At 42.1% G+C, this 71,318-nt stretch overlaps 3 protein-coding genes and 3 non-coding genes across 7 annotated transcripts in view; 4 read left to right on the plus strand and 2 right to left on the minus strand.

Moving 5' to 3' along the window:
• Positions 1–14,664: 14,664 nt before the first annotated feature.
• On the plus strand, positions 14,665–30,791 carry tbx5a (T-box transcription factor 5a). Its single transcript, XM_088281229.1, has 9 exons — positions 14,665–15,014; positions 15,331–15,492; positions 15,980–16,074; positions 16,380–16,499; positions 17,136–17,283; positions 24,644–24,796; positions 26,711–26,802; positions 28,376–28,608; positions 28,795–30,791. Exons 2-9 carry the CDS (start codon positions 15,346–15,348, stop codon positions 29,388–29,390), a joined length of 1,584 nt encoding a protein of 527 aa, XP_088137355.1. The 5' UTR covers positions 14,665–15,014; positions 15,331–15,345; the 3' UTR covers positions 29,391–30,791.
• Positions 30,792–33,081: 2,290 nt separating this feature from the next.
• On the plus strand, positions 33,082–33,163 carry trnas-cga (transfer RNA serine (anticodon CGA)). The gene has a single exon. It is a non-coding gene; the product is annotated as a tRNA-Ser (tRNA).
• Positions 33,164–34,517: 1,354 nt separating this feature from the next.
• trnas-cga (transfer RNA serine (anticodon CGA)) lies at positions 34,518–34,599 on the plus strand. The gene has a single exon. It is a non-coding gene; the product is annotated as a tRNA-Ser (tRNA).
• A 20,702-nt stretch (positions 34,600–55,301) lies between these two features.
• The window catches only part of ddx54 (DEAD (Asp-Glu-Ala-Asp) box polypeptide 54), a 23,512-nt gene continuing 7,495 nt past the window's right edge, over positions 55,302–71,318 (minus strand). Inside the window, exons 3-22 of one of the 2 annotated variants that reach the window (XM_088281275.1) lie at positions 68,700–68,863; positions 61,079–61,205; positions 60,390–60,460; positions 60,128–60,316; positions 60,008–60,057; positions 59,883–59,924; positions 59,668–59,763; positions 59,465–59,586; positions 59,246–59,307; positions 59,039–59,170; positions 58,765–58,975; positions 58,367–58,498; positions 58,081–58,302; positions 57,932–58,005; positions 57,571–57,756; positions 56,770–56,921; positions 56,578–56,691; positions 56,397–56,507; positions 56,227–56,312; positions 55,302–55,731 (exon numbers count right to left, since the gene is read on the minus strand). In XM_088281275.1, the coding sequence (XP_088137401.1) occupies positions 55,481–55,731; positions 56,227–56,312; positions 56,397–56,507; positions 56,578–56,691; positions 56,770–56,921; positions 57,571–57,756; positions 57,932–58,005; positions 58,081–58,302; positions 58,367–58,498; positions 58,765–58,975; positions 59,039–59,170; positions 59,246–59,307; positions 59,465–59,586; positions 59,668–59,763; positions 59,883–59,924; positions 60,008–60,057; positions 60,128–60,316; positions 60,390–60,460; positions 61,079–61,082 (2,307 nt within the window). In that variant the 5' untranslated portion in view covers positions 61,083–61,205; positions 68,700–68,863 and the 3' untranslated portion in view covers positions 55,302–55,480. Of the gene's footprint in view, positions 55,732–56,226; positions 56,313–56,396; positions 56,508–56,577; positions 56,692–56,769; positions 56,922–57,570; positions 57,757–57,931; positions 58,006–58,080; positions 58,303–58,366; positions 58,499–58,764; positions 58,976–59,038; positions 59,171–59,245; positions 59,308–59,464; positions 59,587–59,667; positions 59,764–59,882; positions 59,925–60,007; positions 60,058–60,127; positions 60,317–60,389; positions 60,461–61,078; positions 61,206–61,774; positions 62,039–68,699; positions 68,864–71,318 lie in introns of those variants that run through there. The other variant, XM_088281274.1, reaches the window with a different exon arrangement.
• trnac-gca (transfer RNA cysteine (anticodon GCA)) lies at positions 61,606–61,677 on the minus strand. The gene has a single exon. It is a non-coding gene; the product is annotated as a tRNA-Cys (tRNA).
• The window catches only part of LOC148318855 (uncharacterized), a 7,409-nt gene continuing 5,471 nt past the window's right edge, over positions 69,381–71,318 (plus strand). Inside the window, exon 1 of the mRNA XM_088281278.1 lies at positions 69,381–69,944. Coding sequence (XP_088137404.1) covers positions 69,881–69,944 — 64 coding nt within the window. The 5' untranslated portion in view covers positions 69,381–69,880. The remainder of the gene's footprint in view (positions 69,945–71,318) is intronic.

A 71,318-nucleotide genomic window follows, 5' to 3' on the forward strand; every position in this document is an offset into this window, starting at 1 on the left:
CTAGTTACTCACACTCATGTGCCATTGTATTTTTCACTTGTTGTCCTCGCGTGCGTGTGCGTGTGTGTGTTATTCTTTTCAACGAAAGAAAATGGCGACATCGAACGCACCGCACTAATGGCTTGAAACACTTTTTTTTATATATCAAAAAAACATTTTTTTGAAACGCAAAACAAGTGTTAAAGTTTGACAAAAAGTGGATTTTTTCTGTTATGGAAATTTGTAAACCTGGTCGTTAAAAGTGCCGTATAATCTAAAAAAGAAAAGAAAAAAGAAAAGAAAAAAAAAAGAATATGAAGGTTTCGCTTTCTCTCTTTTTGTTTGTGTTTCTTACGGTGGGTTATGTTGTAGCCTATCGGACTATTTTTTTGTCTAGTTTACAACATCGACATCGTGTTCTTGAAAGTTTCAATAAAACGTTGAAATGTTCATTATTAGCCGTGTCATTTCACACCACGCACGCATGCAGACTCGATTATTTGTATGTGTTAAATTAAGTTGGAGTTACCTGACTGAACATTAGACACACTTCCCATAAACACCAAGTTTTCAATTCAATTATTTTCACAACTTTAATTGTGGTACAATGGCAATAATCGCGTTATTCCCCATATTTATATTGCTACAATAACGCTCACAATTGCTTCAGCAGAGACTTTTTAGGGGGAGGGAGAATAACGCAAATTAAGTTTATTTCAAAGGCAAACGTGCTTCTGTGCAGTTAAAAGCAAACTGACATTTTTTTTTCTTTACCAAAAAGGTCAACGTAAGCAAACAAACCTCTAAAAAAATGATCACAAATGTAATTGAACTTTCGAGTGTGACTTTGAAAAAGGGGAAGGAAAAAAAAGTCCTGTACTCTCCTTTTAAAGGCTCCAGGTCGGTGTCAAGAGTTTATCAGGTGTCTATCTTTATTTGTATGAAGTCTGGTTAATGTGCAGCGAGGCTGGCGCTGGGGGACGGCGGCAAACACGTCGCGCTCCGTCTCAAGTGAGGCCCGACTGAGCAACTTCTTTTTTTTTTTTTTAAGGGTTTGGGTTATTGCTCACCTGGCGCCCCTCTTGCGCGCGTATCTGCACTTTATTGCGCTCCAGGCGGCGAAGCGTCTGCAGTCGCGCTACGCGTCCCCGAGCGGATCGGATTCAGGTTGGAGCCTTGGACCGGTTCGGGACGAGCCTTGGACGGCCGTCCCAACTCATTTAAACAGATAGCGACTTAAATTGAAGGCGCTAAAGACGCGAAAGGATTATTCATATTCATATTCTGATAAAATGTTCAGTTTTTGGTTCATAATACCAACACTAAATATATATATAAAACTAAAAACACAAACATTACAAATTAAAACGTATTGTTTTGGGTAGGATGGGGCGTACGTTACACACTTGACAAGAATGTCAAATGTGTTTTGTGAGGATGAAACGTCATAATATTGTAAATATAGTCATTTTTCCAAGATAAAGCCACAGATAAATTATAGAGATATTAAAGTCAATGTTTACAAGAGCATCTAAAAAAATTCACATTTCTTTGGTCTTAGGCTATTTATTCTGGAAAATATTGCTTAAGCTCTTAATTTATAATTTTTTTAAATTATAAATTGTGTCAAAAAAGTTCCTAGGTTATGTCATAAAAGATATGCACTTTAAACAATAATAATAATTTTTAAAAAAGAAAGTAAAATAAGAGGGAAGAAAATTACAACAAAATGCAGATCAGTCCCCCCAGCACAATATTCTTCTCGGCCAGGAAGTGTAAGATGCTCAGGGCATTGTGAGCAGCCGTCACCATGGTGACGCAGCCACAAGCTGTTTTGGCTCAACTATTGCCTCTTCTCACACACTGAACAAAGCAAAAATGGCAGGATGACTTTGTAGACGTGCTGATTGGCCAGAGGAAAACTTGAAATATTCTGACACACTTCATATTCTCAAAAATAATACGCGTTTCTTTTTTGGGGGGGACTTCATTCCTGAGTCAACAATTGTGTTATTAAAAATAAATAAATCATGCAAGGATGTCATATTTATTTCATATGTCCCAATCATATCAGAGCTTTTCATTGGCCCGGAGCAAAGGCAGGGAGGAATCATTGGATTATCTTTTTTGATTTATATGCCATCAGTCTCCATTTGTACTTTTTTTTAAACGCGGTGATTTATTGGTAATTATTTACAGAACCGAAGCTACGGCTATAGGATCCCTGAGGGTAGTCAGACCTCAGGTTGGGAAACAACAACTTCCAGGTTTGTAGTTTGCAACGCTTCGTTGTACTGAAGGGTGGTTCCTAATAATTTGACTCAATAGTTGTGTGGAAAGAGAAGATGCAGAACAACATTGCATCATTTTGTGAATTGTTCCTAATATTTTGCGGCAGGTTAGCGAACAGTTGAAAGTTTGGAATCAAAGGGCCTCATTTTTGAAAGAAAAGCTTTGGCAGTTTGGGACCGCTTACAAATGACTCTTGGATTATTGTTCTTTTTTTTTTTAATTAAAGAAAATCATTTTTCTTCCCAATAAAAACAAACTAATCATAAAGTATAGACATTGGCAAGAAAACAAACAAACAAAAAGACATTTCTGTGCGGCTGCCAAACTTTTGATAGTTGAAATGAGTTTACCAAAATATTAGGCCGTTTTGTTTACACCACTGCAAATTTCAATCCTAATCAATATCAATATCAATCACCCCAGTCCACGATCAACATTATCTATTTTTATGCAGCTATTGGATTGAACACTGTGGCCTTACAATTAAAAAAAGAAAACATCCAAATTTGACGTCGTTTCGTGACTAAGGTCCCATCCACCACAAGGAAACAACTTTTGACTTCTCCGTCATTTGGGCCAAAATGTGGTTCTGTTGGAGAGCACAAAACCCAACCAGGCTGGTCCAACAGGTTCTACCCGCTTTGAGTTCAAGTATGTGACGGGTCAGTGGCGCCATCTGGTGGATCTTATTGTTTTTGTAAGGCACAGCAAATGCAAATATATAAAAAAAAAAAAGGTAAATAAATAATTAAGATTATCCGAGCGAATTTCTTTTAGCATTAATAAGCACGCAGGAAGTAGCTCTCAGTGTTCAAAAGGTTGGTGACCTGTGTTGTACAGCAGTGGATCTGGAGCACTTTCCCGCACGGATGAAAGAGCAAAAATAGGCAGTTCTTGCGGTTTATTTATTATTCAAGGCAAAAAAATATTTTATTTTAAAAAATGTCCGGCTTCTCTATATTCGCATGTCAAAATGCTAATTGTCACGGTCGCAATACGCTAATATTAAACCCAGAAGCAAAATGAGTACAAAAAAAACCAGACCATCTACTAAACCCGCTCCGGACAACATGCGGTGAGCACTGCGCACCCCCCTCATGACCCCCTACCCCCTGAAAAAGACCTTCACCCTCCTCCAAAGGTTGCCGGCCCGCTGAAGTTATGAACTTGTATGAACCGATCCGTGGCGGAAAAAAGGTTGGAGAACACGGTTGTACAATATTGAGTGGTACTGTACACAGTGGTTCGACGTAGTACATTACGGGGCAGTTAAAGTTTGACAGATGTTTGGGCCAACCTCACTTATTCGCTCTTTGGACCAAGGAACTTTGTTGAAGTGAGGGTTTGGAGTTTTATTTAGTCATGTCATAGCTTTGTGGAACAGGGAAAAAAAAAGTGGTTTGCCGCCATATTGTGTCATCTATAGCAGGTGTGGGCAAACTACGGCGCGGGGGCCACATGCGGCCCATTAAACGTTTTAATCCGGCCCGCCAAAGTTGAAAAAAATTCAATGAATAAACCTTGTTAATGTTTTATTTTCTAAATACTGTGGTGAGTCAAAAACATATTTTGTTGTAATGCTTTATGCACTATGCCACAATAGAGACTCATCTAGTCGTAGTAGCGGCAGTAGCGGATTAGCTCTTTGCCTCTGAAATGTGTAACGTTGCCACTTGCGGTGGATAAACACCACGCCATAGATCACTGCGTGCGATCGCACACGTCAGATCCATGACTGTACCCATGTCTGATGAGATCATGCCGGGAGAGTGTTTGAAACATTTGTGAAGGTTTAAAGTGCACAGATGGCAAACACAGTCGCCGTGCACAAAGGCAGATGGTAAACAGTGGACTGGAGGTGCTGGATGTAAAGTCCATGAGTGGTGGCGCCCTTTAATCTGCAGCTCCGAGAACAGATAGAGCTTACTGGCCCGGAGCCGATGTGTGCTTACATGACAGAGATTATTGTTATTTTTATTATTATTATTATTATTATTATCTTACATGAATGCAGTGCTGTTGGTATAATCTCACTCTAAGTCATTATGAAAAGAGTGCAAGTGATACTGATGGCGGATTTATGGAAAAAAAAAAAAAAAAAAAAGAACACTTGCATTTTCCATCACTTTAGCTGATGTATTTAATGCGCATTAAATTTCAATCTGCACTCGTCTACGATAAAAGTCACACGGTTCAGTTGAGTTTAGCATGGTTGGACAGATGAAATTATCCGTGAATAAAAACACTGATTACAATCTGCTGTATTTTCCTTGTTCCTGCTATTCGGGAAGCAAGTTGTGACGATGGAATGGAATAGCAAAAATAAAATAAAATACGTCATTTCAAAAGCTTTTCTACCATTAAAGGGATCTATAATTTAGAAAATAACTCATTCGTTGAGTTGTAGAAGGATAAATCTGGTTGCACAAGTATGCACACCCTCTTGAACTGGAGATATGGCCATTCCGAATTAACCAATTACATTTAACCTCGTGTCAAATGGGAGCTGGCATACACCAGCCGCCATTTAAAGTGCCCCGAAAACCGTTCACATGTTTAAGTTTGCTTTTCCGGCTGTAGCAAAGCTTTAGAAGGGATCTCATTGTATTGTAAAAAATAATAATAATAATAAAAAACTGTTTCCAAGGAATTACATATAAACAGTGAGGACAGCTCCTCGTGGACTGGAGAAAGGATGGCACAGCTGTGATATTTAGAAGAAGTCCCTCCAATATTGACAACATAGGAAAACTAATCAGGGCAGCTGCTAAGAGGCTGACAGCAACATCGAATGAACTGCGGGAATTTCTGGCTGTTAACGACATTTCATTATTTCGCGGAGATCTGGCATTTGAAATGGGGCGTGTAGAATTTTTAGATTGAATGTATAGTACAGTACTACAAATGATGGCATATAGTTGAGTTAATGTAGCACGAAAGTAAAAATTTAAAAAAGTAAAGTCGCAGCATTGCACAACAGGAGGCACTCAGTTTGTTCTATCATGGAGCGGCAGCACACTCTAGTGTCCAGAAAGCGCTACTACAACAATACCATTGAAGTGTGTGCTGACTTTTTGTTCCTTTTAATGATGAAATCTATTTAATGCAATGCTAAAAAAAATTACATTTTGCTACAACTTGAAAAATAGAGTAACCATAACTTACGAGTTCCTTTACCAAGCTCATAAGTGAATTTACTTGAATATTAAATAGATCAGGGGTGGGCAAATTTAATGCTGGAGAGTGGCACATTTCATCAGCTGCTACTGGGGGCCACATGGGACCAAACACTTCCTAACCAGCTGTATGACTAAAATCATGTCATATATATGAACAAAATATGTGCAAAGGTGCAAAATACATGCTCTAGATAAATTTCATTTTGGATAATCCATCAATGCATGTATGAAAGATTAACTATCCTAACACAACAACAAATATTTGGAACAACTAAGTTTCAACAACAAATGGTTTTGAAGCAAACAACAAAATAACAAACTATCTTGCATATAAAAATACAACCGTATTCAAAAATGGCACAAAACTGCTGAACAAGAAACCAACATCAAGTGCAAGAGCTCATCTTGTAATTTCTTTCACAAAAAAACAACTCATTCTAAATTTTAATATTACTGAGGTACTATGTTTGTCCTGCATATCATTCCAAATGCACAAAAAATATTAGGTCTGCCACATACTCATGTAGTAGGATAGGTCAGCATAAACGCATTTGCATTGCACACGCATTTAAACGGCAATTAATTATTCGTCGGAGCGATTAATTCAACTTGTACCTTAGTTGGGGCGCCATCTTAAGGTGACTTGACTTGACTCCTGTTGTCCTCAAACTGATATTTTTTGGCTCCCTCGAAGTGAGGGCAGAATTCGCCAAATGGAGCAGTCACAATCCGATTTCCACACGTTTCCGCACGACTGGAAACGTTCCCCGTCGCAAAGAAGCTTTTCCGGCGTCGTTTGCTGCGCTGACTTGATTCAGTGTCCTTGAGAGCGAACTTATTTTCCATGTCCTTCAGTAACACTTTTGGACTAAATTGTGGTGGTTAGATCCATTTGAAAGGCCTCTAAGGGTGACTAGATAGTTAAAGCGTTTGACGCGTTTAATCGCGTTTGGTGATAGAAGTCATTTGACGTTACGTTTAAATATTTTTACTTTAAACGTGTTATTAATCTTTCAGGTATACACAAACGTTACACCAAATAAGTTTGAACCTTTCAAAATAACAAACACACAGGTGGCGAAATCAAGCCCGTCAAAAAAAAATGAACCAATAGTGACATCTAATGGCCAAAATAGTGACGTACATGTAGGTACATGAAATGCCTCCTTCAGATATGGCTACGTTCACACAGCAGAGCAGAATGCCTAATTTGTTTTTTTTTCCTGAAATCCCATCTTTTTATGTACTCTTTCGTGCCACAAAAAAGTGACTTATGATAGAACACAAAGTGTCAGTGATGTGATACGCATGCGCACAAAGCACGACGTCGAGTGACGTGCAGAAAAAAAGACGTCACATGGTGCAGTGTTTACGGAAGTAAATATGGTCCCGCCAGAGTAGGGAAGTGGACTGTGAAGTGTCTGAGAAAAAAAAACTTACAAATATATTTTAGAATGTCAAATCAAATTCTGGAGGAGCTACAAAGATTTCGAACGGGTCTTTAGGCCTCCTAACCCTGCTGCAACGCCATCCCTGTTTCAACACTATTTTGCATCTGTACCTGACGGAAAACAGGCCAGATGTAAAGAAAAACGACATGTGTGGCATCACACAGCATTTTGCACATGCTCACAATATGGTCTTTACGTGCATTTCTCTCATTGGAGCTTCTTAAACAGCGGCCACAGGATTGACCCCCCCCAAAAGCCCTCCTCTGTTTATCAGCCGCCTCGGCCCTGGAAGTGGAAATGAGCTGTGTGAAGCAGGAGAAGACAGCCAGCGCTCCTTTCAAGAACCTAATGGTCTGCAACATCAGCCTCACTTCATACACGACCGCCACCGGCGCATTCGAATCGAGCGCTTGCCGCAAAACACTGACAGACGAACGCTAAACGATGGTACAGGCCGCCTGGACCACAACTGACAATATGGATAAATAGAGCTCCAAAATTCCCCTTTGATTCCACTATATGGGGATACATCTCTTGCTTTTCAAAAATCTTTTTTTTTTTTTTTTTTTTAAGAGGAGCAGGCTACTTCAACTACAAAATTATAGGAGGTTTACTCTGTCAAACTTAACATAAAACAAACTGCTAGACTAATCCTATCACATACAGTGATAAAGCTGAGTTCATTTTCATTGAACCCACCCATGTCTGATTACCTCCGGAACTGATCAGTCAAGAAATCCTTTAAATAGAACCTGCTTGACAAAATTAGATTATCAAAAAGCTGCACCAAAATGCCACGAGTAAGTGACGTACGTCTATCTGTCTGGAAAGGATTACAAAGTCGTTGCTAAAGCGTTGCGACTCCAGCGAACCACCGGGAGAGCCATTATCCACCAATGGAGAAAATATGGAACAGTCAGCCGACAAAAATGATCCCAAGACCACAGCAACAACTTTATGTGGAGAGTTGGGTCACTGAGAAACCCGAGACAACGTTCTTGATCCTGATTTACGGGATAACTTTTAAAAGGCCATCATGCTGCCAAAGTTAAGCAATTCTGCGAGGAGGAGTGGGCCAAAATAACTCATAGTAAAAAGATAATACATGTTTCAAAACAAACAGTCCTTTTTAGGTTTAATGCAAATATATTTAACGAAATGGCACAGGGGCAGTGATTATTTCATGTACCACTAGGGGGAGCCTGCGTACCATTAATGCTGGAACATGCACAAAACACAAATGGCTCGCAAACATGGCGTGCTACTTATAAATGCCAGCGCCAGCTATATGGCCTGATTATTAATAAAAAGGCTTCAAATGAGAAATATGGGTCATGATTTCGCTCAAATGTGGCTTTTGTTTTGTTTTGTCTTTTGTGTGGAAGCTGGACGAGAATCATGGGAAACGATGGCTTGAGGCTACGAGAAGAGTTGCAGTGCAGTAAGAAGAAAAAGGGGCAGAGAAGGTCCCCAACTTAACTCAGCTATCTTTCATTAAACAAATTTATACTATATTTATACTGTTAGTCGTAAAGTGCTTAAACGTGGCAGGTTTCGCTTTGATTTTTTTTTTTTCACAATGGTTCAATTCCATAAATCAACGTTCTAGTTGTTTTTTTGTACTGGAAGGACTTTTCCTGGACGTAGCAGGCTTCGAAACAGCCCCATTTATAATTTCTGAATTTGACAAGAGTCGTAATTTGTGCATTTGAACATGTCGAGGGTTTGAGGTGTCGTGACCCCACCGAGGTGAGACGTGATGGCCCCCAGACATCCGCTCCCCCGTTAGCCCCGCCCACATCTGTGGATATTAAGAGGGGACCACACCGCACGCTTCCCATGGTCGTTAGCTGGGCTTTTACGTGCCAAGTGTGCGTCACGACTGCTGCACTTTTCATATTTATTTGAGGAGACCCAACAATGTTGAGGAAATCTCTTTCAGACATTTACGCCAATTAATGTAGTGTTGTTCATCTTGTTGCGGCTGCGATAGAAATGACGGGCAAGAAGAATAGTTTTATGTTCAACGCGCCCATTTGACAATGAGTACATTTGTGAGTATACGGACCTCTCCAAAAGTGTTGGAACTGCAAGGTCACCTCCTTTGTTTTTGTATGTTGAAAACATTTTTGTTTTTCCAGGCCTTCTGCAAAATCCAATCTGGCCTTCCGATTCTTTTTGAAAATGAGTGCTTTGCATCTTGTGGGACGGCATGTATATTTCTTCTTTGAACATCGGATTGTGAAACGTCTCTGGTTTTCATGTTTGCGTAATAGCAAGTGCACTTTTAACAGGTGAAACCCAAATCCAAAAACAAGCACTGTCTAATGTTCAAGCACTCAATCGAAAAGGCAACACCTAAGCAACTAGAAACAGCGATCATATTTTTGCTAACTTGCAAAGTGGTTAAGCTTGAAAAATAAATGTCTTCCGTGTATAACAAAAACAAACAAATTGACCTTGCCATCCCAATACTTTGCGAGGGGACGAGTCTTTATTTACATAAATTGTGGACCATTCTGATTCGCTGGCATCAGACAGAAACCTTCAAAATCATCACAATTCAGGAAACTCCCCAAAACGCCGTTTGTTCGACCATTAACATTGATTCGTCAAAGACAGCACGCCATTTTCAACACTTTAGTAAATTGGAGAAAGTAAAACACACACATTTGGACTGACCAAATAGCATATATTTTTTTAAATTATATGAAATGTACCTAATTGTGACATGGCAGCAATATGAAATCGCGTCAAGTGTTTGAATTTCCATACTCTGGCTGATCATTACACAAAACCAACACTAGAGGGCAGCAGACTACAAGGCATGCGGATCACGTCACGCTTTTACTCACTTTCAAGTGTCCAGGTGAGCCTGATTCCCATGTGCAGGAATTTTCATCATTTCATAAGAGAGAAAGCTTTCCGGAAAAACAAAATATTCATGTTCTTTTTTTTCCCCCAATAATTATCGAAGCTTGACCACTGCTCGTGTCTTGCATTTAGGCCAACGTGGGGGATGGCAACTGTGTGTGTAATGGTGTTGGCTTGATCAGGAAGTTGGAATGTGGGTCCCCGTGTGTGTGATGTGATTGTTTGCAGGAACATGTCAGCCCCCGGCTCGCCCAACCCGACCACCAAATGGCCCGCCCAGCCCGACCGAGGGCCGAGCCGAGGCGTGGCGCTCGGCCTGGAAGAGTGGACCTCTTGTACATCAATATGTACATGTGTGTGTAGGGGTGTGTAGGGGTGTGTGTGTGTGTGTACCTCTCGGCCGCATGTTGCCATGGAGGCGCAGATAGCTTATCACGCTCGTCTTACTCCAGTAGAACAAGGGTGAAGTCACTCGAGAGGTCACAGGTCGCGGGCCCATGTGTGGCCAGGCAGCCTGGATTGGAAAGGAGAAAGAAGATCAATCAGAAGGAAGATGGCGGCAGGCTCATTCAAAGTCTGGTGTGAAAAGAGCTAATTAATGTCATGTTTGCAAGCATGTTTAAGGATGACATTGTGTTGTTCGGATCAAACATTTGTCATTCGATAACCACACCATCGAGCTCTTCTCTTTTTCTTTTTATCTCGTCCAACATGCATGCTCTCTGCATTTAACATCCTCCACAAAAAAAGAAAAACAAGAAAAAAAAAAGGCAGAAGACACTTTGACTTGTAAACAGCAATTCTAAAGCATTGAAATTGTATTTATTAAATCATTATTAATAATATTAATTTATGACTGCTGAACATGAGGACAAAACACACGTAACAATTTGTCTTTGTCTCAGTTTTGCACTTCCTCTCTCACCGCCTAAACCGCAGAAGAAAAAAATTAAAATACTTTTTTTTTTTAATAATTCTCCCTTTTGCTTGTCCATGCTGCTCAACAAACTTATAAAAAATGGGGTGGGGATGGGGAGGACAAGGCCAACTTTTTTTCTTATCCTCCAGTTGCTCACCTTTTAAAAAGCAAACGAAAATGTAAAAGTGGTATAAGTGGAAAGAAATACACTAAATTGGAATCCTTTTTTTTTTTAGTTTTTTACCACCAATCCAAAAAGTTGGGCCACCAGCTTGCCCACTTATTGGACAAAAATAGCAACATTTGAATTAAAAGTGTGACCAAATACAAAACGTGTTATTTTCTAATTCAAAACTGTCATGGAAAATAAATTTTGCTTTGCTTGAAAGTTTGCATTATTACGTTTGCCTGCTCAGGAATAGTGAAGAGATAAAAAAAAATTGCACCTCAAAGTTCAAAAGAATTATTAGAAAAAAAGGGGGAGCAAATTCAAGATTATTTCCTCATCTTTTTCAGTCATTAAAAAAGGGTGTGAAGAACTTAAGCGCCATCTTACTAAACAATTGAAGAGCAAAAAATGAAAAAGTGTTTTGTCACACATCATCAGGCTTCACTTTAATTTGTTGATATTATACCGGAAATGTAAAAAGTTGAATTTATTAAAATAAAATGCAAAAAAATGACTTCATAAAATGCTGCTATTTTTTTTTCCAGTTCTGTTTCCTTGTTTCAAAAATGCGTTCAGGAAAGTGTGTTTATGCTTGTGGCGTAAGTAACAAACACAACACTTGAGCTCTCCTTCCACATATTTTCGTCTTGTGTTAAACTGTGCGAATTTTCTTCTTAATGTGCCCTGGCTCGAGAAGGCTTCCGAAACATATTTGGCCCCTTAATATCAACTCGATCCACAAATAAGTGAACATCAACAGCCTATTTGATGCTTTTGACAATATTCCGTCACCTTCTTTTTTGCCTGCCTTCCATATTGGCTCGCAAGTGTTGATATTTTTGCAGGCGGACCCCGGCCGGTCCCCTTTGAGCCAAAAAGTTGCTGCAAGCTGCCGGCACACACACGTCAGAGCACAACCAAGGAGGTAAGGAGCACCTATTGACGCCCACATGTGCGTGCATGTGCGTGCGAGTGTGTGCGTGTGCCTGCGAGTGCGTGTGTGTGCGCACGTGCGTGCTGCATTTAAATTGAAAAAAAAAAAAAAACGGAGGGCCAAGTCATTTTTTTGTAATACAGTGACACGATATAATATCCAATGCATTTCATGTCATCTTTAGGGAAATGCACTTTTTTTTTTACTTTTTGTGCGTGTGTGTGGGGGGGGTGCATTGCATTTCTGACAAGTCTTATATGTGACACACTGACATGTAGTATTTGAAGTTGTATTATTTATTGATTTCCTAGACTTGTGAAATGCAACGCGCGCTGTTCACGTGTTGGCCCTTTTTTCGTGAGGTGAGTTCACTTTTTCAATTGGCCCACACAGTCACTCACACTTTCGTGACATTTATTTGGACTCACGAGGAGAAGTTTTGTGCACATCAAGTGAAGGTATGCGCACACAACAGCGAGCTGCGCACCTTTTTCTGAAATCGTTTTGAAGGTCAGAGCCATAATGTGAATCAAACTAATTTTATAAGTTTGGGTAAATGGAATAGGATTTTTTTGTTCTTTTGAGAAAGCCTAAATGTGAGTTTGTGCGTGCGGGATTAGAGTTGCGCGCCCATGTGTCACGTGACGTGGAACTGCGCTATTATTGTTTACGCAAAATCGCGAACTAATAAGATGATTTCATTTGTGGTAATTGTGCAGGATTTCTTTTTTTTTTCATTTTCATTTTCAAACTAAATGTAAAATAAAAAACACTGCCATTGTTAATAAGATACAATGCAACATTTTGTATTTATTATTGAATAAAAAAAATATTGCACTGTTAAATTGTGTGCAGACTTGCTGAATTACGATGTGGGTTTTAATGAGCTCATTGAAGTTTGATTTTTTTTTTCTGACCAAAAAAGTCAACTAACAATAGTTGCAACGCTTTTTGTTGTTGCTGCATGTTGGTTGTTATATATTTCGCACACGGTACAAAATAAAACTTTTTTGTAACTATTACAACAGATCACGTCTCGGTCCCAAAGCCGTGAAGGAAATAAGAAAACGTAGATAAAGAATGAATATATTTTTGCTTTAAATTGCGCGCTCACATCAACTCTGGATCATGTGAATTGCCGCAGCAAGTAACAGGTAATTTTCTTTTATTATTTTTTATTATCATTTAACCTGTAGTGTTTAGGTTTGACCAACTTTTTTTGCTGTCAAAATTTAAGAAGGAAGTACAATAAATATTTAACAATTACATAAATTAATTAGTACAGAAAGTGAATGTCTGATGTATTATGACTCAATACATCAAGCACAATTAACTGCAAGCCTGCTGAATGATATCTCATGTTTAAAATAATTCTTTTCGCGTGCACTGAAACCAGATTTACGGATGGGCGTAAAAAGTGTGCGCGAGTGTGTGCGTGTGGGTCGTTTTAAATGACTTTATTTGCTTTTGGGAGGATCTTTTTTTTAGGATCAAGTAGTAAAAAAAATGATGTCACCATTTGTTTAATGTGGATGCAAGACACGTTCGCGCGCACTCACTAACACAAACAGCCGCGCGCACACACAAGCGCGCACACACACACACACACACACGGACGCTCGAATGAGCCCTTCAGCACGCTGATGCGGTTTACAGTTAAAGGCGACCATGCATGATTTAAATTGAGAAACAATTCATGCTCGATTAACAACCTTCCATTAAGAAGTTTGATTATTTGGATTACAGAATGATTAAAAATATACATGAAAAGGGTTCAAAATAATGTTAGTTGCGTGTGTGTGTGTGTGTGTGTCACTGACCATATAGTTCAATATGAAAATTACAAATAATTACTGCAAATAAATACACAGAATATTAAATGCCACATAGTTCCATTGGTCTGCACGTTGGTGTCTCTCATGAAGTAAATGTTTGTAGAGTTTAGGGGTAAGGCGTTTATTATAGTACAAATACATCTTAAATGATACGAGTCAATGTGAGACAGGGGAGGGGAATTAATTTGCAGGACGATAATTTAGCGCACTGCATCTTTTTCAGCGGAGGTCCGCACCATGCAAGGAATGGATTTTATCTTTCAAGATATTATGCGCCCATCCAGAGTTTATTGGGGCGAGGCTTTTATTTGGGTACAAATACATTTTAATAAGAGTCTAGTAGTCTATTTGTGGTTTTTGCAAGTGGGGCACTGCAGGTTCATTGTTTGAGGAAATATCCATTGTTAGTGGTACATATACACTTTAAATGAGAAGGGGCATTTATTTCCTCCAGGGGGTGGCGATTAATCGGTACATTCCATTAATTTCAAAGGTCACTATTTGAGGAAATCTGGTACTGGTCCATTCGCTTATATTAGCAGTAAGGCACTAATACATTTTAAATTCTACTCGCCAATGAGGGGTGGGGCTTTTAATTGAAACGTGAAACCTTAATTAATCAGCGCGCTGCATTGATTTTATTTGCACTCATTGAGGAAATATGCTACCCATGCATCCTTCTAATGTGTTTATTACGAGTGAGGTTGGGCCTTTATTTGCTCAAGGAAATGACGCGGAACTGGGCCACTGGATCCTTTTCAACTATTCGAAGAAATTGCTATCTATCTATGAATCTATCTTGGCGACTTCATAATCTACCAAATCACCCCCCCCCCTTTTTTAAGCCCTCCCCACCTTTCGATGCAACTTCCGCTTCGCACGCTTGCCCATTGATGCTCATTGGATTGGTGAAGCGAGAGAGAGAGAGAGAGAGAGAGAGAGAGGGAGGGAGGGAGAGAGAGGGAAGAAGAGGAGGAGGTCTAGTGAGAGAAAAGAGAAAAGAAGGAGGTGTCCGACCTGCTCCCCGGGGACCGAAGCTCAACGCAGCCAATGCTCGACGCAAGCAGCCGCCTCGGCTCACTCGAGCGCCGCCAGCTCCAAAATGCACCGCCAGCACTTGCGCCACTTCCAGGCACCGCCGGGTAGCTCCTCGTAGCCGACGCCGAGCCGCGAAGCCCCGTCGACGGCCACCAACTCCGCCGGGAGTCGCCGTCTGTCTGGAGCGCCATATCTTCGCGAACAAAAGAAGAATGCATGGAGATACTGAACCTCGGATGGATTATTTGAATTTGTTTGTTTGAGGAAGAAAAGACTACTCTCCGAAGCGCTGTCGTGTTTTCTTTTTTTTATCCCCTCCCTCCCTCTTTTTCTGTTTGGTTGAGGTAAGATCAACCCGATCCATGTTTTGGACAATCTACTTCACTGTGTGTTTTGTGGGTGCTCATTCTTAACATTGTGATGGGAATACGTAAAAACAGATCATATGTTGAGCTATAAATGGTGCCGTGGGCCTTCGCAGTTGTCACGTGTGGACCGTTATGTGCCATACTTCAACAACATACTTCATTTGTAGGCTAAATCTATTTTTTGATGAGCTTTTAAAAGGTGTTTTGTACCATTCAAAAGTGTGCTACTGATTTGATGTCGTCTTTTTTGTTTTATTTATTGTATTTATTTTTATTGTGTGCGGTCTTGCAGTCCTGAGATCCAGTCATGGCCGACCCAGAAGAGTCTTTCGGCCTGCAAGCCTCTCCCGGTGCTGGGTCCGATTCGAGGGAGGTTCCGAGCGAGGCCAAAGCCGAGAAGCCCAACGGCACGTCCGGCAAGTCGCCGTCTTCGCAAACCACCTACATCCAGCAGGTCAGTTGTGCAGCACACTGCGCTCAATTGGAGGTCACATTTGGGGTCAAATGTAAAAAAAAAAATGTATTTTTAAATGCATTAAAAATATACTACATGTGGAAAAATCCCCCCCACACACACACACCCAAAAGGACGAACATTTTGACGATTTTTAATTTTTCTGCAATACTATTAAAAATATTTTGAATTTATGACTTATATTGTCAATTCATAGAATAAAACGAACACGCGTGTAAATGTCTATAAAAATTATAAACCAGAGAAACTGATCAGAGAAGTAGTCTTATTTTTCCCCAGTGCTGTGGATTAAAAAAAAACCTAATATTCTACTAAACTTGTTTAAAAATGTAAGTTCCAACAAATTACCCCCAGAAATATTTTAATGATTTAGAATTTCACAAGTAGGCCACCAAACTGTCTCCCAAAAAGCCCACATATGTTTTTTTTTTTTTTTTTTTTTGCATTGCCTGTTTTATTTTCACAGGGCATGGAGGGCATAAAAGTGTACCTGCACGAGAGGGAACTGTGGGTGAAGTTCCACGAGGTCGGCACCGAGATGATCATCACCAAAGCGGGCAGGTGAGATGACTCACTCACGCACTCATGGGCCAATTGATTAGAAACCCCCTTCCGGTGTAAATCGATTGCTTTTAATGTGTCGATACCGCGTCACACGAGAGGGCAAAATATTAGGAACACTTGTGCAAACTACTAATCGATGCGTGTGTATTGGCTCGCATTGTGCCGGGGTGCCGATTGGAATAGCCAGTGCGTGTGTATGACGATGACGATGAACAAATTCCACTGTTGCTTTTGTATGCCTTTTTTTGTACGATGTGGTGTTCACGCACAAAATTAATTTGAACGTTTTTCTTCTTTTCCAGGCGAATGTTCCCCAGCTTTAAAGTGAAAGTCACCGGCCTGAACCCCAAAACTAAATATATCCTGCTTATGGATGTCGTGCCCGCAGATGATCATCGATACAAGTTTGCTGATAATAAATGGTATGTGTAGATTTTTTTAAAAATCTATTACGCTTGTTTTAATAGCGGGGAAATGTGCGAAAGTTTATGTTATGCCTAAAAACATGAGATTCAAAAGTTTGGGGTCACACAGAAAATTTCATGTTCCATTTAAAAAAAAAAAAAGAAGCCCGTTTTAAATATGCCATTCCAAAAAATGGATTAACTTCAAATGGTTTTATTTCTTCGTTGCAAAAAAAACATTACTTTTCTTTCGAAAAAATATAATTTTCTCGTGACTTCGAAACTTTTCATCAGCATTTCAATTGTGCCAAACATCCGTCGTTGCGTCGGTGGACGTCCCAAAAAAATGTCATGTCAATAGTGCGTCCAAAGCACATTCAAAACAAGTATCCTTTTTTTAGTTGATTATTGTTATTATTATTATTAGATTAATTAAAAAATGGTCTATACAATCGTCTGGCCACACAGAAAATCCTTTGTGTTTTACTACTTTGCAAAACTTCAGTCACGTGCCTGTTTGTTTGCTCGTGGGTCATGCGTAACTGCGCATGCACGGCTGCTAACAAATAGAATTTTATTACTGCTGTATGATATATATATATATTTTTTTTTTTAAACTATTGATGCAATAATGCTCTTCGTAACTGGCTCCAGGTCGGTGACGGGCAAAGCCGAGCCCGCCATGCCCGGGAGGCTGTACGTGCACCCGGACTCTCCGGCCACGGGGGCCCACTGGATGCGGCAGCTGGTCTCCTTCCAGAAGCTCAAGCTGACCAACAACCACCTGGACCCGTTCGGACACGTAGGTGCCTAGGCCTGCCTCCTAAATCTCTAGCCAGCACCATGTTGCTCAAAGGCACTTTTGAAAAGCTCATCTTTGTTCTCATGCGTTTATTCGATTCCAAATTTTCATAACCAGCTCACATTTACACGTGATGGCACGACATTTGAGGTCCCACATTTTGCCCAATATGTTCCCAGAAGTAAAGGCTGTGTAAATAAATCAAATTAAAATGAGACCAACACGGAATTGTGATCATATAGTGCACATCTAATCAAACTAAAACGTTCCATTAAAACGATTTATAAGAACTGGAAATGGACCGCATATTAAAGTGTGACTTTTTTTTTTCAACATGCAAGGCGATATATTGCTGCGGTTGATGTAAAATATTTCACCATCAAGATACATTTTAATGTGAATAGTACAATATATTTGTACTTTTTTTGGTGCGTTGTTGGTTTTGCATTTCAAATTTTGTCCATGATTTCCTACAGTAACTATTTAACGACATGGACTTGCTGTCCTTACAGCTGCAATATTTCCCTTACTCACGAGAAGATTGACTTGAATTTGAAATATCCAAAATGTAAGGCAGAATGATTTTACTGGACTTGATTCATGTCCATACTTGGGGGGGAAATACACAAGAAATTTCATTCAAACACTGATGAAAAAAAACACAACTTGTAGTTCTGGGGTACGAAAACATTCATTTAAGTTAGGACAAATTTCTAACGTAAATTATTGACATTTCTAAGAACAATGGGAGTTAACATGAAGCAAGCAAGTTGTTTTTCATACAATCGGTAACAGTTGTGTAATTTATTCTGTTTTTGTTGTGAAATGAGGGAGACACTTTGCACAACCGCAAAACTGAAAATATTTAGTTGTGCTGCTCAACATTATCAAATTCAATGCATGTGTGTGTGTGTGTGAGACTTGCCTTGAAATTTGGACCAACTATAACTATATTAACTATTTCCACATTGAATGTAGTTATGGTGAATAAACTTTCTCCACAAAGAGGACTTTTGAAGCCCTGATTCACATTCTCAATTTTATTTTTGTAATACACACTTTTTATGTTCAGCTAATTAGCAATTGAGGAAATTCTCCTGCACCGAAATGTTGGCCCTGAAATGGAAGTCCACGTGCATTAAAAAGAGGAAACTTTTTTTTTTTGTAATTAAAGTGGGCCTGTTAGCCATTTCCTAAAAAACGAACCCCGCCCCTAAACATCTGCAATACACACACACACACACACACACACTCCATCAATGTGTCTACATGCTAATAAGAGACTTGTTGGCTGCAGTTTTCCATCAAACGATGTTTTGCAGAAACTATTAGCTCACAGCAATTCACGTGATGAGAGCGAGCTAGTTGGATGCTTTCGATTTAGTCAAGATGTACACGTTCATGTGCTAATGCTGGAACATTTGGTCATCAGGATGAGGAAGAAGGCCATGTCTGAACAAAACACAATAAACATTTTGTTGTGAATAAACTTTCAATGGCATCGCAAGGCTTCATCCGGATGGAAATTGCATTAATGGACAAGTGCGAGCAAGTAGTTCAGTTGTATTTCACTTTAAATCATCGTAAAACGCATTTGAAGTTTTAAATTTTGAAATCCTATTTTTTTACTTGCATTATTTGCGGGACATTTAAATTGAATTACTATAAAAGTACACATATTTATGATGTATTTATTTGATATTTTTGGAATGACTATTCACTGTCAAATAAGTATATATTTATATATAATATTTTTTTAAAAAAGGCACGTGAAGACAAAACAAACAATGACAGGACAATTAACAAAGTACATTGACAATGTTTAAAACGAGCAATATACAATTTTTTTTGTACAGTCCAGTTGTATTCAACTTTTGAATACATTCACATTTCATCTTTAGGAACTATATAAAGCAAGCTTATTTTTCCTGCATTTATGCAGCATATTTAAACTTTGTAAGATGTTACAGTGGCTAACAATGTTAAATATTGGTAGGTGGAAAGTTCAATTTAAAAATTAAAAGTCTTGCAGAAAGCTATTTGTATTCCGCCAATCAAAAAAAAAAAACCTGCGTTTGCTAAGTTTTTACAAATAAAACCTCTGTCTTGCGTTTGATGAAAACTTGGGCCGCCAGCGCACCTGTTTTGAAATCTTGGTCATTATGCTGGCAATGGGAGAGTGCAGCATTTTTGGAGGTGGTGCTTGCTGCAAAAAAAAAAATTGGAGCAGCACCGTAATAGACATTCCGTATACAAGTGAGCTGCCACGCATCCAAGTCGCACCTAGTTAGGCCAGGAGGGCCCAGCCGGCCAAATGAAACCCGAGCTGCCATGGAATGTGAATGGACTTGTAAATTTTTAGTTGCACTTTTTTTTTTTTTTTTTTTATTTCTTGATTGGTTGCAGTGGATGCATGCATGTTTGCAAGCCGGCTTATGGTTTTGTCTTTGGAGCCGCTGGGAATCATAAATGAGACGCTGCATGCTGGCAGGCCACAAATATGGTTCCACGATTTGTGTCGGTGCAGCTGCACGGAAGAAGTTGGCAGGGTCCAATTAGGATGAGCCCGAGGCGGGAATTGCAGCAGGCGAGCGGCACGGAGCGCAGGAGCTCCATTGGGGATTACTTGGAAAGCCGCAAGGAAACAATGAAGCTTAAAGTCTTAAGCCAATGAGTCGCACAAGTGCTGAAGTGCAAAGAGAGAAGATTGGATCAGTTGGAGGCATGGCCAAAGGCAATCGATTATGTTATGGATTCATATGAGAATACACAAACATGCAAAACCCAAAATGTGATTCGAGTCAGCAGTGCAGTAACAGTTCAACCGATACATTATTCGACATATTGTTAATTATTGTTCACCAATTATAATTATATTCATCAACTGCACAATGTTTACATGAAATGACAATCGCCATGCATGTATAAAAAGTCTACACACCCCTGTTCAAATCACAGGTCTTTTGGGACATGAAAGAGACAAATGCGGAGAGTGCGATAATGTCCTTGCACAAGTGTGCACACCCTCCTACCACGGGGGGTGAATAAACCAATCACATTCAAAGCCATGTCAAATGAGAGTTTCAACACGCGCCATCATTTCAAGTGCCTGAGAGAACCGAAATTCAAGTTCAGCTGTTCATTTACACAGAGGCATGTTAACTTTTTAGACCTAATGTCCAAGTTGAGAGAATTTGCAATCCTCTTTTCTAAAAGCTGTGTATCCCTTCCTTTGAATTGTCTTCTGCACTCATCTCGTTTAAGAGTCGTGTTTCTATTTGAATGGCAGTGCGCAAAGAGCAATCGCGACTGCGGCCGAGCCAAACTTTTCAGTTCCTGGAGGGAGGAACTTCTCTGATGTGGTTGGGACTTGAAAGCGAGAGGGGCCAAAAGTGATCCGTCGCTATCATGAACTATCATCATGGTGAGGGGGGCTGGGTTACCAGTGGCTCGGGCTCGGGTTAGAACGCCATGGGTGGTCCCGTGGGAACACCCCTACCGCTACCTCCACGCCGGCTGGACATTGGAAAGCCGCAGTTAGCGGGCGGTGTTCTTTTCTGGGCTGAAATAAGCTTTTTGACATTTTTAGCGTCTGAATGGATGTTAGTGGGACGGCGGTTTCGTCGTGAATGGACATTTTCTGCTCCTTTCGCAGTAGAATACTTCTATACAGTAAGTATACTGCTCATAAAGATTCGTTTAACATGAAGACTGTTAGAAATATGTTGAAATAATACATAGATATTTTTTTGTAGCGCAGTGGGAAAATTCCTCTAAGTTTGACTGTCTTACTAGTAGCTGTTTTTTCATTAGTTCGCACTAGTAGGAGTAAGACTACATGTTACTAGTGAGGCAAAACTGTGCACTGGTTGACATCTGAGTGCCACCGTATAGCGACTAAATGCTCAAACGGCTTTCCATACCAGATGACCCAATTTAGCCGTCCGTCTATTATTTCCACGGAGCAGCCAGGTCCTCTTTTGTGCAGTTTCCATGCGGCTGAAGGGACACTGATTTTTGTTTTCATCCTATTAATAGTGAGAAAAATATGATTGATGATAAGCACAAATCATAAAATACACAGAATAACTTTTTTTTTTTTTTTTTTTTTAGTTAATTTTGTTTTGTCAAGTGGTTGCAGGAAATAAAATCTTCTGGATCCAGGTATATTTTTTAAGTTCATCTACTTCCAAAATGTATCCGGATCCAGATGATTTTATTTTGTGAAGCCACATGAAAAAATAAAATTAAGAAAATTCAACATTTTTGTCAGTATTTAATGAAAGTCATTTTTTAACTTTTAAGTGTTTTATTTTTTTTTGTAATTTGTCAAATTAATTTTGCAGGTTTTTACATTCAAAAAGTATAGTTTGAAATTTAATGGAAAAAAAATTGAAACAATTTATATACAGCGGAGCCCCTCAAACTCATGCTTCGGCACACGCAAAGTCACATTAATGGATTTCTTTTTAAAAAAAATTTTAAAATATTTTTGCTGGGGAACGTATATGTATATTAGGTGTCAGACTTTTTGTTTTACATTAAAACTCTTCCAAAAACATTTTAAAATCTTTTTTATCTTGTAAATTTCATTTTTTTTTCTGCAATTGGGATTATATTCCCATTTATTATTTTTCTTGCAGTACATTATCAAACGTCACTCCCTTAAAAAACAAAAAGTCAAACGCTAAGGGGAACCGTGCAGCAAATAAAGGCCTTTGAGGATATCCGATAGTCAGAGAGCAAGCATCCATCTTGCCATCCATCCAAAGTGAAATCCCAAGTGCTGTTTAGTGGCCTGAGTCACTCGCCACGCTCATGCAGCGTGCAGGGCGCCGACGCAAAAATGTCCAGGACAGTTTCAGGCCTTTGCCAAAAGCTACTGCAGCATGAAATGCGATCAAGTTCAACTAGAAACTAATAATGGAGCACTATTGTATCCTTCTCGGGCCTCCGCGGTTCACTCGGCCCCCAAAGAGAGCCTTGTGGGGGCAACGTCGGAGGTCAGTATGGCAGTGAAAGGCAGGTACAAAAACAAACCTCCAGATAACAGATTGGCCAGAATACCAAAGGTGAGAGGGGGAGGGGAAGGAAGGGAACAAAAGGGGGCGGGCCAGCTCATCTTTACATTTGGATCTTAACATTTGCCAACATCAGATTCCCTCAAAGGCTGCACACTTGATGTGACGCATTTGAACAAGCGAGGCCACAGAAGGAAGTTCAAGTTCAAGCCGATTGGAGGCCGAAGCGCGCAGGCAAAGACGCGGGCCCTCTGCTAGTCGTCACTTAGCACGTTCGATTACGAGAGAAAGAGGCCACATGCTTGTGGGAATCACTTTGGAGTTACATAAGGAACGTTTTAGAGCAGGTTTGGCAGAAAGGAGACAGAACGGAAGGTTCAAATGAGTTCAAAAACAACATGTGCTCCAATTTATTTGCAAAACACGCACGTTGTGTTTTCTGGTCTCCTTAAGGTTCCTATCTGTGTGCGGTGGTTGGAGTGTACGCAAGTGAACGACAGATCTGGAGGCAATCTGGTGTGCATCTGAGGCGTCGGCACACGTTAAAAAGTACTAAACGATTGTGAGACACTCAAATAACCGAGAACGTTTGCCAATCATATCGCAGACGACAAAACGTTCCAGATTCAATTCGGTTTTCATCTGAAGGTTCAGTGTAAACGCTTGCAAGATGAAAACCACTTTTACTTTGTGACACCCACAAAACTGAAAAAAAGTTGCTCATTCATTTCTATTTTCTAACATTGAGAACAGAACTGGATTCAATTCAGGTTTTTTTACACAAGGGTGTTGCTTCAAAGGGCGAAGAGGAGCGTTTGAACCAAATTTGAACATCGCTAATCAATCTGGTGACTGATGGTTGTGTTTTTGCTTTGGCTAATGCTAAATGCTAACTTCTTTGACAGTTAAATAGCGGCAAACAAATCAATGAACTCACCATAATCCAAACTGTTTTGCGATTGAAAGCTGGCTGTGTCGTTTACATTGTAGTCCCAAATTCGGAAACAGGCTCCCAGAAGCGCTGAGCTTGCGTTTGTTTGGTCTGACCGCAGCATTAGGCTAGTAGGGCTACATTTCCCATGATTCTAAAGACAAGGAAACAGGAAGTAGTTCTGGTTCTGCTATGACAAAAAACCAAAGCCTGCTAGAAATAAAACGCGGGCGGGAATGTGAACTAAATTTAGGAATAAATTCAAATTAAAGCCGACGGACTTAAAGCCGATATCCAAAGATATGACGTACTGTTGATGTTTAAGAAAATGAAAGGATTTGGAATGCATCTTACCGTTTGAAAAGTATGTTGTTGTTTTTTTTTGTTGATTTATTAAAATGATCTTTGTATTATGTTGCAATTAAAAAAAAACGGCAAACAATTGCCTGAGCTTTCAAGGTCTAATATCAAAGATGAATCAAAAGCAGTTTTATTTTGGAACACCAGGAAACTGGAGAAACAATGAGCCCATTTATATATTTTTTAACAACATGGACAGATCAGAAAACGGGAATGGATTTGAATTCAATTTGTTGGACATCTAAAGCTGCAGTATGAATATGTGAAAAATGACACCACTTTTCATTTGGTGACAGTGCATCGCTCAAAACATTTGTATGGTTTGCAAAACATTGACAACCAATTTGGGTTTGCCTTTTAGCCTCCGCATGAACTAGAGACTGACTCACTTTCAGCTCTGGTTCCAAACAGGCAGCGGTGGTTTCTCGCATGTACAAAACGTGCGGCTGCAGAATGTTGCATGAAATGCTTTTCGACTGGCAATTTTTGGCATTACATTCGAAGTGTTTGTATTATCTTTGTACTTCCACCACAAATTGTGTGTGGATAAAAAATCGGTCCCAGAAGTGTTTTTTTCTGAATAAAATTAAAAAAAAACTAGTTTTTATAGTAATTTCGAGTCCACTGAAATCAATTGAAACTGTAACGCGATTGGTGATGGATGCGTTTGGATTCCGTTTGATGTCTTGCTTCAGTATGACAAGAGTTCAGCATTTCATCATCAGTCTGCATTTTCTAAAACAGTTCTGACAAATTATTACAACATTTTGCATCTGTGACGGTTGTCTTTGACCCACTGAGGACTCAACTCACAACAACGCCCGGTTGGAGCGATGTTCGCATTCCGACGTTATCGTCTCACTTTGTATAATTTATATATTTATTTTTTTGCATGTCATTGTGAAATCGCGTAGTAATTTAAACATTTTGCCTTGCAAGTTGCTGCAAATGCTCGCAAAACGTGTTTCGTATCCGTCATAAAAAGAGCATATTTTGCCTCTCTCGCTCTCCTACTGCACAAAAATATTGGTTGGCTTTTTTTTTTTAGATCATCCTGAACTCGATGCACAAATACCAGCCCAGGATCCACATCGTGAAAGCTGACGAGAACAACGGCTTCGGGTCCAAGAACACAGCTTTCTGCACGCACGTTTTCCCCGAAACGGCCTTCATCGCCGTCACGTCCTACCAGAACCACAAGGTCACAATTTTTGCTTTTCTTTTCTCGAGTTCGCTGAATTCGTTTTATTGCGCCAAGAAGTCAAACCACAGCGCTTTTTAGTTCACCTTAATAAACAATTTAATAAGGTACTCAGGCGAATTAATACCAATAAGCAGGGAAATAACGCATAGGGCACCGTTAATTGAAATTAATCTTGTTTTATAATAATAATAATAACAATTATAATAAAATATTATTATTACAGTGTCTACATTAATGTATATAAATGCAAATGTTGCGTTTTTAATAGTCACGGACAAACGGAGATAAATTAGAAAATATGCATCGAGACTTTGGGAAATAATTAACATTACTCTTTTATGGCATATTTATTTTATGTTTTTGGAAAAACCAGTCAGTGATGGTAAAATTCTTTTTTTTTAATTGAAACCATTAAAAAAGTTTTAATTATCTGGTGTAATTTGAACAGCCAAAATGTTGCAAAAAAAAATCAAGACACTAAATTAATACGTTAATCGACGTGATTGATATTACAGTTATAAATATAATATGTACATTAATAGATAAATATATAGATTTTTCCAAGTTTCTGTTTTTTTTAAGATGAGTGTTTCATGTTTGTTTTGTTTTAATCTAAAATTGTAATCGAGTATTTTCTTTGAAATTTCTGAAAATGTTAAATGGTTGTAATTAGAATGCGTGTAACGCAACGCTGCCAATAATAACCACGCAAAAAAAAAAAGAGAAAAAAAAGATTTGGGTAAAAAATAACCCAAGTTGAAACAGGAGCGATCTGTCTGGATGTTGAGTAAAAATAAACCACGTCATTTTTGGTGCATTATTTTTTTTTAAGTGCTTGAAATAATTTTGGATCAATAACCACCCATTTTACGCGCTCGAATCTCGCGTGCAGTTAGTTGATGACGTCATCTCGGCCTGCGTGCAGCCAACCAAGCCAGTGTTTGCTCTACCCAAATTCTTGCAATGAACGCGAAAAAGACAAAATGTGCACGTGTAAACAGCGTCTGTTCAAGATCATTTAAACACGTGGGCGTCGATGTATTTAGTTTGGGGTGGGGGAGGCCAAAGGGATGGCGCGGGCGCGTGTGTGTGTTGGGGGCGGGGGGCTATCGTGGTTATAGAGCAGATTTGGGGATCGTAATGTCTCTGCAGCCAATCAGCAGCTTTCTTACTTCTGGGAACAGGAAGCTGCGATCTGTAGAAACCATTCATTATTTCCCAACGTGCTATTGGTGGGGGCTCAGATCGTAACCCCCAGGGCTAATTATTGGGGCTTTCCAGACCTGCAACAAACCCCCCCCCCTCTCCCTCTTGCAAAAAAAAAATGGCACGCGTTCTGAAGTGCATGCAGGCCCTTGAGCACAACTGTCTAATAACCAAACAGGCCAACATCTGCCAGAGCACTAATGCTAATAAGAATGTTAATAATGTGCTACAGGACGCCATGTGGCCACTTCACCTGCTAATGAAAAGTGCTCAAAGACTCCCTTTCGGTTTGCACGCGGTGTCATTTAACTGCGACTTATTTTCAAGTGGGAGAAGGAAAAGTTTATATAGATCACCATTTTGCAAATGACCTTATTTTGGGGGGAAAGAAAAACACTTTTGCTCGACCATATGAAATGAACAGTTTATATTTTGTATTTCTGATTCATTTAATGTTATTGTCTTAAAAAAATAATAATACACCAAATCCATGTAAACATCTGTAAAAAAAAAAACGTCGATGAAAAAAAAAAACTCAACCACCTTTAGAACTTGAAGCAACTAACTTTATTTTTGGAAAGGAATTCGACCAACTCTATTTCATAATAAAATGTGTTATTTATTGGATTACACTGAACTTCAAACCGTGTTTAAAGTGAGCAAAAATTGCGGCGCTTTACTTGGTTATTTCCTTCTTTTCTTTAGATAACGCAGCTTAAAATTGAAAACAACCCGTTTGCCAAAGGTTTTCGGGGAAGTGATGACATGGAACTGCACCGGATGTCCAGGATGCAAAGGTACGTGGGCTTCAGCTTGGCACAAAAGCCACAACATTAGGTACACTTTCACATTCTGTGTCTCTCGTCCCTTTATTGAGAAATAAATAAATAAATAAAGCTCACAGAACACAACCAAATAAAAACATCACAAAAAGTAAATTCAGTTTAGCTTAATGCTAACAAACGAAGCAAAATGCCATTGACGGGCTAAAGAATCATGTTGTGGTGGTCCGAGCAATTGAAGAAACACTGACAGCGCAGCAACACATGTTGACAGACAATCTAAAAATCTGCATTTTTCTCCTGAATTGGGAAACTCTGCTTTGCATATTATGTACAGTGAGCCGCGGCAAACAAAAAAATGGTGTATTATTGATGGCCATTATAAATGAATAAATAAATATTCTCCACATAGAATGGAGATGGCGGTACCACACACACACACGCACACCTAAGAATGTATGAAAAGTGGACAACAAAAGAATATCAGCACGACATTTAGCATTGCCGGCTCCGTGTTCCGAGACAATTTTCCATAATTTGAGTGTACCTAATTTTGAGGCCAGTGATGTGCTGGCGTGGCTTTCGTTGATGAGTTGATTCCTTGCATGGGACGTGTTGTCAAATCAGAGCAATTAGAGCGTGACGATGACCAACAAGTCGGGTACGAGTGTTGAGTAGCAGTGACGTCAGTGTCGCGTGGCTGAACTTTGACGACATTTTCCGTCCACACGTGCATGCACATGCACATGCACAGTCCACATCATTTTCTTTTCAGAGCATACATCAGCATACACATACTGTACGTATTACTCGGCCCACATGAGGGATGGAGTGCGTGCAAAACACATTTTCAAAGGACAAAATCTGGTTTTGTAACTTTAGGCCGCCCCCCCCCTCCGTTTGACTCACTGTTCTTCCCATGACGTTGATTGGAAGCCACAAGAATGAAAGTTCAAAATTCCAAGTCCTGATCGTCAGAAATGGATGGCATGACTTCAGTGGATGGATTTCAATACTTTTTTCAATATTTATTTTATTATTTATTGTACTTGTTACAAACACAGTTTCAATGCCCATTGACATTGTGCTGCTCCTCCTGCTGTGTGCACCTTGGCCACCAGAGGGCAGTATCATACTTAAAATAAATACAAGACTTAGATGGTCTCATCTAAAAACATTAACCCGCAGTAATATTAGTCATTATTGGAAGAGGATGAGAAATAGGTGTCATCCAGAATTTTTTTACAGCACCGTTTGTGTTCAAATGGCAGATTTCCAAACAGTTCTACCGAACGCGAGGTTGATGTTCGTTGCATTAGCCTGTCTATGGCGTTTCGCATTGTGTGTTTGCATTAAGCTCGCAGATGTTCTCTTAAAAAAAGAGAGCTCTGTTGTTTGATTAAAGATAGAACTTGGAGTTGTTGTTTTTTTCATGTTTTCCAATCAACTTCAACTGGTTGTGGCAATAAACAACATTTGAGATCATTTGAGCAAGAATTGGATGCTCCTTCCTTGATTGATTCAACCCATTCCACTTCCAAGTCTCCCATTTTACATTTCAAACTTGTCCTTTTGTGTGTACGCGTAGCACCAAGGATTACCCGGTGGTTCCTCGCAGCACGGTGCGCCAACGAGTGAGCTCCAGCCAGAGTCCGTTTAGCGGGGAAGTCCAAGGTCTGGCCACCCCGAGCGCCGTGAGCTCCCAGTACTCCCAGTGCGAGAACGGGGTGACGAGTACCTCGCAGGACATGCTGCCCCAGTCGGGCTCTTATCCGCTCCCCCACGAGCACGGCCAGGAGTACCACTGCATCAAGAGGAAAGGTTGGCCACTTGCAAAATTGTGTCTTTACCACGGGAAAAAAACCTCCTCTTTGCTTATAGACTCATCCTCATGAGGACTGTACAAGATTTTATTTGAATAAAAGCACCCAATATCTTTGGATTCCCTTTTATGGACATTGGTTTATTCCCATCTGTGACTGTATTTTTTTTTTGTAATTCCAACAGCAACGGAGGACGACTGCCACTCAGGTGAGCAAAGCTACAAGAAAGCCTACTTGGAGAGCTCCTCCAGCGAGGACGACCATTACTACCGGCCGGTGGGCTACGCGCAAAGCCTGGGCTTGGCCGCCGGGCCCTACCGCAGCGAGTCCAGCCAGCGGCAGGCCTGCATGTACGCCGGCGCCTCGCAGGGTGCCGAGCCCGTTCCCAGCTTGGAGGACATCAGCTGCAACACCTGGGCCGGCGTGTCGCCCTACGGCAGTTGCTCGGTGGCCACCATGCAGCCCGTGGAGCGACTGCCCTACCAGCACTTCTCGGCTCACTTCACGTCCGGCTCGTTGGTGTCCAGACTCGGCGGCGTGGGGAGCCACTCCTCGCCGCAGCTCGCCGACGGTCACCACGCCGCCATGTACCAGAGCGCCGTGACGCACCAGACTCTGGGTCGGCAGTGCAGCCCCGGCGCCGGGATCCAGTCGCCGAGCGGCGGACTGCAGGGGAACGAGTACCTCTACACGCACGGCATACCGCGCACGCTTTCGCCTCACCAGTACCACGCGGTTCACAGTGTCAGCATTATGCCCGAGTGGAATGACAACAGCTAGGGGAGCTTTTCAGGCTTACACCTGACAAAAAAAATCTTTCCACACACTTATATTTATATTTTTATAAGATATGCCTTCAGCGACATTGGGAAGGAAGCAGAATTGCAGTTGTGTCCTCTGCACTTATGTGCAGCCTGAACATGAGAGTTGACAAAGACTGCACACAGACACGCACAAAAAAAAAAAAAAACTCGACTCGAGAGAAAAAAAGACTCACAAGAGAATAGCGCCCGGTCGAATGTTGCGTTGTACAAATTTGGATTAATGTCCCCTTTTTTTCAAAGTGACTTTTTTTTCCCTTTTCGTTATTGGAGCCACCAACAAGGTTCCGAAGCAAGTCGTGGACTTTGTTGTGGCTCTCAAATGACTGGGTTGCGTTTTGGGCCTGCATTTTGTTGAACTCTTGCAACTATTCATTCCTTTTCAATCGTCACAAGCAAAATGGAGTCGGTCCCCGATAATATTGGCCGAGGGTGCATTTTGGGATGATTGGTCGTCAATTACAAGGCATGTAGAAAAACAACAATTTGGACCAGCCGTCAATTATTCTCAAACTGCGGGAGACTTGTCAAAATGTCATCAAATAATTGAGAGCATAACTCTTATTTGCGATCCAATCTTAAATAAAGACCAAAACTATATTTCAGTCCAAAGGCCCGATTGTTCGTGCCGAGCGCAAGTCGAGTCTCACTGAGAGCATGGGTGGAGTTTTTCTTTCTTATTTTTTGCCTCATGAAATCCGATCATATCTGGCGAGCCTTCGACCCTCCGACCTTATTCGTAAAAATTGTCTTTTTTAATAGTCGTCACCAATCTGCCCAATGCCCAGTCTTGTTGATTCCGATAATTGTGTTGCTATGTTGAGACAATGACTGGTTTCCTTTCCAGGTCCACAAAAACACAAAACAACCTTGCCATTTTATATTGTGTTCCGTAAAAGATTGTAATCTGAAAGTGGCATTTCTCGAAATATAAAACGAAAACAGTCTCGTAAGATGACAACAGGACGCCACAGGGAATGTAGTTTTATGAAACGTACTTAATATAACATATGTGATTAAAAAAAAAAAAAAAGGTTCAACGTTAGCGTTGCCACACATCCTTACATGTGGACAAAGGCTTATTTTTAATACTTGTAGTTGATAGAATGTTATTTGTCAATAGTATTTATTTGTCGCTTATGTAAATCACCTTGCCCGTCGGTGCATGTCGTAAAGATAGATGGTTAGATTATTTTACTGCCTGTTTTTTTATTGATTTTGTATAGGATTTTCTAATCATACTCCTTTAGGAAACCGAAGATGACTATGCCGAGGTCAGTATGTATCCAAGTACACATTAGGATATCGTTGTAAATATAAATGTACATAAAAGAAAACTTGCAATAAATTTCAAACACGACATCCTTGCTTTTGTCTGTTCTTTCGCGGGATGTGTTGTGGAGTTCCGTTCACAAGTACATACGGGACTGACATCATCGTGGCAGCCACTTTCCGTGTTTTCGCTCAAATGACACGTAAGGGTTTGTTCCCAGGGTGAAAAGGGCAATAGGTAGTGAGATCTATTGTCTTCCGGCTGGGAGGTATTTGCTTCCTGCCGCTAAGACGTTAGTGTACGGCAGCATTCAAATAAGACTGAAATTTGACTTGGAACTTTCCCCATCCCCCAGCCGGTGACCCTCGCAGCATCTCCGCCTTGCTCCGATTTGTCTTCCGCTGTCTCCAGCCATCGCTCGGCCGCTTCATCTCTTTTACTCCTCATGATCCTGTTCTCAATCCCTCCGAGCGCCCCTCCACTCTCTCCTGCGCCCCACTGGCTCAAAACACACTGACCTAGACTCCTGGCCTCCTTTGAAGTGAGCGATGTGACCCCGGCGCTCCAGATGCCCCGACACCGCCAGTCTTATCCTGTCCGAGAGCCGCCGGCACGGCCCACAGAGAGAGCCGGGTCATTAACCCTGAACAACCTCCACCTCCCCTCCACTGTTTAAACACATGATGTATGACAACTCCCACCCTCGGCGAACCCCCCCACCCCATCACCCGCCAGCTCCACCCTCGATTCACCCAAACATGCATGTGTGGGCGAGGACCGATGATGCAATAAGCTCTTTAAACATTTAAAGAACGGGTCAGCGTTTCAAAGGGAGGAGCTGGAACCTTTGGCCACGGCTTCAGTTATCATGGTCAGCGCTTGAAAGTCTGCTGAGACGTCACAAAGAAACAAATGCTTGTATAATAAATGAGAGGCCCGGAAGATGGATGAAACTCCGTTCCAGGTACACTGCCGGTTTATTTGGATAAGGAGGGTCTATCTTTACCTGGCGTAAAAGGACTAGATAGGGCTGAGAAAATAAACCACAAAATGAACGTGATGAAATGCACTTGGGGCGACTCCAAATATGTTGAAATCTTAAGAGACTGAAAGAAGAATGAAAGAGTCCAAATAATGTTTCTTTTGGTAGGCCAGACTTGAGACATTTGGGGGGAAACAAAATCTATCATTTCAGAGAAATGATGAGTCACGGCCTCAGTCGGCCTCCAATGAGGGAAGCTAAACAAATCAAAGAGCGGGTGCCCCCGTATGACAAAGTAGAAGAGTGCAAGAACAAGAGCATTCCTTGGGCTAGAAAAACGAGGGAGGGGGATTACGTTATTAAGATGTACTGAAACACGGATCACCGCAGATGGATGAGCTCCCAGCACAAAGAGCTTTTTTTTTTTTTTTTCCAAAGAATCAAATCCATCTCATCCAAAACATCTGCTTCCATTGTTAAACTGTTGCATCTTTGCTCAGCTCATCACCAACCTTTTGAACAATCCATGTTGGAGGGTTCCGAAGACAAGAACCCTTTAAAGATTTGTAAAAGTCAGGCCTCCATCGACGGGGCATCCGGACTGTGTACAAGCAGGCAAATGCTAACTTTGCTCTCGCTGGCAGATATAATCAAAGTTTGAAACACGTTTCTGGCCTATTTCCAGGGAGTGTGTTTGATTCCCGGAAGAGGGCTTGCGGTCAACTGGGTATGGGGTCGGTCTGGAATGGTCCCTCCATCAGATAACGCATTTTCTGGTTCGTGTAAAGATGTCCGCCGTCTCAACAAAGACATGCATCAAAGGTAATGGGAAAACGGCATCTGTACAGGGGCAGCCGCTCTTTGCCTCAGCACCTGGCAGACACAAACCTCTGGGACGGACGGGAGCGCTGAAATGGAAGCAAAGACCTTTCCATCTCCCACGTTCAGTCTTTCAGCACCACTCCTGGCCAGAATCCTGAGGGACGGGGGCGTTAAGGAGGGGGAGCATCCGCCGAGAGACTCAGACAGGGATGATACAGTGATGAGAGGGTGAGAACCAAAGTCCGATATTGGGTTAAAAACTATTAGGCATTTTTTTTATTTAAAAACTTTGTGGAGTTTTAGTATTTCTGTCACAGTTTTTTCTCGTCTCATGAGATCAGTGGTTCTCAACCTGGGCTCCACTGCAAAAATGTTGGTGGTCAAGATACCTGAACCAGGGGATTAATAAAGGTTTGAGCGGTTATGGAGATGAAATCCAACGGGACGTTACCCAACGGGATCAAAGCCCACCCTACTCGCCGTGTTTATGCAGGACTCAAACACAGGATAGAAAATCTGAAAATCAACCTAAGTCCTGTATTTTTTTTACCTTGCAAAAAGACAACTTTGTGGGCTGCGATGGCTGAGTGGTTAAAGCGTTGGAGTCGAAATCCAATGGGATCTTCCCGCGCAGGTTCGAACCCTGCTCGCAGCGCTCAAAGTTATAAATGATCAAATGTTCCTTGGTGAGCAATGTGATTCAATTTGCTCACCGCACTCAAACAACTTGTGTGTTAAATGGGCTTGCATTGTCCGGTGAGCTAAGAAGTTGCATTCTTGAAAATATTTGAACGCACACGGCATCATTTGCCATTTGACATAAAGTGTATTAAATATCTTGGCTCAGACGGCTTTGGAGTTCTTGCTTTGGCAGAACAGGCATCCCGAATGGTTCGAACTGCAACTGTTCAAGTGCCGAAGCAAATTCTACAAGGATCAACGCCCATTTTAAGGTAGTTGCCTCGATTAGCACACACTTAAATCTTTTTTTCCGTTATAAGAATACCAAGAGTGAATCAAGGCCAAATCAGTTTTCAGTCATTTATGAGAAGTCTTTGCATGAATAATAATTTATGATATTTCAGCCATTTCGCTCACGTGAAATATTGTTCAGTACCAGGCCGATCCAATTGAATGCAAAAATGTGCCATCATCAGTTATTCACTGACATCTTGCTGCAAACATTCATCAGGATTTGAGTCTTTTAGTTAGATTTTTTAAAATGTTTCACTGTGACCGACCTGGTTTGCAGTTTCGGATTTTCAAATGAAGGCTAAGGGTCAATAGCAGAGATGCCTCTATGAAAAAAAATATGACATTTAAATAAATGGTGAATGCTGTAAAAAAATAAAATTAAAAAAAATCCATCCATCTTTGTGGCGCTGCATTTGCCCGGTGGAATGTCATTATTTCAGCGCCAAAGTTAAAACGCAGCCTCCAGCTATCGGATCATTAGAGCTGATAAGACACCGCGAGCAGGCTCCGACCATTTCTGGCCTCGTCTGTGGGAATGACAGGTACAAACAGTAGAAAAGAAGCCTTCCTCACATCCACCTGGGAGAGACCTTTGCTCCATATGGAACACATTTCCAGTTAATGTCAGTCCTGTGAGATCTAAAGGACTGGGCTGGTTTCTTTCAATTTAAACATTTCTACCTGCTTTATCTATGGGAACATCCCATCAGTGTCTTGACATGCTGCAAGTAAATGCAGCACATTTTTATGTTTTTATATTTTACTGTGGGCCTGCGCAACTTGAACGCTTCATGGATGCAGTTGTTTTGACATTTCTTTGGCTTTTTTTTTACGTATACTATTTCATAATCGGTCAGGATAACCCTTTTACAGACATTTTGTTAATCAAGCCTTTGCTGGCTTTTGATCAGAAAGGGTAAAATGCTCAAATTTTGCCCGATTATCTGTATTTGTGTGAACACTTTGGTTTTTCCCGCTTCTGGTAGTTTGTTTCAGTATAAAAACACTAGTAGCTTCAGAAGTTCTGCCTAACAGCTGCGATGGCCGAGAGGTTAAGGCGTTGGACTCGAAATCCAATGGGATCTTCCCGCGCAGGTTCGAACCCTGCTCGCAGCGGTTGAATTTATGTCTTTTCTTTTTAGCAACAACCAGTATTGAGCAAGCTACTCAGAAAATACAGTGCATTAAGGTACAAGATACACTAGATTAAATGTTTTACGACACTGAAGCACATACACACCAGAGCAATGTCGCTAGCTAAGAAAAAAAATCTCCTGAATACCAAGTCAAAGTCCTGTTCAGTCTTTCATAAGGTTTCACAAAGCAAAACCAAGTCCTAAAATTGTCAACTTAAGACTGACTTGAGTCATGACTCGGATCCCCCACCTCAGGTGGACAGTGTCGAGCGATGGTATTCGTGAATCGCCACGGCAACGCAGGGGGAAGACGAGACTCAAAGCGTTGTTTTTTTTTTTTTTTAGTTTTTTCCCATCACTGCTGCTGAATCAATATGCCACCTGCTGAGGACCTGAACCTGAGGGTAGAGGTGCAACATGCCAGCGTGGTGCCACTGTGCCTTTGGGGACGGCGTCCCAACCCGGCAGGTCAATCGCCGTATGGGGCCTTCACATTTGGAAACAGTAAGCTGACTTTTCATGCGTGCCGCTTCAAGCAGCAAGGCAATGGCGAATGACGCCATTGAGGTTTTCACATTAAAACGATTGATCCAAATTGGCAAGGCTAATTGAAATTAATATTGCGTGATTAGGTGAATAAAATAATGACACTCTGTACTTAAGTAGAAGTGAGATATGTTAAAAAAATACCCTGGTGTAAGTAGAAATATTGACTACTGACCCACCTCTTGTACGTAAAAGTAGAAAAAGTTAAAAAAAACAACAACTATAGGATCTAAAATTGATTTAGAGGCGGAGCCTCACTTTGCTCGCCACTAATTGGTGTGACCAGGTTTCAAATAAGAGCGCTAACGGGACGTGCTGCCTAAATGTTGCTGACTTAGCGTTTGACAAATTGGCCTCGTTAAGCGCAGTTTCTCATCCCACGTTATGCACACTTGGCTATTATTTTATTTATTTTTTTGCACATTTGAACTATTTCTGTTCTCTGACACGAAAGAGCCAAATTGTATATATTCATTAAAATGTTCAAAGTTTCAAAATATTGAATAATATTGGTCTCCTTTTTTTTTGTATGACAAAAAGCTGGCATATGAGCAGGGGTGTGTAGAGTTTTTCTAGCTACCGTATATCACCACAATGATATTCGCTCGCAGGACAGAAACAAGGCAACATAAATACCGAATCAATACGAGCGATCCTCGAGAGGCGTCCTGAGCTGTTTGTGGTAACGTATCGATCCGTCTAAATGCGAGGCGTCCGCAGGATGTTCTGAGTGTCTCCGCGGTCTGACTGCATGCCAGCGGAGCCACGCAAACCCCCCCCAAAGTCCCCCACCCCCTTCTTGCGCCCCCTTGCCAGCACCACACCGCCTTTGCCCTTTGCGTGGAGCCTCCACAGTGGTCCACGTGTGACTTGATGCCATCGATCAAACTAAAAACATCATTGCAGCAGATGGGCTTGTGTTGCGACCCGCGCGCTTATCGGGGTCCGACGCAATGAGGCACCGAGGTCCTGAAGGAGCGAAACACTCAATATCGCACAAATGGCTTCTCTCTGAGCCGAAGCCTCGCAAGCATGGGTCGGCAAACTTGGGTGGCGTTTTTTTTTTCTTTTTTTTTAAACTGTCAGATGAGCCAGGTTATTCGTAGATGACGTGACCAAAAAAGTCATTGAAATTGGTATGAAAATTATTTAGTTTATACATTTGTAAATGTTTAGTTATTGAACAAAAAAAAATGAATATATTTAAATGAAACTCACCATCATTTCCAGTAGCAACCCAGGCTAATCTTGGCTCATGCAAAGACGTTCGTCACTTAATCAACTCGTTTGGTCTGTAAAATGACAGAAAATGGGAAAAAATATTGATCAGTATCTTCCTGAAGTACCAATGACAGGAGAGATACAGGAAAAAAAAAGACAGTGAGGCCGCTTACTTGCATGACAAAAAAAAAAAAAAACGGCTGTGTAAAAATAACCAACAAACGTGATTTGATTTTAGGTTGTAGAATTTCGAGATGAGCTCGGACACAAAGTTGTGAATGTCCGTAAATCAGCTGTTCTGTTTTTATCTTATCGCTGACAGCTTGTTTGGTTTTTGAAACGACTCGTTATCTACGCATGTGGGAGAGGTCACACTTTTATGTGTGTGCGTGTGCATTGGCGTGTGCGAGGCCGGCGGGTGGGGAGAGGTTCAAGTGATCTCTTTCTGACTCACAACAATGAGAAACAAAACTCACGCTTACAAAATGAAGAAATGTAAATCACAGATTTGGATGAATTGAAAAAATGGAGTTTATTGTGGCTTTTTTTTTTTTTTTTTTTAAATTTAGTAAAGGTATCTTTTCCGTGGGACACGCCGCAAATCTCATTCAGGGCAATTCAAAGTGAAAGTTGACAGATGACAGTAACAGGGTGGAAGACACCCCGCGGCTCCGTATCTAAACAGGGCCCTCAATCAAGACGGATGAGTCTGAAAGGACACAGCCCCGACTCGAGCGGCCTGATAGGGCAGACAAACGGACGCAAGCCATGATAATCGGGTCTGTGGATGCGAGACGGTGTACCCACCATTTTGCGAGCCTCCCTTGGCACGAGAGCAGAGACTTGCGATTATCGTAGTGTGCGATGCGGTGTGTGTGTTCGGCGCCTCCAGCAACATTCGGTCCGCAGACCTGAGTCGGCGAGCAGGTGCGTGAGGGTGGAGGAGCTCAGAGAGGTCAACTGGTGCGAAGCCATTTCAAGATTGGAAGACCGACAGAAGTTTCTTCAATCGAACTTTATTGGGAGCCAAGATTGGGGGTACGTCATCCGTCTTGAGGGACGACTGGCTGACTCCAAAGAAAAATGCATGACAGCAATTTAGCTGAGATGGAAGGAAGGCATGGATGAGCGTTTCTAAGTTCTGCTGAGAAAGAAAGGGCTGGGCCTTCATCTTATCCGGAACTTGAGCTATGTTTCCCGCTTGGTGCGATTCATTTGGACAGGTGTGTGTGTTCCGAACGCGTTCTACGTGATCGCTCCAGAATTTCCAGAGAAATTCCGAGCTCTGTGTACGTTTACGAGCACGCTTTCTACGTTCTTCAGTTGTGGAGATTCACACGAGACCGGAGGTAACCCACGAAAAAGCCAGCGTGGCTTTGGCCCCAAATGTAGCGGAGATGGATGAGTGTGTGACAGGACTCTCCCTTTGCTGACGCCGTGTGAGGCTCACGCTGGCTCATGCCTTGCGTGTGTATAAACTCACACAGAGAGGACCCGAAGCCTGGGGGAGATAAAGACCTCGCGGAAAATGTAAACACTCTGTGAAGTGGCGAGTCGGGCAGCTGCGGTCGCGCACACACACACACACACACATTTAGAAAAATGCAATCGCAAGGTCAAGGTTAAGCGCTAACACTCTTTCAACTCTTTCACTTTCCCTCTTGACCTTTCCGTCACACTCTGAAGTTTTGGGGTGCCGAAGCGCAGCAAAAAAAAGTGCAGGAACCGCCCGTACTGTACACGTCACTGTCACATGACTGATTTAAGAGCGCTTGCACTTTGATTCTTGAGCCTCTAAGTGCAGCTGGTAGAGAGAGCAACTGCAAGGAATTACTCAGAAAAAAAAAAGTCCAAGAATTTAAAAGTTGGGATGTGCGGTAATGCACAGAATGAATAGTGCGATGAAACAAGAGATGAAGAAGGGGCAGCACTGGCAGTGTAAAATTGTTGTTGTGCTTAACAGACACAAAATGTTGTGTTTTTTTTTACCACCTCCATATTACGATCGCGATTTGTTCAAGGTTTTCTTCTCACCAAACAGCAAACAAGCAATACCGGTCCATCCAACTCCGTGTTCTCCCCTCGTCACTACTGCTGCGCCTCAGGGCTCCGTCCCGGGGCCCCTCCTCCACTACAAGACGGCAAATGCAAATGCCACTAAGCCGACTCCTTGACGTCTTATTCATGTGCGCCATTACCCGGGTGATGTTTATGTACACAGAGAGAAAACACACTTAACAAGTACTTAACAAAGTACCTTTGGCTCAAGTAAGAGTGCGGTGAAAAATGAAGCGGGCTGGCAGGGGTGGCGGCTAATCTTTGCCGGAGTCCATCTTTATTATCTCGCTCAACGGACACAAGTGGATCCCGAGGTAAAAATACCCCAGCCTGCTTCTCATCAACACGATGCCCTTATCTGACATTGCACATACATTTGGGACGAGTCGTAGTTGCGCTAAGCTGAGAAGGGTGACTAATTTGAAGCATTTAACGTTCTATTAAAGCACAATGAAAGAAAAAAAAATGGGTCAGGACGCTTTGTTTAAAGTGAAAAGGTTGGAAAGCACAACAGATATCAGAGGAACAAGAGGGAAATGTTTTGTGTGTTTTAGAGCGACAAGGTGAGAAATTGCAGCTTACAGGCTACAGCGGTTCCACTCTAGTGACTTATTGATTTTGTCCCCGTTTTTCTCAACGTCGCGGACACTCTACGGCCTTCGGTGGCGCTGGTTTGCCGCCCCCCTGGGACGCCGCATGAGAGGATGCAACCGAAATGTGCTGCCGATCGTCGAAGGGGAAACACCTCGAGAGATGGCTGTCCGTGTTTTTAAACAGAGACGACGGTCCTCGGACGCGTCCCGACGCTGCTCGGCGATGCAAACGCTCGCTCAAGTGTAAAGCGAAAGAAACTGGAGCTAAAAGGACTTTTAAACCAACACATTAATTTGAGATACAAGTTGAATTAATTCCACAATCCCAGTCTTAACTCAAATCACCTTCCACCACATGGAAGAATTTTGATTGGCTGCTTGCTTCTTAAACCTCCTTCGGAAACCAACGGCAGGAACTCTCCCAGTTTTGTTTTTCGCGGCTCAATGGATTCGAGCAGACAAACTGAAGCATCAGCTCGTGTATTAATGCCGCGGGTCGGCAGTCAAGGCAGGCAGACGGGCGGGCGGCAGATAAAGAGGACTCTATTAGTCTCGCCTCATTGTGCCACTCGGATTCGGCTGTCCTAATTGGCTGGCTTCTGTAGGCTTGGCGGCCATATTTCAGTTTCAAGGCGAAGGATCGGCGGGTCACGGGAATAAAAGGGGCCTATTTGACAGGTCAGCAGGCTGATGTCTACGGCATAATCTTGGGTCGGGGGTCAAACTAACATCAAGATAGGCCGTGGCTGTGAGGGCCAGCCGCTACACCGGAGAGAGCCGAGTAAGTACGTCGGCAGACTGGCTGGAATGTTGCGTTTGGAGCGGCAAATTTGGTCGCAAACGGGAGCGAGGCGGCCGTGTCGTAACTGGACGTGCATGTGAGGCGTTTTGCGTTCATTCGACTGCACGGTCACAGTTTTAGCGGCAACATGGCAGTGAAATGAAGTCTTCCTGAGAGTCCCAACTTTCACAAAAATTGGATACGCACATTGGTTGGAGAGAAAGAACTGGCAGGCAACGCCAACACCAATCCTGTCTTGATGAGCTCCGAAATGTGGACGTTAACTTCCGCTTTTTCCAAATTAGCAAGATGTCAGCAACAATTTCAAATGTATTGCCGTTGCTCATTATGCCATACATCAGTGAAGCAAAAACAGACACGACTAAGCAACGTAATCCAATTAGGGGCGATACAGGAAGTCAGTCAAAAGATTTAAGCAACAGTACAAGAGTCTCTGGCGTCCGATTTGCGCGCTGGAATCGGCGCACTCGTCGCTCCCTGCGCGCAAAGAGGATGAGTAGCATGAAAACACGGCGTTTAGCGTGCTCATTTGCACGCACGCATGCACAAACACACACACGCACAGGACAGTCTGCCTGGCACCAGACAGCAGTGCGCTGCCAAATGAGATGTGTGAGAGCCCCCTGCTGCCAAGAGGCGGACGGGAAGAAGAAACAAACCCTCTCTAATGGAGACATGACATGCTCGCTGGGGCGGAAACTCAAACAAACGATTAATGGGCCATGGAGACTTCAGTACAGCGGCAGCAAAACACCCCTGCGCCTATCCGCCCCCCCCGACCCCTCTCACCCCCCTCTTTGTACTCCCTCACTCTGGCTGGGTCCCATGTTGGCTGAGAGGCTTTGACATTTCAAGACGCAGGCCTCTGCTTGGGGGCGGCCACCCCCTTAGCTCACTTCTGCCCAGAACCAACAATGCAGGACACAGAAAACCAGAAAAATCCGTACCTTTTTTTTTCTGGTCTTGGAGCGTTATTAATTTGGAAAAGACAAACTATCGGGACGAGACCTAATGACTGATCAGATTGCTGTTTCTGGTTAGGGCGGGGCTCAAGACTGAGACAAATTCGGGGACAGTGCACCCAAATTTCACAATGTTGCGCCTAAGAAAAATAGAGGGTGCACCGGTGCGCAATCCCTTCGAGGTGGAGGTTGGCGGTGCAAGTAACTCTGAAAATCGCCACTTGGTTCAAGAAAAAAAAAACATTGATCATCATGGTTTTTATTTGATCAAATATATATATTTTTTAAATAAATTGTTCCACAACTTAAAGATGATACGACTTCAAGCATCATGACTTTGGAGCAAGTTACGTTTTGTGGAATTGTGATTCAAATCAAGAAATTCATGACAACCAGATTCTTTGTTCATCATTTACAAGAAAATACTCATTAAAAAGACTAACTGGTTCAAATAAGATTGAAGCTAGAAAACAGTCAAAGATTTGGCCGCAGAACTTTTGGGCTGGTGCAACAAAGAAAAAGAAAAAAAAAAGTTGGGCGCACCAGTGCAAAAACCGGATAGTTCCGTCCGACGACGCCAAGGTCATTTAAGAACGAAGAGAAATCATTTGCATTTTCTGAGCTATTATTATTCGCCATCTTAAATCGATCATCATCATGTCATCTGGTCGTGAGCGGTGAGGAGACGCTGACCTACGCAACCATAAAGAGACTACGGATCATGGGAAAGGATAATGAGCCGGAGAAATGGCGTCCCCTGAAGGATCCCGTGTGAACAAAGCTCCGAATGCAAACAAGTTGGTGTAAACACGACGTTTCTCCGAAACTTGATTTCATACATCTGGGACCTTTGACGGCTCGGTCGGGAGGAGGGAATTGGTGGAGGCGGGGTTGGGGGGGGGGCATGAAGGTCCGTCCATTCCAGTAGCCGGTGCCGTCTCCTTCTTTGTCTCGGTCCGAAATCCAGAAGGGAAGCCCCTTACGCTCATGTGTTTTGATTAGCAGGTAATGATCTTTGATGTAATTCGCTGACTGGGAAAGTGCGGCTCCCATTGAAATCCGGTGGATGCTTGGCCGACCTGGAGCCAGTGTCACTTCTCGTTAGGGCCTGGAGCTCCGTGACCTCCGCGTTGCCAGTCCCAGCCCCCGCTTCTCAGCATGTGCACCCCGCGTAATGATATCAATAGCAGCAGGGGTGCAATGAATACAAATCCTCGTGCAGAATGTTTGGACAAGAATTCGCTGGCGGCTCCCGCCCGAGCCGCCTGCCTCACCTCTTCGCTGTGGCTCAACCTCTATCCCGGGACACAAAGGGCGGCCGGCCATCTGGATGCTTGATTTCACACGGAATAGTGGGCTACGCTAAATAAACGCCCCCTGCTGGTCAGCTAGATATTTCATACATTTTCTGCTGGAGTTTTTTTTTTTTTTTTTTGTCTGCATCATTGAGCTTGCTGTGCTGTGCGTTAAGCTTGTGAATGCTCATTTGATTGTTTCGATTTATTCGTGCATGCAGCATCCATTCAATGCATCCGAACCGCAACGTGGAGAATAATTATTGGTGGGAAGAACAAACACTTTTGTTCCTGGAGTTAAGTCGATTTTTTTTTTTTTTGTAATTTACTTGAGGATTTTTCTGATGCAAAAAACAAAAACAAACAAAAAGGAAAATACATGCTGATGTCTTAATAAGAAACAAACACCACAATTGTGGAGAAAAAAACCCAAAAAACAAATCCACAACCCTTGACAGGAAAGGCCACAAAAATCCAAAGAAAAAGCTAAACAGATGTCAACAATTAATACTTGGAATCCTATCCTTTTTTTTTTCTTCTCAGGGAATCTGAACCGACTGCATTACTCTAGCTGACTGTATAGAGTGGAAAGAAAGAGTCCAAGTATTTTCCCAGTCACACAATCATCTCCTATTGAACCGAGCGGCCACCTGATTTCCGTCTCTGGTATTGACACAGCCGCGAGAGGCGCGGCCTGCCCTGCCTGGCCGACGGTGCCCATTAAAAGGGGTATGTCGATGGAAGCGGCCAACGCGAGCTCCACTTAAATCAGGAAGGAAATAACCAATGCATTTGCTTTCTGAATTAACAAGACTGGAAAAGCTATAAAACTCCCCCCGCTACGAGAGCTGTTTATTATCAATTACGGCGGTACAATGTGGCCAAACTGTGAACGTTAGGCATGCTGCACGCCATGTGCACACGCCCGCCGCACACTGGCTCCACTCTTCCTCGCTCTTCTGCTCTTTACGGACTTTTGAACGCCTCGCTGTTCGTTTCGGTGCAGTTCCTGTTGACGTACTGCAAAAGTGCAGTGTTGAAAAAAATATGTTTATTGTTATTATTCGACCGCCCGAACCTGCCAGACGACCCCCAGGTCAATTTTCTCATGTTTCTATAATGGCTTAAAAAAACGTTTTTTTTCTATATTTAACCCGAAATTAGATTTTTAATGGGAAAATAAAATCATTGTTTGGCGTAATCTTCCAATTCTCAAAACTCAGCAAATAGGAAAATGAATTATTATGATTTTATTATAAATACTTGAATTGATCAAATAAATTAAAATTAAAATTAGGTAAACGTTAGGGATTTACTGATTTCAATTTTCAGTTCGAGACGCTGCTGAGCCTGGGAGCTATTTGCGCTTGGTTTTTGTTTGAAGTTAAAATATTAACATTCCTGTTACACTGAAATTTGGGGAAACTTGATTTTTGTAAAAGTTTTCATCGAACTTTCGAAGATCTGCTGCTTGTGCCTTTGAGCTCCTTTCACATTTTTTTTAGAATTTAAAAGCAAGATGTCCCCTTCAGTTAGCTCAGGTGTGGGCAAACTACGGCCCGGGGGCCACATGCGGCCCGTTAAACGTTTTAATCCGGCCTGCCAAACTTGAAAAAATAAAATAAATGAATAAACCTTAATGTTTTATTTTCTAAATACTCTGGTGTGTCAGAGACAAATATTTGTCAAATTTTACAACCCACCAATCAAAAAGTTTGCCCACCCCTGATTTCGCTTTGGCGCCACCTTTCGCAAAATTTGGAAATCAAGCACTGTGTTCATGACAATTTCTACACGGCCTCTCAAGTGTAATTAAAAAAAAAAGATTGGTGAAAATGAAGGATTTTCCTGGAAGTGAAAAACGGGTTGACATTTGCGTAGAAAAGACTGCCAGAGTGATGAATAATTGAGCATATTGGTGCAGTCGACACTCACGAGTTACATTTCAAAGCTATTAGCATTGCTACGACGACAGGAAATGAAAGCTTAATGTGCACATGAGGAGACTCCTTCGGGTGCCACATATTTTGTCAAAGTGTCCGTGTTGCTCAGCTCTCGGTGTTTCGTATCGTAGGTGTGATGGTGACAATGTACTTGACGCATCGAGATTGTTTTCCGCACATGATCTCTCCCGCAAATGTTTGACGGCCCATCACGACTACGTCTCTGCTCGAAAATTGAGCGGATGGATGAAGATGAAATGGCTGTCTCTGGAGCCTGCTGGAACTCTCAAGCAAGTGGAGATAACCAAGCAAGCTGTGGTTGTCCATCATCTTCCAGACATGTGCCCGTGCAACACTGTAAAGGCTGAGAAAAACAGACGCGGGACGCAAATACATCAGCCGCTCGTACGACAACGTAGCAGCTGATGTCAAATTCCGAATGTGTGTACGTCACTTATTCGGTTATTGCGACACGTCATGACACAATTGGGGAGTTTGAGTTTCAAACAAACTTGATGTTGATGACACGCAGAAGGATTTATATTGTAATTAATATACAGGTTGAATTAACATTTTGGGAAAAATAAATAAATATAAATCACTCTTACCACACCGCAGGAGACAAAAATCTAATAAAAAAAAAAATAATCAAGAAATCACAAATAAAGATTTATGTATTTTATCGTAATTTATCGATTTATCGTAACTGCTGAACAGGTTGTTGCGGAAAAACAACTCTTAAGACACCTCAGGATTGATTGCAAGGGGAAGGAAATTTGCAAGAATCCATATGCGTGTATCCCGCATGAGACAAAAGTGAAAGCCAAAAGTGTGACGCCAAGCCAAATGATCACACATGCTGCACATAACGCATCTCGATGATTGAAAAAAGTGAATTGCGCACACTAAGATGACAAAGATTTTAGGTTAAATTTCATGCCACTTTTGAGGCACAATTCTCCTAAAAATCGTGGTTGAACACCCCACAGGATAATCGCTGAGAAAAGTTTTGGGGGTCTGGTAATTGCCGACTTTAATTGAAAGCAGAAAAGCACAAATTTGGCCCGGTAATGCGCGGTGATTCACGTCACAAACAAGCACACGTTTTCCACGACTTCATTTGCATAATTCAACTGAAAATGGAACACTTGATAATCACGCGGGATAATCGTTAAGAAACGTTCGATAATCAGACTTTGAGCGCTCAGATGAGGCCCAAATGTTGACACGTGCGCACCCTGCACGGGACCTGCTTCATGTCACCTCCCCTGCAAATCCACGGCGCGCCACGTATCCCCTTGCATCCCACTCGAATTCCCTTTGCATTTTCCACAGGGGAGTCGTTTCTCCCTCGGATCGTGACTGACACAAAGCTCCGAGCCCCGAACAGAACGTGATGCAGCGGCCAGGCTTCTTGTCCTGGCGTCTGCGTCATCTATCTCCTTCTCCCACTCTTTCCATCCCCTCAACCAAAAGAGCGCCTCCCCCCCTCCCCTTTTGTTCTCGATGCGCCATAACTCAGCCAGCCTCTGGTGTTTGATGTCGGCGCTCTGGATATCATTTCAATCGGCGCAACCACACTGATAATACCCTCTCACACGCACGCACGCACGGCACATTCATTTTGCACACTTACACGGACGATATACATGAAAAAGATGTTGAAACAGAAAGATAAAAAGCCTTTGGAGGAAGCCGAATGGGCAATATGTCAAGAGAGCGACAGCACGCTTAAATTGCACACTGCTGTACAATAGGATTACAATATTTGTGTGATTTTTTTTTCTCTCTCATCCCATGGAGCATTCCAACACACAAATTGATGCCAAGTACAAGAAAAACACAAGATTTGAACAATGAGCAATTTCAAAATAATTACACGGCGGATCCATCCATCAGCATAACTTTAAAAATAAATCCGTCACCTAATTGGCGTACAACGAATGTCGCTTAATTAAGATATTTTTTTGACTCTACTTTTTACCGGACAGGGCATTGACACGATCTCGAGCACAAAAACGCCTATCAGTGAGTTTTATAAATACACACACACATGCAAAGATCTTTCTAGTAGTTTTTCTGTGGCGTTGATTTCATTACAATAATGCCAAGTGAACTTTGACTTTCACAAAAGTACAACTCGACACGAAGCGTCACGTTCCACTCCCAAAGTCCGTAAGAGTGGAGCCGTGTTGTTGAGGAGCTTGTTGAGGTAACGGGAGCGAGAGCACGTCACGTCTGCGAGCACGTAACGGGACGAATCGCCAGCAGAAAACAGCGGGAGGGGGAGCTCCTGCAACACTCAGAGCCTTTTTAAAGAAAGATGAGAGCGTAACTGACGGAAGATGAGCTCCGGGAGACCCTCCAGGACATGGACGGCACTTCCAACTTCCCAAATACAAATAGGAGCTCAAGATAGCGGTTGAAATTTACTGTCAATCGAAACATGACAAGTCCACATTGCGTATTCGCGCACAAAAAAAGAATTGCTTTCAATGAAAGTCAACTAGCTTAATGCTAACACAACATGTAAAACACCATAGAAAGGCTAAGGAAACTAGCATTGACGCTGCGTCATTATAACCCATCTTCTCTGTTGCCATGGAAACCCACGTTATTAATGAATTCTTCATATTCTATTTACCGTAATTCTATTAGAACTTTATGCGTTTATTCACTCATACTTCTTGTGAAAGACAAATGACTTATTATTTAGTTTCCGAGCACATTGAGGGAAGGAAGGTTCGTCTCGTTGATAATTGAGCCGTTATTGTTGTTTTGTTTGTTAAACTCAGCGTCAATCTCGTCTTTTTTTTTTTTTAGGGGAACGAGGTCCAGATGGCTCGAGGGCTTGGTAGAGGGGCGTTCCTGTCGGTTTTCCCTCAACCAGCCACTCGCCTTATCGGCAAGTTCACTTCACTTCAAGGAACCACTGACAGCTCTGTTAATTTGCACCTTTTAGCCGCCCCCACCTCATTTTTTTTTTTTTGAACATCAAGATGCTTACTGAGCTATTACGGGAGTCTCTTCTCCCTGGAATTCCGAATATTTTCTTCTTAATACTGTCAAATTGAGATTTATATTTTGTGCCTTTTGAAGAGGCCACGCCAAAATAATTAAGTCAGTAATTATGGGTAGTAGTAAAAAAAAAAAAAAAAAGAAATTCTGTAAAAAAAAAAAATGTAGTAATTAATCAGTAATGAAAAAAGTCAGTGTAGGGGAGGTCTGCACTGGCATCAGTTGTGGAGTTTGGTGAAGGTGGGGGCCTCACTCTCTCTGGCCCTTGGCCTCCACCCTCAGCGGAACTGGACTGTTGACCCCGCAGGTCATTTGTCCGAGCGTGCATGTTCGTCGGTGGACAGCCAGCAGGAGGAGTGACTTTGATCTGCCCCTCCCACGAACTGGGAGTCGTGGAAGTGTCCCTGCTAGATGACGGTCGGGGTCACCGTGTGCGCTTCTTACAGGTGACTAGTGCACATCTGGGTCGCATTTGGGGATTAAATAGGACGCCGATTAAGCTCGATACGAGAGCGATTTGCCAAAAGTTCCTTTGGTGCTCAGCAATATGATTTGAGACAAGTCATTGTCTCGAAACTCGTGTTGTCAAGCGATTCCATTTTTGAGAATAATTCATCGCAAAAAAATTGTGATAGCTTGAGTGCAGAGTTTTGTTCAGAGATGATGTACGGCTAATATTGGAATGTGACTTTGCGAAGTAGGCAAACTATTTATGAAGTATATAAAACTGAGTTAAAATGTAATCAAAAAATAAATCTCGAGTTAATTTTGACAGGCCTAGTGGTAGCATTTTTTTGAAAAGGGCATTAAGACATCAATTAAACGACGAGTCCGTCCTATTTTAGCGTTGGGCTAATTAAAAGCTCCGATATGAACGCGATGCATCTCTATCACATAAAACTGACAGCCCTGAATGCTCACAGCATTTCTGGCTCTTTTGTAAAGTTCGATGCAAAATATTTGTACGGAAAACACATACCTCGGGTTTAAGGTTTTCTACGTGTTACATCTTCAGATAATCCACCACCCGAGGAAAGTAAAACAAAAAGAATTGCACCTTTGGCAGTTTAATGAATGGGAAAAACTGTGGAACGCACAAATGTCAAATGAAAACACTCGCAAGGAGCATGGGATGGAGAGAGCCAGAGAGAGAGAGCGAGAGAGAGGCGCTACGATGGTGATTTGTACAAAAGACGACTCAAGAGCCTTAATCCTCAGTGTGCTCAAAGTGTTCATTCTTGGTGGGGGGGCGGGACAAAAGGTGTTGACGGATAGCCACTCGTCCCATTGGACGGCGCGGGCTTCCTCCGGGAGGTCAGGTCCTGTCTGGCCCCTGTCCACTACACACTTCCACAACATATCCGGGGTCTCAGCCCTCCGACGCACACATTCACGAGCGCTCGCAAGGCTCCAGTACCCGCTCGGCGCCATGCTGCGGCGGCGGTCGGGCCCTTGCGTGCCATCCGGGCTCAGGGGGAGGATGAGAGTGATGGGAAAATGTTCTTCATCCAATCACGGCCTCCCGGCGGGCCCCTTATGGAACATGTTTCGCCATGACTCTTGCCCCCCCCACCACCCGGACGCTGCAACTGTAGTTCATTTTGTCTGCCATTACTCAACGCATCCAAAGGAAAAGGTCTCAGCTCGACCCCTGCGGGAATTGGAGCGGCCACCGTGGCCAGCTTTGGATGATTACTAATCACTCAAATTTACCCACAAAAGTTTCTATCGTACCCATCAGATGAATCTAAAATAATGCCCAGTGAGCTTCGATAACCTTGATATCGGGAAAAAATTTGCAGAAACGGCTTCGGTATCATAATGAAGGCTTAAACAGTTCTGATAGGAATTTTATTGAATAACCTTCAAACGGTTTGATATCAAATGAATATCGATAGCTTTAACATCCTTGATGTGAAAACATTTTACAATGGCTTTGGAATCGGCTAAATGTCCAAATACAAATCAACCGCTGAAGCACTTTGATATCGATAGAAACGGCTTTGATACCACGATAGCAAATAAATGCTGATAGAGCTTCGATCTCCTTGAAAACCTGCTCGAGGTCTTTGTACTCGTGTGCTCTTTGTCCTCAACAGGAAGACAATTCAGAACACGGGGAGACACGGCTCGTGTTTAACTGGCAGGGACAAAGAACAAACTAATGCATAAACTTTAAGCTGGATATAAAACAAACAAAAAAAAAATACAAAAACGTCTTTCCATGTTAGTAACCTGTAAATGTCCAGTGGACAGTTTTTCCTCACAAAGAACATGAAGTTGTGCTATTAGTGGACCGTTGTCGTTCGACGGGTGCACTCAATTGTTTTACGAGTGAGGATAAAGAGCGTGCTAGGGAATGGAAGTTACCAAATGATTGCTCAAATAGTTTTCCAAAGTCAATGAGAAGCAACAAGTCGCCCACTTCTCAGCTAAGCTTGGGCAATGCTTACAGCGCCACCTTTTGGCTGTTAGGCTAAACGCAACATTTAAGGAGGCACAAGTGAAGTTATTCAATAGAACAAATAAGTTGTCTTTGAGAAGAATTCCTGCAATGATTCCACTTTTTTTATGTGAAAAAATACCACTCATTTTTTTCTTTTCTTTTTGTAACCAAAGGATATTACTGTCGTAATAGTTCAATATTTTTTGGGGTAATATTTTGAGAATAAAGTCGTAATTTTATAATATAAAAAAGTGAATTTAGTCCAAAAAAAACCCCCAAAACAATCACAGTATTTTCTGTATTACAGACTAAATTTTTGTTCTATTTAATTTCTATATTACAAACATATTCTCTCATGGAAATGACAACTTTATTTACATTTTGAATTGGTGACAAAATGTAATTTTCCCAAAATTAAAAATCATTTGTCTTGTTGTATTCCTTGCAAAATTGTAAATTTATTATTATTAGACATCATTATGACTCATTTAAAAAAAACAAAAACGTTCTTCCAAAAACATTCGTTATCTTAAGATATTTGACTTTTTTTCACTTTCTTCTCCTAACGTTTGGACTTTTTGGGGATGTCATATCAACTTGCCAAAATTCGGTTGATCTGTTTGGCGTAATACTGTCAAATGAAAAAAAAAATCCCCAAAATGGAGAATAAACTGTTACTTCCTCATCCAGTATAACGTTCTTGTAAACACGACTTAAGAAGATAACGAACGGCGTGGTCGTCTTCTTCCGAGCGGCATCTTAACAAGCTTTGTCATCCCGTTATCCGGACTTTGTCTCCGAGACTTCTCCTACTTCATGGCGGGGGTGATTATTTGGATTTTTCTCTGTTTCTCTGATCCTGGCGAAGACAAATGAAGTGCGTCGCCTCCGAAAGAGACAGAGTGCTCGCGGCGGGCAAAAAGAGAGTCTGGGAAAACATTCCTCAGACCAGGAAAGAGGAGAAGGCTACTTTAGTGAATGTTGATAAATGTCGTCGCTTATTTCCATTTTTTCTCGTGAAGTTCAAATATTTGATTCTCACCACATGACAACGTTGTTTTGCAAAATACAGTACAAACGACTTGGCGACAATTTGCTTTGACGTTTTAACTATATCAAAAAAGAGACTTGGACTGGGAAAGCCGAGGGTTTGCGTAAAGTGTCGACTCCATGCAAACGAGTCGGCTCCATCAAGGAGTAGCGGAGCTGATAAGCCACTTTCCACCCACCCCAGAGAGGAGCTCTTTATAAGGACCTTCGGACGGGGGCCCGGCACTCCGGAACATCCCCAAAAATAACCCCGTGTCATCAAGTCAGGGCCGTGACTCTGCACCAGCACATCGGAGCTTCTAATTGTCAAGCAAATGGGAGATGAGCAAGGCTAATTAGCGCTCAACTTCTTTCCTTCTGCCACCGAATACAATCTGAGACAAATTGGAATTTATAAACAACTAAGTGACATCCGCTAAAATGCAGCAAACATTTTCCGGGGAAGAAAAAATGCACACATTTCAGAAAGCGGCTCGACAAATTGAAGAGTTTGCAATCCCGTAGCGGTACCGAAAGTTGGCAGTACAATGGATGATTTCCAGAATACGCTTTAGGAAAGACGGATCCACAATTGGAGAAGGTTGGAGGTGCATTCTGGAACAAATCATCTTTGACCTCAATGCTTCCACTGTGAGCATCTTATGGAAAGACGCTTACGGTACCAAAAAGAAAGAAAGCAAAAGGAGGCAAAAGTCACGAAGAAAGCAGATTGTATTTCACCTTCCTAAAAATTGGGCTCGCACCGAAGTTTCCATCGAACAGTTACTGATGCCTGAATCCCGACTGACAGATGACGGTGGAAACGCAGCTGTGGGGCGATGGAAAACGCTCTTTACATTCATTCGGACACAACCCGTTTTCACGCCAGACCATGTCTACGTTCAATATTGAACAAGGCCGGAATTGTGAACATTTATGCGGTTCATTGGTCCATACTTGACAATGTAAAGAATATTTCGAACATTCAAACCATTTTAATGTGCAAGAGCCCACAGACGACGAGGGGGGGGGGGATATTGAGAGTGCTTAGTGTCGTTTTAGACCTCACACATCATCACCATCTCAGATAACAATTGCAAATATTTTCCCCAAAGGCAATATTGACATGCGAGGTACACACACCTCAGCCGTTCTCAGGTACACAACTAACACTCCAGGTTATTTTATTATCCGCAATCAGGGTTTCACGAAGCTCATCTAAATTTATCTGATAACAGCCGATCAGAGCGACAATCGTCACAGACGGTCGACGCCAAACTGCCGATGGACAGCTCGTTCGTTGAAATCGTACCAAGAAGCGCATCGTTGCGGCTTGTAATGTGAGCAGCGTTGGGTGGCTAACATGTTACAAAAGTCAATGCTGCTTCTCAAGATCTTCCCGGAGATCTTCTCTTTTCTGACTTTGATCAGAAGCGAAAGGAAATGCTCAGATTCAGCCCCGATTGTCGGCGTATTTGTATCATTGCGAGTTCGAAGCGGGACGTGTCGGACAAATTGCAAACAAATCCTTCATTGTGTTGGTGATGAGCTGTCATTTTGTCATTCCAAAGGTGACGGCAAAAGAAGTTCACATGTGGCCTTCTGGAGGCTGCGTTTTGACACGTTGCACATAAAAGACATTTGAGCAAAGTGAGACTTGGACGGCTGGAGGGTATCATAGAAATCTGTCAGAGCAGATTCTGCGCATTTGCTTAGCGTGACAATTCTCTTAAGTCTGGTTCGGATTCTTTCTTTTAGCCTCAGCGGACGTCGCCGGCTCTAATTAGGATGTTTGTGGCCCCCGGGTCAGAGTCTTCCCTTGTGTCGGAGTTAATTTAAGGCTCTTAAACATCTTGCGACGTTCCAAACATCTTCATGAGCGGTCTTGTTTTCAAAACAAAGCCGCAGCACTGTGATAAAAACACGACAATAAACCAAAGCTAACCAGCCGCTGACCCCGCATCTTCTTAGCGCTCGCCCCGTCCACAAAAAAATGAAATGACCTCTAAAGATAACAGGCAGCCTGTAGCAGGTTTCTACAAATTCGCCAGGCGGCGATTGTCAAATGTCAGTCATGTCGTGCTGTTGTCATTCCTCAAGTGGCCTGTAGCCTCGTACGCGATAGCTTGAGAAAGGCCGAGTCATCTTATCTGACCAGGAGAGACTTTGGCAAGTGGGGAAGCGCGTGAGAATATTTGAAGAATCCATTAACTGTCGATTGTTTTGTTGCGTAATCAATGATTCCATTGAAATGATATTTTCCAGCCCATTATTCAAAAACGGGGGGGTTTTCAAATTGACTGTGCAGAAAATTTTAAAAAAATAAAAATAGCTATGATGACTGGTTTGGGCCGTAAAATGCCAGAAAATTGGTAGGAATGTTGCTCATTGTTTTCCAAAGTAAAAGATCATGTTCACAAAACTGAGAATATTTATGCTGAATACTTGTTTTCTGTGGTTTGTGCTGATTCTTATTTCTGTTGATTGTATTTTTCTGAAGAAATTTAGGTAAGGAATGTTTTTTTGACGTCTGGAACGGATTAAAGGCATTTCTATTCATTTTAAGAGGAAAGATTATTTGATAAAACTGAAAAAGTGCAAGTATGGTTAGTGAATGAATAACTCCTCATGGCATCATTAGCGTTATTAGCATTGAAATATGTCAAAATTGTTCTGAAATTTCAGCAAATTCCAACTCCTTACTGGCAAAGTGGGTCGACTTGACAATTTTTGGCTCTTGGGCTGTGTAATGCAGTCACATTACGAATGTAATTATTTACAACCATTCACGACCAAATTTTTGTGACTATGTGCTGTCGTATGAACCGAAAAAAAAATGATGTTTTAAATGTGGCTTGCGATACACTGTTGACAGGTTGTTGGCAAAGGACAACAAATTGAAGTGAATGGACTAAAGTTTATATTCTGACTATTATATTTAACATTATAACAAGTGTGCAGCCTGCCTTGCATTGCTTTTCTTTTCCGGCTCAAGTGCACGTGACAGGCTCTCGGGTATATCTCGAGTGGATGTTTTGTCCATCCTGGGAACTCTGAATGAAGATAATGTCACTGACAACTAGAGAGCTGCTGGTGCTGTGACGAGAGGATGCTTCAAGACGATAAAGTCACTCGGATGAGATAGCCAAGGTAGCATACTCTCACGAAACAAGACGTATAATACAATGCCATCAAAATAAACATGGCCTATGTTTAGGCACCTTCCTAACTTTCCAGTCCTATCAGAGTGAGTTCAGTGACAATCACCATGGTGACACAGCTGTTTAGAGCCAACAAATAATTACATAGCTGATTACTCCTCATTTCTCCTCCATCTTTAGCAGCGTGCAAGTAATACACAGTTCACAGAAGAAAAAAACAGCCTTTGATAACGGATAACATTGGTGAACGCCTTAAAAAAAGATAAAGATAGAACTAACCATATCCAGATGAAATCAGGAACTGTTCTCCTTCACATTGAATAACACAGTTCTGATGTTTCCTCTGCATGTGCTCATGTTTTGCACCTTCCCAGCAATTGGAGGGACGACTTGGCTTCTCTTAAGTGGGTGATGGATTTCTGCAGATGATAAATCACATTAGCATTTGACATGTAAGCAGCAGGGATGAGTGTGGGATAACTTGACCGCAAACTAATGCTTTTAAGTGACATTTTCTATATTGATTATCAGAAACTAGATTCTTGATTATTCAAGATAAAACGTATAGTCTAATGTACAGTACATCACTGAAGAAATAGCAAAAATGTGATGTGAAAAAAACACAATCCACCTAAAATTAATGGTAGCCAAATATCGTTGACGGTTCTCCGGCGCAAACAAAAAAACTGAACACAAAAACAAGTTTTTTTTGCTTTTAATTTCCATGATATAAATCCGCCATTCTTTTGCTATCTTTTATTGAATATTAAATGTTGACCTTCCTGTGTATTGCATTCAGTTTAGCCTAAGTTCATATACAACAGCGACATCAGGTGGCAACAACAAGTCATTACACTTTAAATAAAACAGCAGTAACAGTATTATCATCAAAGTCTCCAAGTTAATACCGAGGACAACTTCGAAAAACAATTGTTAAAAAAATATTTCATATACAGGCTTACTAGAGGTATTTACTTCCGTTAACCACCGCGTTATCCTCCACTTGAGCTAAAATTGCTAACAGAACGCTAGCGTGACGAGAAGACTTACCTTTTTCACTTCTTTCGTCGCCCAAGTCCACTATCTTAAATACTGCGCAGTTTTATCATTTTTTAAATGACATTTCAAGCGCAAAACGCATCATGTGTGGCGGAGTTAAATGTCAGCAAATGAGCTGGTTATAAACGTTGCGTTTAAAATAAAAGGTGATACTTGATTCAATCAAGACGCGACATCGACACTTGCATTAGCATTATTCCAAATCGCAGTTAACATTGTCGTTGATGTAAAACTCAAGCAAACCCAAATCCCCCAAAAGTTATTCATTATATATCAAAAGCCAGAACAATCATCTAATACGATTGCACGTCAGTAAGAGTTTACAACTGGCAAAAGTATACAAAATTTAAAAAAAAAAAAAAAACGTGCAGCTGAGCTTGTTGCTTGCAGGCTTCATGGCTTGAGGCTTGTTATTGGCGGAACGGTGATGACTCATTCAAAATGGTATTATTTGGAGGTAAAAATTAACATGGCACGGAAGGAGGCAATTAAACGTCAAACCACGTTGTGACGCCAACATTTTTGATTTTAAATAAAGACAACAAAATGGCCTGTTTTGGTCCGTTTTTTTATTTTTGTTTTTTATGACTGAATTATCTTATATACAGTAAATCACTCAAAAAATGCACCCAAAACATCATTGGCAAACGTTCCTATTTGGAGAGTTCAGTGATGACGCCGATCCACAATGAGCATGTCCACCTTAAAAGTGATGTCCTTGCTCATTCTCAGATCTTCTTCCGCATCTTTCCCTTCTTTTGGCTGCCTCGACCAAAGCCGGATTTCTTCACCTCTCCCAGCCATTTTTTGCCCTTGGTGCGCAGGTTTTTGAGGCCTCCACTCTGTAGGAAGCGATGTTTCTGTTGCTTCTTGCGCTGCTTCAGGATCTGTTGGCTGGTTTTGAGCTCGGAGCGCACCCTTCTGCCGTTGGCCAACAATTGGGGGCCTGCTGAACCCTGGCCTCGACCCCGACCACGTCCTGGAAGATGCAAACATTTACAATTACGGTTTCATACTGAGAAGCATCTTTGCAGTTTATTATATGCAAAAAGTCATTTAAAAAAAAAAAAAAACATGTTTTGTAAAAAATATTCCCAAGAAATTGTATTTTTTTATGACATCATAGCACTCTAGTTTTATAGGCATTTTTTTGCATTTAACCCACAATAAAAGTTCTCAATTCGCTCAGAATATACTGTATCTTTTTGTAATTAATATTCTGACACATATTTACTTGTTTTTTTACATTTTGCCATGAACATACACAGCGGAGCTTCTAAACCTGCATATTTTGATCAAAGTCTATGAAGTTTAACAATCATTTAAAATTGACGCCAAGCTAAAAATTGAATGCAAAATTCCTTTCATGAATACCTACTCATCATTACATAGAACAAAAGTCCAATGAAATCCAATTTTGTGTGAAAGTTTTTTTGTTTTGTTTTGGTGTTTAGACATAAGATGCAAAACGCACCTCTTGGTGGCCTCCCTCCTCCTGCTCCTTCCCCATCTGAGCCCGCGGCGTCATCAATTTTGTACTTCTTCTTCCACTCCTCGTAACTGAGAGCTTGTTAAGTTTTACAGCAAAACACGAACATCCAGCCAATTTCACATTCGCAACAGTCGCGTATGTCCAAAGGATACAAGTTCTTCCTGTTCTTCTTCGTGTGGATGGTTTGACCGCCTTCGAGTTTAACCTTCTTCTTCTGGTCATCTTTGCCCGTATCTGTTATGAAACGCTTCCTCTTTCGGTCCCTAGAAATTGAGTCCGAATAAGTATTGAGTACGAGACGATATTGGAAATGGATTTTTTTTTTTATATCACCATTTCATAATTTTCTTGTGCTGGTTGAGTTGTTCTCCTTCGTCTCCCATGAGGTCGAGGACGGCAGTGGATGCTTGCTTTTCAAAGGCGCTGCCCTCGCCACTCAAACTTAACCTGAAAGCACAACGGGATGGTGTAAAGATCACGTCTAACAAGGTTTCATTCACATGAGCTTTTATAATATGCAGCCACCCTCTTTCCGAGTTGAAGTCTTTGGGTCTGTAGGGGATGTAGTACTCCTCATCTTTGGGTGTCGCGCGTTTGCCTCGCTTATTCTTGGGACGTGCTTCTCCTTCGTCCTGACGAGCCTTCCTCTTCCCACCAACCACCTCCGAGAAAACCTCCTGTGAGGAAACAGTCAAACATTTCTTGGGCATTTTTTCCGAACATAAAAAACGTTAGAATACAAAGCACTGCGGTTTTGTCTCAGTAGAGCTTCAGAAAACATGTAAGCCGTGATTGGATGTAAGTTATCTGAGCAACTCTGATGTCATTTTCAGTCGAGATAAGTGACAAAATGGCCACCCTGAGATGGTTAACAACAAGCAATATTAATCGGAATGCCGTGCCATTGACGGGTGGGCACTGCAAAAACCGTTTTGGAGCCACTGAATTAATGTTATTAGAAATGTTTATATTCTTGGTCTGTTAATGCTTACAACAAAGATATATATTACGGGTAGAAAATTTTACTGTTCTACATTTCTTTGACCTTTAGTATTTGTTTAGCATTATGAGAGAAAAATCAGGCAAAAATCTCAAATTTTTCTGTCAGTTTTTGGCGGAAATGTTTGAATGACATTACCTTTGTCTTAATGTTGTATTGTGAAGTCAAAAAAAAAACGTCACGAGAGCGAATATTGGCCAATTGAATCGGCCACACAATCTATTTGTGTGATTTGTGCACCAAGTGTCAGCATTTTAAAAATACAGAAAATAATGATGCACATTTTAGAAATGATTTCATAGTTAAGGAATGTTTTTGTGTGTTACCTGCAGTGCGTCATCCTCGCCTGAGTCGGCAGCGTCTTGGCCGGCTGGAACGCTGACGGATCTCTCCGCAGCCAAACTCTTTCTATCCTTGCTAAATTTCTCAACCCGCCCCGAGTCCTTGGAGCGCTTGACCCGCATCACTTCAGTGGCGGTCGTCTTGCTGCTAGAGTTGATTTCAAAGATGGTCTAGAAGAGGAATCGCGTACTTTAAATTAGTGGTCATCAAAATTAGGGGGTTAGCAAAATAATCTGATCATTTATTATGTTAAAAATGTGCATATAAACAGCTGCAAATAAACAAAACATAAAAAAATAATGACTCAACCCTACTTTAGCTCCGGACCAATTAAAAAGCACTCACTGATTTGGATTTGTAGCCCTTAATGGCGTCAACAATCTGAAGTCGTTCCAGTTCAGTTTTCTCCAATCCGGACCCTAAAACAAAAACAAACCGTCACTGACTTGTGTCTGATGAGCGTTGTCGAGGGCTCTCGTCCTCTAAAAACAGACCCAGTAAAGGATGGACGGCCATGCACGTCAGGTCCATGTTCTTCACTCGTCGGATGGACTCCGCCGAGGGGTTGGGCCGAGACTTAAGGTACTGCTTGTAGGCGTTCTCTGAGATGCGGTGCAGGTTCTGCAGGTCCAGGGAGTTTTCATGCGCCGTGATCAGATTGACGGCTGCATCGTCCAAGATGCTCTGAGGCACGCGACCGAATGCGCCGTCTGAATCTGCAGGCAGCAACATTGGCTTTTTAGAGGGAACATTATTTTTTTTTTTTATCAAATGCCCTACCTGCCGAATGCTCTGGCGTGGCCAGCTGCACGGGTCTTCCCAAGAAAAGGTGAAGGTCATACACGAAAGGCACCTCGTCCGGACAAACCATACTGTAGGCCGTGCCGCTGCGTCCGGCTCGGGCCACACGACCTGGGGAGCAAACGCAACTGAGCGTTTAAATTAATGGAATGAAATATTTCTAAATATGTTCAGCAGAGAATGGGGTACACATTCATTAGATGTTTAATGTGTAACATTTTGTGAAATAAAATCATTCAATAAAAAAAAAAAATCAAACCAGGGTTTATTCATGTGCAGGGTCTACGTGCAACGTTCACTTTTTAGAATGATCCAATTGGTCTTCCATTTAAAATTGGGAATCACCAATCAAATTGGGGAACGATCACGTTGCTCACCAACTCTGTGCAAGAAGAGCTTCGACTTGGAGGGAAAGTTGTAGTTGATGACATTGTCCAGCAGCGGGATGTCGATACCGCGAGCAGCCACGTCTGTCACAACAAGCACCATGGCTCTGCGGTGCACAAACTTCCCGATGTTGATCTTCCTGGCCGTCTGATCCAGGGCGCTGTAGATGTAGGCGCACTCCAGCCCTTCTGACGACAACATCTACACAACCGGCACAGACGTCACAATCTTGCCCAAAAAGTAAGACGCTCTTCCCTCGCTGACCTCCTTGATGTACTCCACGTGATGTTTGGTGGCGGCGAAAACCACTGTCTGCTCTTGAGGCTTGACCACGTTCCTCAGGAGGTGGAGCAGCAGTGCCGGCTTGTCATCCACTCGCAGGTGAAAGAAGGACAGCTGGGGGAAGGAAGACGAGCGGGCTTCAAAAACACGGCACTTCAATTTGGATTTTTTTATCTTTGTTTTTTTAACCTTGATCTGGTCGCTGAGCTTCGAGTCCACATCCAAACGAATTAGCACTGGTTCTGTCAGCCCTGGGAGCAAAAATAACAGGGAGTCTTGTCTCAATATTGAAGGATATTTTCACTTTGCATAGAGGGGTGACTCTAACCTTTGCAAGACATGTTTGATAAAATGCTGAAATTGGATCTTATTGGAGAGTGTAAATGGTCACATTGGACGTGATCTCACCAGCTCTGGCAAACTCCACCAGCAGTTTGGGCAGCGTGGCAGAGAATAACAAAGTCTGTCTCGTGTCAGGAAGCCTTCTGATGATCTCCTGGAGCTGCTCGGCAAAGCCCATCTCAAACAACCTGAACGGGTTAGGAATGTTAGGGCATGCATTGACGGGATTCCAAAATAGCATCGTGAAAGGAAAACAACATTTGAATCACCTGTCGGCCTCATCGAACACCACGTACTCCACGTGCTTCAACTTGAGGTTCATTTCCTGGATGACGTGCATGAGACGGCCGGGGGTACCGATGATTCTGGACGACACAGACAGAAAACAGCAGCATAAAAAGAATTGGTCATCATTAAAGGGGAACTCGAGGCAAAATCATTTTGAACTATAACACAAAAGGCTTAAGTTGCTGTTCGTACTTACATGTCGGGGTTCTCATGAAGCGCAGCAAACTGGTCCTCCAAACTGGAGCACACAAAAATCGATTTAAGAGGGCAAGCACAAAGATTTGAAAATAGAAGTGACGTTGAACTAAAACAACCACATACCTGTCTCCGCCAAGAATCAGGGTTGTCTTCAGCTTTGTGAATCTCCCCAACTATGACGATCAAATGGAGTCAAATTTATTCCCAGGCCCGATTAATTTGACGTCACACTTGCGATCTCACCTCTTTTGTGAACCTCATGGTCTGCAGGGCCAGCTCTCTGGTGGGGGTCAGGATGAGAGCCCTGGCACCCGTTTGCGCTCGCGGCGCCTTCAGCTTCTCAAACATGGGCACTAGGAAGGCGGCCGTCTTACCGCTGCCCGTCCGAGCCATGGCCACGACGTCTTTGCCGTCCAGAATGACCGGGATAGTCTGACGAGGTTCGGACACGTCGCGTCAATCGACTTCATGCATATTTGAGGATGCCGAGGGAGGCCATGCTTACCTTTCTTTGGATTGGCGTCGGCACCTTGTAGCCCTTCTTCATGACACCCTTGAAGACGGGGTAACAAAGTCCTAACACACAACAATTATTTTGTCACGCTCATGTTGACTCGAGTAATAGTTGTCCTTCCAAAGAGGTGAGAGATAATATGCCTGCAAGTGTTGTTTGTGCAATGCTATACGTGACAGTGACACTCTGCCAATGTGGCAAGAACTAAACTTCAAAACTGACTTCAAAATGAAATCTTCCCAAGTAAAGTAATGGACATGTTGAAGTTGTTTGTGGCAACTTTTGGCTGTGTGGCAATTAAGGATGCTAAAAAGAAAAAAAAAAGTTATTTATGCTAACATGCGGCACATTTCCAGCATTAGTTAATTTTAAGAGTAAATTTCAATGTGGAGTGAGCTCAAGCTTGAAGCACCCTTTCTGATTTAGAGAACTGTGCAAGCAAGTCTTTTTTTAGTGTTTCCTCAAAGTGATGATATATGACAGTGTCCCATGTCTTGATAGCAAGAGAATGAGAACAGATGAATAGGCATACTTTAGAAATGGTCCATATTTATCAAGGCAAATTGGTCACTGTATTTCATTGTTTAACTTGATTTGAAAATATTGCGCCATATTCAAGCGCAACAGCAACTAAATGGGGTGTTGTTATTGCACTTTACATTTGTTCTGGTGGCTCTCACCCATGGATTGAAATCCTCCGGATTTCTTCTTTTTCTTGTTCTGGGCCCGGACCAGCTCCCTGGTATCAGGTTCCACATCAGACAGGCCGTCCGAAGCGGTGGGGAAACGCAACAGCTTGCCCCTGGGCTGTCAAAAGAATTGATATGTTATAAAACAATCTACTTTTCAAATTGTTCTTATGCAAATATTGTACTCCCCCTGGATCTAAGCACACTCCATTCCTTAAGGTGTGCCTTTGCGCTCTCATCACAAGTCAATTTTTTTCTCTAATTGTATAAAAGCATGAATATGAGTATAAACGGTTCTTTGTCCCCTGCAATTGGCTGCCACTGCAGGCCAAATTGTAATCAATCTCGCACAAAATTTCAGCACCAGCTAATAAAGCCTATAAAAAATAAATGCATACGCTGTGCGTTAAATGACGCATTTAATAGCTGTCACAAAGCACCGTGGTCTGTGTAGCACGTATGATGCTTTGAGAGCCGGATATTGTACTGATTATTTTCAAAGAAAAAAAAGAGGAAGAAGGGGGCATCCGGATTTGAACCGGAGACCTCTTGATCTGCAGTCAAATGCTCTACCACTGAGCTATACCCCCTGACGATAAGAAAAAACGCCGGAGAGGGATCAATATTTTAAATCAACTTGGGGAGCAACAAATATGCGCACTTTGATGTAATACTTTGACGTCTTACGGAATCATCGTCTTTGATTTGGACATCTAGTTCGAAGTCTCCGCCGTCGGAATCCGCGTTACTGTCTCTACCAGCCGTGTTTTTCTTCTTCTTCGTCAGTTTCTTCTTCCTTTGCGCCATTTCGGCGTTTAAAGGGGATTCTTCTTTTACCAGCGACGCGTTCAATGAAAATAATTCGAGTTTCGAGAGTTCAAAAGGCGACAGCGACGACTCAGGCGGACATGTTGTAAACACGTGTGAGTTTCTTCTTCGTCTATTTTCTTCTTCTGTCTATAAAATATCCGAGACTTGGCCGCTGGTGTCGACCGCCATCTATCGACTGTACAGTGGATTTTCCTTCTGTCTTCCCAGTGTGATTTCAAACTGTGGTGGGAATTTCTCAAAATGAACACATTCTATTGTCCAAATATCCACAAAGGACAAAAAGCAAACATCAAGCCGCCGTTTTCGGTGCAAGCACATGCAGTGAAGACTATTTAATCAGAAGCTATTATTTGTGAAAATCTATTGTGGTTTAGGGCACGCACAGTATCAAATTACAGAGAGTGTCATTTTATTTGATTTAGGCAGGGATTTTATTAGTAAAGAAATAGCCTTTTGATAATAGAATGTTAATTTGTAGTTATGTGTAGTAATTAATTCCCACAAATGTATATGCATACTATTAATTATTGTTATTACTGTCATTCATTAGGACTAAGCATATAAGGAAATCTGTCTCGTGTCTGAGGGCATTTATCTAGCTATCAGCTTTCTATGTAGCCATCTATTTTATGATATTGTAGTTGGGGAGAGCACAGGTCATTATTTGAGCAATTACATTTATTTAAATAGATTGATGATTTATTTACCCAGCTTCAAATTAACCAATGTCTGTTACAATTGAGGCCTTTGATAGGGTACACAATAATTTTTATGACAATAAAAAGGGTTAAAAAAAAAAAAAAAGGTGAGGTGAATCTTTTTTTAAGTGCATGACAAATGCCTTCATTACAGCAGAGGCCACTTACTCTATTATCTCTCATATGGAATAATTAAAAAAAAAAAAAAGTCCTGCACAAAATTTGTTGAGGGTATTTTATCAGATTCCATGTAATAGTTAAAAAAAATAAAAATATCGCAAGCGGAATGTTTTCTTGAATTTATGTTAAACGCACATGAAAGAATGAATTTGTCGCTGCCAAGCACTGTTAGCGCACAACTTTCGTCTTGTTTACTAGCGGCCAGAGTGGATTTATTTATTTATTTATTCATTTTTAAATCACCCAGCGGAAATGTGTCCTTTGGATGATAACGCTGACACTAATATGGCAGCCAAAACGTACTGTTTGAAGTCAGTGGGCTGATGTACAGTAAATAAGTCAACACCATGGCAACAGCCCGCAGCTAATGCCATTCATATTCCCCCTGCAGAGCTGGGCTGCAGTGGCCTGGAGCCAAATATGCCTCGGGGGCTGAGAGGGATGCAGCCTATGCACACACAACAAAACAAACACATAGAAACACCAGTTGTGCGGCGTCTATTTTTAAAAGTTGATGTATAATTGAAGGCATGTAAAAGGTGATCGCACTATTTTGGTTTGTGCATCACTTCCACATGGTGGGATTCTGGCATTTAATGACACGATGCTGCTCATGAGTCACCGGGTGAGGTTGTGCGTGGCTACAAAAGGAAACACACCAACAAAAAAAAAAAAAAAGTAGCGTGTTTTGCCTGCTTTGTTATTTCTCTTATAAATCCCCTTTCGAGAGCCTTCACCTTCATCCGGACACCTACGAATAACAAATTGATTCATCGGGAGGCAATGTAGGCCATGCTAAGCTGGATGCTGAGCTGCGTGTGTGCGTGTGTGTGTAACCTTTCAAAAAAACGGCGAAAAAGATGTAGCGCAAGTTGTGTCAGCAAGAACACGTTCATGCGCAAACACTCACCAGTGGCTAAGTGCGTGAATGCGAGTCATTAGGGGAACAGATGTCAGAGCACGTCTCAGGTTAAATTTGAGTTTCGGATGTTCCCATGCCGAGTGCGTGTGTCAAGCAGATGCTGCTGCCTCTAAGCCGTGGAGATTGAGGGAGGGACTGTTTAAATTAAGAGATTTGTGGAGTTGATGATTTGTAACCTTGAAATAGCGGCGGCGATGGCGGTGGCTTGAATTCTCTTTAAATCCATATTGAGTCGTTTATTTATCAGTGAGTGGCCCTGTTGAAAACAGTCCGTTGTCTGGCATTTTCACGGTTTTATTTTGATCGGAGGCCAAATTGGTTCTGGTTTCAATTAGAAGGCTGTTGTGTGTATGAATATCATATCTGATTTCGCATCACCGTCTTTTGCTGTTTTGCGAGATTTTGCAGTGAATGTTTTGCTGACATTGAATATTGTGCCTGATAACCGACACGAACGAAGCTGCTAAAGTTCGTAAATAGTCAGATAGGGTCGACTCACGCTGGAGTCCTCAGTGCGTCACTGCGTCCGATTTTAGCCACTCCCTTAAAAATCTGGAAAAGTAACCCGTTTTTAACACGTTATCTTTACAGCTAGCTCGTGTGTCATGAATCGGCACAAATTTTGCAGGCCTCTTGTGGTACTTATATGAAATTACAATTTTTAAATCTTTTTTTACAACGAAAATGAATGACTTTACATACAACGTTTAGACTTTTTTTTACCCCTCATCAACAAAGGATCTGATTTATAGGCTCGCCTTTCCCCGATGCTTCTCTTCAAACATTCCAGCCGACACTCAGACGTTTTTACGCCCGAGGGGCAAATTAACGGCAGACGTCTGATAACAACTTTGTCATAACGCTTGATATGGCTTCATGGGAGGAGATGTCCGCTTTTCTGGGCCACAAATCCCATTAAGACATTGATTGTGACTTCATTGAGAGAAATGTGAGTGCCGAGCCATGAGCGAGCGGCCTGCAAAATACAGTCCGTTAACTTTTGACTGATGCAGCGATGGATGGATGTTTCATTTAGAGTTTTTTTTTGGTAGCTATGAAATATAATATTAAAAGGATTAAGAAAAGAATTGTGAAATATTCCACTTTGTGCGTAGTAAATCGATACAATTTCGTTTAGTGGTAATATTTTGTCATTCAAACTATGAAGTGGACTTGGAAACTATGAGATAATTTTGGGACAGTTGCGATTGAGCGCTACAAACTCTGCTTAGCAACAAGTGACGAAGGAAATATGACTTTTATAAAGTAGAATTTACTGGAGTGGAAAATTGGATTTATGTCAGTAGAGTGTTTTCCCGATATTTGGAAATTCACAAGTAATTCATACCAACCCGACCAAAAAAAAAAAAAAGATTTTCATAATTTTCTGCAGCAAAATACCACATAAAGCAACCTTGACTGACTTCAATATAGTTCCTCGGCAAAGGACAGAATTTGGCACCTAAGCAACAATAAGCAGCAAAATAAACAATAGGTGAATTTTTCACAGAAAAAAATCAGAAATGACCTCAATCCGCAAGTAGCAAATGTCATAATAATGTAAGGATGACAATGTTTGCAAAAACCAATCCAGCGACAATTAACCATGTGTGACCTTTGCCTCTTGATCAGTAACCCGCTACGTGTTGCAGCGACGCGAGGTCCGCAGCGCCGTGTCAATGCGATGCCGCCACCCCAAGTGACAGCGGCAGATGGTGACGATGCCTCGGGCAGTGCCCCCACCGCCCCGTAGACCCTCGACGCAGGGGCCGAGCAGCCATCCGCAAAATGATTGCATCTTCAGATGCGGCCGGCGTCCAACACACAAGACTTCTGAAGGAGAAGCTCGTACATGCTACACGCTTCTCTTTTTATCGTACGCGTATGAAAAATTGAATAAAAAAGTGCTTCAGCAAAATTGTTGCTGCTGGTCATGTCACAGGTTTTTGTCAATACAAAAAAAAAATCTATTTTCACTTGGGCGATTACCTGCATTTTTACACGAGATCTAAAATATTTATTTATATTCAAAAACAATTCCTAATGTATTAATAACAGCCATCAATTACACGCAGTACACACACTTTTTTTTTTTTCATCACACTGCCAATGCTAGTTCCTGCGGCGAACTGACCCATTTGCCCCAAATGCAAAATTGCCTCGACAAAATCACTTTCACTTCTTTTTGCGACGTTTTATAACAACTTGGTCGTTTAAACGTAATCTACAGTCGATAACCGAAGAACAGCAGAGCAGCGACAGTCTCATGTTGATTCGAAAAAGCGAAAGAATAAAAGACGTGTCTTCAAAAGCAGACAAAGAGGGGGATTGCGGAGGATAGCAAACCACTTTTGAAGCAAATCTAAGCGTGTGCTCTTTCTGATGTGCTTTGCAAGCGAGCGCATTCCGATAAGAACGAGGCCGCAGAGGCGAGTAAAACGACGACAAACAGAAAACGGCAGGAGTGACCTCGACAACACTTCAAGAGGGACCTTTTTGAACTCATAGAAACCGCTGGGAGTCCCTTAAGGGCAATAACGGCGAAACGGCTTCTTACACTTTTGCCAGTAAAGCCCAGACTTGTGTGCTGTGTAAGGAGAATGTAGCTTGTCCCAAAAAAATAATAAATAAATGAAACAAACTGCAAATACATGTCCAAACTCACAATGACTCGAGAGCACTGCTTCTTTTGCTTTGAGTCATGCGGCTCGTGGCAAATGTGAAACGAGCAGAACACCCCGAATGTCTCCAACTGGCAGTTTTGTTTCGAATAAGCAACCCCAATGCAGAATATTGCGCTCCAACGCTGCCGGATGACTGCTAATTATGACTGCTGGGCTACAACACACTCATGTTGAATATCTTGCCCCCTCCACTTGTTGTGGAAGGTTATATGTGATGACAAGTGGGAAGGCCCAAAGAGCAAAATTAACTTTTCATGTATTTCCTCCGCACCGCCTTGTTGCTTGCTTGCATCGCCGCCGGCTCGCTTCGTCTTCTCTTTGCTTTGCTGTGTCTTAATTGCAATTGCATCAAGAATTTAAAGCCCCCCTCTTCCCGTTCTTGTCACTGTCAGTATACAGACTCGCCACATAGCCGAGGAGAGAAATTGAAAGTGGCTTTTGTGCGTCAAGATAAGTCGGCGGCGTCTCAGGGAAGACTCACTTTCATCACCGGAGCACCGCCGGAGCCTCCTCCCCTTCCTCGTCTCCTCCAAATCTCCAGCTTCCCTCTCCTCTTGCGCGCGCTTTCACCAGCTTTAGCACTCAAAGGCTGGATGGAGCGGCTCTGTGCTATATAAATATATAATCTAGCATAAATAAGGACACCAAGACCGTGGGGGGGGAAGAAGTAAGAAGAGAAAAAGAGCAGATGAGACGCAAATTGCATGTCGCAGCAGCTTGGGGACTTAAACTGTTCTTGTTTGCTGCTGAAATTTGTGACAAACAATATCAAGTTAAAGTCCACATTTTTGCCAACTATTGAACATTTCCTGGAAATAAAGACAAACGTGAAGAATATTCATTACAAATCATTTATTGAGGATACAGCTCATCATGATACATTTTAAACAATCTTTCTTTGATGGGAAAAGAAAAAAAAAAGAGTAAATTCTTGGCATTTTTTAAATAGAAGGGATTTTTTTTTAATGGGAATAAACCTGTCAAATCTTTCTTTTTAGAGAGAGAGAGATAGAATAAAATCCCCACAATATGATTTCAAGTTTTATACCCGTCAACTAACTTAACATTTAGTGAAACAGTGGTCCAAATCCATACGTAATCAAATCAAAAAATATTTGGGGGAAAATGAATTCCTTCCGCTTATCCAAGGTCGGGTCACGACTTCTTTCTCCCCAGCCACGTCTTCCTGGAGGATGCGGATGCTGGGAGACATCGTCTCTCCGGCGCGTCACGGGTCGTCGTCGGGGCCTCCGCGCCCGGAACACTTCACCAGGGAGACATCCAGGTGGAATCCTGACAAGATGTCCGAGCCACCACATCTGGCGCCTCTCAACGTGGAGAAGAAGCGGCTCGACTCCGAGTCCCTCTCGGATGAGCGATCTTCTCACCCTATCTCGAAGGGAGAGCCTCGAAATTTCAATTCAGCCGCTTGAATCCAGGGTCTTATTCTTTCGGGCACGACCCGTAGCTTGTTAGGGTTGGAATGCAGATCGACCGATAAATTGAGAGCTTTCGCCTTTGCGAAAATGCTGAATGCAATCATGCACTGGCCTGAATGTGTCAAAATTGGAAGGAAATTGGAGTGAACCCATTCCACTTGTCATTGGCTTAATTGTGTGTCATCTCGAGTCAACAGAACCCCTCCGCCATTTGCTTCCCAACGCCGGCACGTTTCCTGCGCTTGCACCTGCACTCTCCCGAAAACAGTGACTCACAATTCCAGAGCGCAGAGGCGACAAAACAACAAATCGGCTGCGCACCCAAGAGACACGCTCACACCGACACTGAGCTCGCTCTGATTGGCTCCCGGATCCAATCATCAACGCGCAAACGTATGGAGGTCAAACGCGTGCACGCGACCACAACCGGCGGCCGTCTGTGGGTGCGCCGATTTTGCTTGTGGACGGAGCTTAGCACAAAGCTCGGCCTTATCCGACGGCATTACAGTCTCTTAGAAAGGATTTACGTTTTAATTCTTGATTAGATGGAATTTTCTCCAGTGTGCAAGCACGCCGATACGCAAGATAATGGCGTGTTTGTTTGAATGACGCACGCACGCACACACGCCATCCCATTTAAAGGCGAGGCTTTTAACACATTGCCCGATAGGGGCTATTGTTAGAAGCAATGGATTATCAATCAGGAATTAATCCTGATGGATGTGTGTTTGCGCCACACACTTTTCATCTTCTTAATGAAAGGATTTATTTCTTGTTATTCCATAGCAGAAAGACGAGGGCTGGGGGGCGGGGTTAAATCAAAACCTCACTTCCATTTTAACTATTTAGTTCACTTACATTTCTTATCCTCGTCCTCGTCTTTTGCCTGAGTGGCGGCGGAGGTTTGGATCTTCTTCATCCAGTATTCTGAAACGGCGAAACCAACTCATTGCTCTGGATCTGGGGCACTGCCCCAAATGGCGCAGACAGGGGGCGGAGCAATGTGGTGGCCACTCCCACATCTAGAAGAAGATTTTGACACCTGTGACTTTTCATCCTTTTTGCAGTATGCGGCATTCTTAGAGCTTGATATTCTGCCACGATACTTTCAAATTAATTGCATCGTTAAAGAATATATTTATAGATGATCTGTATGCAAAGTGTAAAAAAATCAGTCTTGAGTTGAGTTGCACATTTGATTATGACAGTCAATGTCACTTAGAATTTATTCACACCAAACAACATGACTGAGAAGTCATTGTTTATAATAAATAATTACATTTGGAGGGTGGGGCGTGCATGCAATGCCCCGGACACAAAGTTGAATAGCGTAGTTTCACAAAACACAAAATTAGCTGGTGAAGCACTTCACCACACTGGCTTCAGTTGTTCCTTTTTGGATTGAGCTGGTTTTGTATCACAAGAGTTTTCATCTTCTTCATGAGAGGATTTAGTTTTCATTCTTCTTCTGCAAGGAGGTCAAACCCTCACTTCTCCTCTTCCTGCCCCCCCCATAAAAATCTCCTTTGGCCAAGCGGCTGCCGAGCGAGAGGTGTACATTGATCTTTTTCGTTTATCACAAATTAAACCGAATGACTGGAGGGCCACTGCCCCAATGCAAAGAAGGGCAGAAGACAGACAGACTGAAGGGTCACACCTGCAATGCAGCCACAACTTGACATTCCAATCGTTTTTTATTCCTGAATTTTTTTGTAATACATCCTCTTCATGAGATGTTTTATTTCTCATTATTTTGCGTCAATAGAGGTCACACCCATACTTCCCGTTCTTTCTATGTCGTTCACTCACATATTTTCCTCCTCCTCCTCTTCATCATCTCTTTTGCCTGAGTGGCTGCTGAGCTGACTGACTGCCCGCATGGCTGCCTCCCTCCCCCGTCGGACTGGCTGGCTGGCAGTTCGTTCACGCGCCGCGAACGAGGCACTCGGGCAGCTTTCCTCCCCACCCCAAAAGGTGGCACCGCTCCGGAAGCAGCAGTACTGGGACCCCCATTCCCACGTCGTTGCTGTGCTGCATCCATGACTTTACACACCTGGCCGGTGTACGGGCTTGGATTTATTTTGGCGCTCTGCTTGACACAAGGTCAGTACGAGATACACTTTCATGCCTTATTGTTAGCCTTTTTTTTTTTGTAATAAAAGTGCAGTATTTTCATCTTAAAGCAATCAACGCATTGATATAAGAGTTGTCGAGGTAATATGTTCAAAGTAGTGCCATTTGGACATTTTTGACCCACTGTAGAACAATTGTTAAGACGACCACAAGAGATAGAACCAAAGAGCCACATTTCCAACAAATACGCAATTGCTTCAAATCCACGTCAAATATCCACCGTCGGCAACTTAAATTTCCCAACAGAGTCGTAACAATTGACTGGAGCAGGGCTTTGCTGTAACCTTTTGTCTCACTGGGGAGGGTGGGGGGGAAATAAACGATGCGCAAATTAAGGGGCCGAGACGGGAGCGCGCTTTACTGTCCACAGTGGTTGGTCGGCTCTGATCTAAAAAAAAAAAAAAGTCCTTAATGAGGTCCACGAACGTCTTGTTGATCAATACGGCAAAGTCCATTAATGACACTAATGAGATGAGGCGGTAAAGTGAAGCCTACGACAACCGTGTAGCGCTGCCCCTTGGCAGGGCATCACGGGGAGAGGATTTGGATGCATAAACTAAATTATATTTACATGACAGAATGTAATCCAAAATATTAAATTGTTTTTTCTTTTTTTTGTTTAAAGAGTGATACAGGATTAGTTTTTTTTCCCTTCTTGTTGGGACTGTAACTATGCAACAAATACCAACAGGGGAGCTTAACAACACAAAAGCACACTTTCAAATGCAATACAAGAGCATTTGTGGGTGACTGATTTGGAGCAGTTTTTTTAAATGTATTCAAATTAATCATGTATCACCTTTACATAGATGAAAATAAATGAAAAAGAACACAGACATAAAACTATGACAACCGACATGACTGAGAAAAGCCAATAAATTGCCTCGTCCGCTTGGGGACCAACGAATAAGTGCATTGTTGGTCTTGGAGGGCTGCTCTTCTGCATGTTTTGGATGTTTCCCTGATGTTTTGCTGAACTCATACAAAAAGAGATTAGCAATTCAGGGTTGGGCACATTAATTACAGCGTAAATATAAAGCTTCCTTTCTCATTAGATATATAATAGCATCACAGTGGGTGTGTAAAACAAGTCGCTGACAATGAATCCCACTTTGGTGCCATTGGAGTGAAACGTCTTTGGAATTAATCACTGTTTGTTTCCAGAGAACCTGGTGTGCAGTCGTAATAAATTGGATTGTACCAATAGAGGGGGGGGGGGTAGAAAGTCTCTCCAGTAAGTCCTCATTATGTTGACAAATGCTCCTAACTGGGCAGCTCCTCAATGTGCAGCCAGCGTGCATGCTAACGAATAGTTAAATCAGCTTCCTTTGCCGGATGGAAATT

Source organism: Idiotropiscis lumnitzeri, chromosome 18 (assembly GCF_059441095.1).
Source record: "Idiotropiscis lumnitzeri isolate Australia: NSW breed Sydney's pygmy pipehorse chromosome 18, RoL_Ilum_1.0, whole genome shotgun sequence".
Taxonomy (NCBI): domain Eukaryota; kingdom Metazoa; phylum Chordata; class Actinopteri; order Syngnathiformes; family Syngnathidae; genus Idiotropiscis; species Idiotropiscis lumnitzeri.

Bases quoted from the DNA above. Each gene is read 5' to 3' on its own strand.
- tbx5a (XM_088281229.1), top strand. From the start codon at position 15,346: ATGGCCGACCCAGAAGAGTCTTTCGGCCTGCAAGCCTCTCCCGGTGCT. The intron at 15,493-15,979 runs GTCAGTTGTGCA...TTATTTTCACAG, and splicing joins AAACCACCTACATCCAGCAG to GGCATGGAGGGCATAAAAGT. The intron at 16,500-17,135 runs GTATGTGTAGAT...AACTGGCTCCAG, and splicing joins AAGTTTGCTGATAATAAATG to GTCGGTGACGGGCAAAGCCG.